The sequence below is a fragment of the Sciurus vulgaris genome, assembly GCF_902686455.1.
Source record: "Sciurus vulgaris genome assembly, chromosome: 5".
NCBI classification, from domain to species: domain Eukaryota; kingdom Metazoa; phylum Chordata; class Mammalia; order Rodentia; family Sciuridae; genus Sciurus; species Sciurus vulgaris.
This window is the reverse complement of record NC_136465.1, coordinates 173,339,230-173,411,055: the sequence shown is the minus strand read 5'-3', so window position 1 is coordinate 173,411,055 and position 71,826 is coordinate 173,339,230. Positions and strand designations below refer to the sequence as shown.

At 46.9% G+C, this 71,826-nt stretch overlaps 1 protein-coding gene across 1 annotated transcript; it reads right to left on the bottom strand.

Annotated features, from left to right (window-relative positions):
• Window positions 1–38,476: 38,476 nt before the first annotated feature.
• MCHR1 (melanin concentrating hormone receptor 1) lies at window positions 38,477–41,693 on the bottom strand. Its single transcript, XM_079139011.1, has 2 exons — window positions 41,323–41,693; window positions 38,477–40,083 (listed from the first exon to the last, which is right to left on the bottom strand). The coding sequence occupies exons 1-2, from the start codon at window positions 41,402–41,404 to the stop codon at window positions 39,104–39,106; spliced, it is 1,062 nt and encodes a 353-aa protein (XP_078995137.1). The 5' UTR covers window positions 41,405–41,693; the 3' UTR covers window positions 38,477–39,103.
• Window positions 41,694–71,826: the final 30,133 nt, after the last annotated feature.

Here is a 71,826-nt window from a genome sequence, read left to right as displayed (position 1 = left end):
AGCCTCAGATCTATCTCCAGTTCACTTAATTTTCCCCTCCAGAAATGTCTATCCCCTAACTTACATATACTTTATATATATATAGATATATATATATAATTTTTTTTTTTTTTTAAAGAGTTCTCCCGGTAATCCCAGCAGCTCAGGAGGCTGAGGCAGGAGGATTTTAATCCCAAGGCCAACTGTAGAAGCTTAGCAAGGCCCTGACTCAAAATAAAAAGTGAAAAGGGCGGGAGATGTAGCTCAGCAGTAAAACATCCAAGATGTGAATTCCAGTGCCACCAACCAAACAAACAAACAAAAAACCTGCATGCATTTGAAACTTTAAAAATACCTCTCTCAATAACTCATGGGTCAAAGAAGAAATCATAATGGATTTTAAATTACTTAGATTAGCGATAATGAACATACCTCATATCAAAACTTAAAGATGCCATAAAAAGCCATACTCGAAGGGAAATGTAGGCCCTTCAATGCTTTTAGGAGAGAAGAAAGACTGAAACACCCACCTAATTAACCAAGAAAGGGGCCACAGAGAGAATGAACCATGGGCCTCCACGGAGGCCAGGCCCTCCCTGGGAGGCCTCTGCGTGGCAGCGGCTGGCTGCTGCCCCAGGGCCGGGAGCTCCTTTGATGAGACCCTAGGCCAGGCTACACTGACTCCTCCAGACCCACTACTTCTTTCCGCCACGTGCCGACCACCAGGAGTCTCTTGCATGAATCCTTTTCACGGGAACCCTAGACGGCAAACCACACCCCCTCCTCATTCCCCTCTCTCCCTTTTCTCTCCCTCTCCTCCATCTTCCCTGAGGCCACCGCCCGCAGCCCTCTGGGAAGGTGCCTCTCATTCCTGCTAGGTCGAATGTGTGGGGTTTGCACACCTCCCCAGCACCGCCCACCACACTTTCGCACGGCCTCTGCCCGTCCCCCTCCATGCGACTCTGCCTGCCGGTCCTCTCCTCTCTCCTGCTTCAGACCTTATCGTTTTATCTTGCTTGTCATGCTTTCCATCACTGCAAGAGCCTCATCATGGCCTCTCTGCCTTCAGCTCTTTCCAGTGCCTCCTTTCTATTCTCTACCCAGCAGCCGTACCTTGAGTGACCTTTCTAGAAGTACAGGTCATGCGGTCTCCGTTTTGCTGTGATTTGCATTTCCTAGGCAGCCCCCTTTAACTGCCTGGACAGTTAGATGCTCTCTCCTTCTTGCCCCTCCAGCTCCCAGAGCAAGCCTTGGTCACACCTGTCACATCCCTGGCATTTCTATCCACCCTGAGGAGAGGGACTGTTACATGTCATCCATCATGGCGTCCAGGGTAGGAGGAAGGTGGAACCTCAGGCCTCACCTAGACCTACAGACCCTTCATTTGCATTTGATGATTCGTTGCACCTTAAAACCTGGGAGGCACCCATGACGGATAAGGAGCTTCAGCGAGGTGAAGGGGTAAGAGATTGCCAAATTCTTCTTGGTCTTTTCGTGGTCTGTGTTTTGGTGAGCTAGGGGTACAGGCGGGTGGCAGAGACAGCTTATTTTGATGACCTTCACTCATCCTGGAGTAAAAAAAAAAAAAATCAATGCAGTCTTTGAGACTCAGATCAGGAAGAGAACTGATTATTCTGGAAAGAGCTGACAATTTCAGGTTGATACTGTGCTGCTGTGAATAAGGCAGACAGATGCCAGAATATGTCAGCAAAAGGACCTGTCACAGCATCAATTAAGAGAAATGCGGAACACTCACTCCTTTGTTGGAGCCAGCATGGAGGGGGAGCTCAGCGCAGGAGAGTGAGAGGGAGGGAGACAGCTCTGTCCTGACAACAGGAAATTGCCCTGGGAAGATTGATTTGCACACAGTGCAAAGTCATTATGAGACCAGAGAGGACTGTGTGTCAGTCCTTTATGCATGTTCCACTCACTCAGTTGCCCCCCATGCCCCTGCCCATGTCCATTCAGCCCTCCTGTTGCCGGGAGAGAAGTCACACAGTTGCATTTAAATAATGGACCCTGAAGCCTAACTTTCTGAAAGGCTCTGGTAATCTTTTATTGATACAAAATAGCTCTCTAGGGGAGCAGAGAGCTCTCCCGAAGAGCAGACCATGCGGACACAACTTGGTACCCACTGGGGAGGACGGCAGCTGTGGTGATAGCCTTTGGAAACCCAGAATACTGCAGAGGGGAGCATCGTCCCCCAGCCAGGCATCGTGATGGAAACCTACGCACATGGCCCCATCTGTCCCTCTCTCTAGCCATATTGTCCCAGCATATTTATTCCTGCAGCAGAAGAAACTGAAGCATAGTCAGGTTACAGGACTTGGGGCATCCCATAGCTAGCAAGCGGCAGAGACAAGGTTATGTGTTGAACTCTGCTCCCCTAAAAAGATACACTGAGGTCATAACCCCCAGTCCCTTAGACTGTCACCTTATTTGCTGGGCACAGTACCGCACATCCATAATCCCAGCTACTTGGGAGGCTGGGGCAGGAGGATTGCAAGTTCAAGGCCAACCTGGGCAACTTAGAACTTGTCTCAAACTAACATGGACTAGGGATGTAGCTCGGTGGTAGAGCCCTTGCTTAGCATGAGGAGGCCCTGGGTTCAGTGTTCAGTCCCTGGCACTGCAAAAAAACGAAAACAAAAATCCCCAGAAAACTTATTTGGAAGTAAGGTTGTTGCTTGTGTAATTAGTTAAGACAAGGTCATTCTGGAAAAGGTTGGACCCTTAATCCAATATGACTGGCGTTCCTATAAAAAGAGAAGAGGTGCGCAGGAATAGACGGCCGTGTAGCAATGGAGGCAGACTGGAATGATGTGTCTACTGGCCAAAGAATACCAGGATGCTGGCTAAGAATCAGGGAAGGATGCCACCCTATGTCATTCACGGGGAGCGTGGCCCTGGAAGCACCTTGGTTTTGGACTTCCATCTTCCAGAATTATAAAGCGATAGACTCTTGCTCTAAGCCACACAGGTTGTGGTACTGTTATGACAACCCTGGAAAATGGATGCAGGTGGGAGTCAGGCTGTGGCCCACTGAGCCCCATAGGCGTTATTTTCTCATTGCCATCGCCCTGCAGACACGACCCAGACAGTCGTTTGTGCCACGTGGATGGATCACATCCCTCTGGTGCACATGGTGAGATGGTGGTCAGCAGCACGGCCGTCTCTCCTATGTGTCTCTTCTCATAGGATCATATTCTTATCAGATGCACATTATGATTTCTTAGGTCTGGGTGAGGCCTGAGATTCTACCTTCCTGAGATGGAACCCTCAGGCAGCGATTTATTGAGGGAAGACTCTCAGAAGAAACCTTCAAGGAGAATATGTGAGGGACAGATGGGTTTTAGGAGTCCAGGATTAGTCTGGCCCCATGGGGAGCTCTGGAGAAGAAGGTACCCCACAGAGGTGGTTGCCACCAAAAGACAAGGAACTGGGCTATTATCCTCCTTTATTAGCCCAGTAATTGACCTTGCAGGGAGGCTACAACCTCCCAGACCTCTCCTCAGCCATGAACAAGCCTTCAGAAGAAGGTACAGGTGTGAAGGGCACAGGTGTGAAGAGGGAACAGGTGTGACCTGCTCACAACCTGGGTGGAGGCAGCTGGCGGAGCAGGTCTAGCAGGCTCCCCGCAACATCTGCTCACTGTGGGAATGTTGAGGAAAAGGAATCCTGGCTCTATGCACTGACGACAATCATGCCACTTAGTCACTGAACAGAGGTCAGGCTTTTCCTTGTCCTAGTGACAGTAAGACAAGGGGAGGCAAGGCAGAAAGAAGGAAGTATCTAGATGGTCATCAGAGTCTCTTCTATACAACTCTGTTGGTCCATTTTCTGTTGCTATCACGAAACAGCTGAGACTGGGTATCTTATAAGGAAAAGAGGCTTATTTGGCTCACAGTTTTGGAGCCTGAAAGTCCAAGATTGCCCAGCCCCTGGCAAGGGACACATGGAAAATGGCATCACCATGATGGGAGGTATATAAAAGAGATCACATGATAAGACAGGAAGCCAGGGAGGGATTCAGGGACCAGGCTTGCTCTTTTACAACAGTCCACTCTTTCTGAAACTAAGCAGGATCCCCTGAGAACTGCCTTAATCCCTTCTGAGGGCAGCACCTAATCATCTCCCTCCAGGATTCACCTCTTAAAGTCTCCACCCCTTGACAACATCACCACACTTGGGACCAAATTTCCAACACCTGAAACTTTGGCGCAGGCACAAACCATACACAAGCCATCCCAGTGACACTAAGGATAAGGGTGTAGGGGGAAAGAATTCCTCATGGTGTTGTCATTGATTTCCAAGAACAATACATAGTCTTTTGTGTTGTTTTGGTTGTGTGTTTTTTTAATGCTGAGGTTTGAACCACGGAGCCACATTCCTGGTCCTTTTTAAATTTTACTCTAAGTTTTTTTTTTTTTTTTTTTTTTTTCTTTAGTTGTAGATGGACACAACACCTTTTTTTATTTATTTATCTTTCTGTGGTGCTGAGGATGGAACCCAGGCCCCCCACATGCTGGGCAGGTGCTCAGCCACTCAGTCACAATCCCAGCCCTCCTTTTTTATTTTTTATTTTATTTTGAGGCAGAGTCTCACCTCAAACTTGCAATCCTCCTGCCTCAGCCTCTCAATCTCTGGGATTTCAGGCATGTGCTACCACACCAACCTACAATACGTAGTCTTTGACTTCTTCCTCCTCCAAAACTCATTATTTAACTGGAAGTGTGGCTGACAAAATGTTTGTTTTTAAAAGTCTTGTTTCAATTAATGAGTGCAGGTTTTCATAATAAGCCTGAGAATCCAAGGGTATTGGAGGTACATTGTCAACTGTTAAATACCCGATGCCTCCTTATCCATCCTTAGGCCTCAAAAACCAAACCAAAGCGAGCAAAGTCATCAATGATAAAATCAGAGGCTGAAGCCCTTCCTTCACCAGCAGCCATCATGATGTGTGTGTTAATCAGCATCACGTTCTTGTAACAAATATCTGAGATGTTCAACTTATCAAGGGGAAAGGTTCATCATGGCTGAGAGTCTTGGAGGTTTCAGTCCTTGATCAGTTGGCCACATTGCTGTCAGGCCCATGGTAAGGCAGCACATCATAGCAGCAGCACTTGGCAGAGAAAAGACTTTCAGAAAAAGAGGAATGGGCTGGGGCCCCCTATCCTGTTCAAGGGCTTGCCCCAGTGACCTAACTTTCTCCCGCTAGGCCACACCCTCCGAAGTTCCTCAACCTTCCAAGAGCATTGTTCTGGAGAACAAGCCCTTAGCACATGGGCCGCAGGGGCTTTCCAGGGCCACGCCACGGTGATGGGAGTGCAGTGGAGGATGGCTCTGTCCATAGCGCAGGACATTCCCTTGGGGAAACTGGCTCTGGGGAGTGCAGAGTCAGGTGGGTCATTGTGAAGTCCCCTGTGGGCCTTCTTCAGGGCTGACCTGGGGTCCTTGTCTCCAATTGTTCATCAGAATTCACCCATTTTATCGGCTGCCTCCAGGATCTGGGGAGCTGGCCAGGTTCTGGGCTGTCTTGCTGGCTCTGTCCCTGGCCCCTCAGTGCCGCCAGCTCATGCAATCCCCAGGGGCTCCTTGCCTGCTGGGCCTGGCCCCCAACCCCAGTCCAGGCCTTTGCCTCCCACTCCCCAGCTCGGGTTGGCAGACAGCCTCTCCTGGCTGAGTCTCCTTCACGCTTTTGGGCCTCTGCAGCCCAGGTGCGAATGGAGTCTGATGCTATCCTCCCTGGGGAATTCCAGGTTTTACCTCCATCGGAGTATTACGCCAGAAAATGAAGCTGCCCGTGGAAATATTTTAGAATTCGGGCAGGGAGCAGCAGAAAAGGCAGGGGGAGGCCAGGAGCAGGCTTTCCTGGAGTCCCTGGAACCCAGGTCTGTGACTGACTCATTCACGGTAGTTATTAAGCCAGGGCAGTGGGAGGGGGTTCAAAGAGAGAATTGGCAAAACAGTGTTTATGCTTTAAACAGATACTCAGAGGCCCTCTGCTCTTGACCTGCACATCAGCCCAGGCCTGAATGAGCCCCCTTCCTGTGCAGTGTGGGGTGTGTGTGGCATGTGTTGAGAGGTGTGTTGTGCTGGATGGGGTGATGCTGTATGTGGAGGGGCGGCATGTGTCTGTGTGTGAGATACCTGTAGTGGGAGCGGATGTGTGCTAGGGGAGGGTGGTGTATGAGGCATGTGTCACGTGTGTCACGTGTGTGTAGGGTGTATGGTATATGTAGTAAGTAGCCTGTATGTGTGTTTGTTAGGTATGGGATGCAAGTGGCATGTGTTCATATGTGCTCGTATGTGTGTATGTGTGGAGCATTCCTTGGTTCTCTGGCTGGCGTAAGATATTCACCTTCTGCCTACACTCTGGGCGCTTAGCTCAGTTCCACCTCCTCCTATTCAATGTCTCAGCATGTGTTTATTGAATCTCTGCCCCAAAGCAAAGATGTCTTTAGGCAAAACTTTATTATTATTTTTTCTTTGATGGTTCCGGGGACCAGACCAGGGCCTCCAGCATGCTAGGCAAGCACTCAACCACTGAGCCACATCTCATCCCCAAAGATGGTTTATAGGAGTCATGCAGGGGAATCTGATGTCAGCATAGAATTTGAGGCACATCCCTCAGACCCCCAAAGCCTTGGTAGGGATGAAGGCCAGAGATAAATGAGGAATGTTTTGAAAAATTGTGTTAAAATACACATAACATAAAATTTGCCATTTCAACCATTTCATGCATAGCACTAAGGTACTCCACAGTGCTGAGCTACCATCCCAACTTCCCTCTCCTGAACTTTTTTCATCTTTCCAACTGAAGCTTCACCCCTAATCAATAATAACTTTCCATTGTCACCTACCCCCAGTAATTTCTGTCTCTGTAAATTTGACTGCTCTAAATGCCCTATAGAAGTGAATCATACAGAATTTGTTCTTTCATGACTGGCTTGTTTCACTTAGCATAATGTCCTCGAGGTTCAGCCATCTCTTCAAAAGATGAATAATATTCCATTGTATGTAAAACATTTTGTTGGTCAGCTTTCTATTTCTTTTTTTTTTTTTTTTTTTTTGGGTGCATATGAAATAATATCAGTGTCAACTTTGTTTTTTATTTATTTATTTATTTTTTATTGTAAACAAATGGGATACATGTTGTTTCTCTGTACATGGCGTAAAGGCATACCATTTGTGTAATCATAAATTTACATAGAGTAATGTTGTTTGATTCATTCTGTTATTTTTTCCCTTCCCCCCCCCCCCCCCCCCCCTCTTTACCCTCTATACAGTACTTCCTTCCTCCATACTTGCCCCCCTCCCTAACCCTAACTCTAACCCTAACACTAACCCTTCCCTCCCCCCCATTATGTGTCAGCTTTCTATTTCTATAACAAAATACCTGAGATAAATAACTTATGAAGAGTAAAGTTTTGCTTTGGTGCATGGTTTCAGAAATTCCAAACCATGATTGATTAGCCCCATTATTTGGGGCCTGTGTTGAGGCAGTACATTGTGGCAGGAGTCCGGGGCATATCAAAACCACTCATTTCAGGAGTGAGGAAGCAAAAGAGAGAGAGAGAGAGAAAAAAAAAAAAAAAAAAAAAAACAACCCAGAGTCCCCTTTGAGAGCATAAACCCAATGATCTAAGGGTCTCCTAAATGTTCCACAGCCTCCAAATAGCACCACCCCGGGGACCAAGACTTTAGCACATGGTCCTGTGAGAGACATTCAAGATCCCAACTAGAGCAGGCATTGTGTCTTCATATCCACAGCTGGACAGTCAGGTTGCACCCACCCTTAGACTATTGCAAATACTGCTACTGTGAACAGGAATGTGCAAATGTCTGTTCAAGTCCCTGCCTTCAGAAGAGGAATGGCTGGTAACTGTTCTAATTTTTGTCATGTTTCCCACAGTGGCTGTCAGTTCACATCCCTCCAGCGATGCACTAGATGTCCAGCTTCTCCACCGCCTCCCAGCCTCCCCACACTTGTTCTTTTCTTTTTATAATAGCAATTCTAGTGGGTGTGAAGTTGTATCCCCATTGTGGTTTTGATTTTTACTTTTATTGCAGTTTGTAGCCTGGCCCTCCTGCATGCTAAGCAAGAGCTCTGCTGCTAAGCTACCTCTCAATCCTATTTATTTTTTTATTGACATGGTCTCACTAAGTGCCCAGGCTGGCCTCCAACTTGTGATCCTCCTACCTCAGCCTCCTAGCAACTGGGATTACAGGTGTGTGCCACTGCACCTGGCTTATGACTTTGATTTGATTAGTGAAATCACTGTGAAACGTCTTTTTCATGGATTTGTTGGCCATTTTTACTCTTCTCTGGAGAAATGTCAGCCTAAGTCTTTTGCCCAATTTAAAACACTGGATTGTCGTTATTGAGTTTGAAGAGTTCTTTATATGGTCTGGCTATTACTCCCTTAGTGGATATATGATTTGCAGACATTTCTCCTATCCCATGGGTTGCCTTTTCATTCCATCAATATCATTCTCAATATCTAAGAAAGCATTAAGAAACCCAGCATCATGAAGCTTTTCCCTGTATCTGTTCTCAGAGTTTCATAGTTTTAGCTCTTGTCTATGGTCTTTGACTCATTTTAGTTAATTTTTCACATGGTGTGAGGTCAGGGTGCAACTTTATCCTTTTGCACGTGGATTTTCTGTTTTCCCAGCACCTTTTGTTGAAAAGGCTTCCCTTCCCTTCCCTGGAGAATCTTAGCTCCTTGTCAAAAGTGACCACATATGTAAGGGTTTATTTCTGGGTTTTCTATTCTACTCCACTGATCCATATATGTTGGTCTTTATACCAGTGACACACTGGTTAGATTATCATAGCTTTGTAGGGAGTTTTGGAATCACAAAGTGTGAGAACTCCAACTTTGTTCTTTTTTGATTTTCTTTTTCCAGCTATTCAGGGTCTTTTGAGATTCCATAGGAATTTTAGGATGTTTTTTTTTTTTTTCAATACCTACAAAAAAAAAAAAAATCACTGGGATTTTGATAGGAATTCCATTTGAATTTGTAGGTTGCTTTGGTAGTACTGACATCTATGTTAGTAAGCTTTAAATTATTGTGACAAAATATCTAAGAAAACCAATTTATAAGGAAGAAAGGTTTATTTTGGCTCATGGTTTCAGAGGTTTCGGTCCATAGTTCTTCGTCTCTATTGTTTCTGGGCCTTTGGTGAGGCTGCCGATTGTGGCAGGGAGCAGAAGAGCTGTTTACGTCATGGTGGCTGGGAGGCGAAGAGAGAGGAAGGGCCAGAGTGCCAATATTCCCTTCAAGAGAACTCTCAATGACCTAACTTCTTTCCACTAGACTCCATATTTTTTTTTTCATGTTCACAAATACTAACATGTTAGAGACATTATTCTGACTCCTGGTTTCCCCACTTTCTGATACATGTGGAAATGGTTTTCATACGAGTACTTAAATTGCTTCTCTTTCTTATTAATAGCTGTATAGTACTCCATTGTATGTTTGTGCCATATGTGGTTGATGGACCCATTTCTGGTATTAAAAACAGTATAGATGCTGGGTGAGGTGGCGCCTGCCTGTAATCCCAGTGGCTTGAGAGGCTGAGGCAGGAGGACTGTGAGTGCAAAGCAAGCCTCGACAAAGGAGAGGTACTAAGCAACTCAGTGAGACTCTGTCTCTAAATAAAATGCAAAGTAGGGCTGGGGATGTGGCTCAGTGATCAAGTGCCCTAAGTTCAATTCGCAGTAATGCCCCACCCCCCGCCCCCCCAAAAATAGATGAATGTTAGAATTGTTCTTGAAGGACATTTCAGTACAACAGCTCACATCCAGGTACCACATGAGAATTGGTTGTTACATGATATCCATTGTCCACTGCTGTCAGGGTCATCTTTGAGTGGACCCTGGAGGAGCTCCTTCCAAGTGTCACTACCAACTCCTGTGAAGCTCTGCAGTTCCTGTATTTCATTGTTCACTCTTTGCTTTGACCCCTAGGGTTCTCAGAGCCAAGGACACGAACACTGTTGGCAACTGTACCGCACGATTTATTGTATATTTATGAATGCTAATCTCATTCTTGGTTTCATTATTTTCCTTTTTTATTTTCTTTCCTCTTTCATTTCCAAAGCTATTTGTCTTATTGCTTGACATTGCATATGTTTTTGTAAGCCATCTCAGGTTTTGTGTAAGAGTGAGTATAAATAAACACACACACACACACACACACACACACGAATGTGTCCATCCGTGCATAAATGAATGTGAATTTGTATCGTGCATCCAGGGACGCTCTCAACCCCCTTCCCCCTCCCTTGAGCTTTTGCAGGACCCTTAGCGCCCCCTCCAGCCTGCCCCTGTGGCCGGCAGCCTCTCTTCTGGTCACTCTTGGAGATGTTCCAGTGCGACGTAATGCCAGAGCTCTCCTGGAAGCCCCAGACCAAGGCTGAGCAGAAAGACTGACCTGGACTCCCACACTGCGAAACCTTCGTCCAGAGCAGGAACGAAGGGCTGGGAAGGTGGAGGTGCCAGAGGGGTGCAGCGGGGCTGGCAGGGGCAGGAAAGGGAACCAACTCCTGGTGACTTCGCCTCTCAGGTCAGGGCCCAGCTCTGGTGTCCTGTTGCTGCAGCTGCCCTCACTCTGTCATTCAGCTGAGTGGCCTGTCACCTCATCCCACCCACCAGCATCCTTTTGCCTGGATGTGAGAAGCGACTTGCATTCAACCAGCAGGATTAAGTAAGAGGAGGAGGTGGCCCTGCCTCCTCTCACACAGCCCTGCCACCCCCAGAGGCTGCTGTGCAGAAGGCAGGAGGGGCGCTCTTGTTCTGATGTGGCCCCCTGCAATTCTTCTGCCTCAGAGAAGCTGGAAATGCTGCAGTCTAAGGGACCCAGCACACTTGAACCCCACCCAGCGTGGCCTCCAGCTCTGACTTTCTGTGGAAAGTCAGGTGGAGGGGTCCAGCTCTGGTTGCAATCCCTGGAGTGGCGGGGGCAGCGACTGAGGAGTGTCGTGGGAGAAGGGATTCAGGACCACCAGCATGCAGAAGCTGCTCTCCACAGGGCTTCTGCCTGACGGACGGCCATGGGAGAGGAAGGAACCTGGGTGCCAGTCCTTTCCCGGAGCTGTGAGACCTTTCCAGGCCTTGGTGTCTTAACCTGTAGGTGGGCATTTAAAGGGCCTCCCAGAATCCTCTGGGGGATTGAACATTAACAGCTGTGCGTCCATAGCTCTTACTATGCACCAGTCATTGCTCTCAATGCTTTGCATACAATAACTCGTTTACACCTCATGACAGCCTCAGGTATCATCCCCATTTCTCAGAGAAGGAGACTGAGTTCAGAGTGTAAGTAATTGCTCAAGTTCACAGTGGAGTAACAGCTGGGATTTGAATCTAAGTAGTCTGGTGGCAGAGTCTCTGCCCTGAAGCACTGACATGTCTGCGAAGAGCCTTCTGCAGTGCCCAGTGTCAGGAAGGCACGCCTTCAAAGGAGAATTGTGGTTGCAGGTGTCTGAACCACTGATTTTTACTGGACCTGGGCGGTGGGCTGTTCGAAGGCTGATTCTCTCCCCTGCTTCCCTCCCCTCCCCTCCTCCCCTCCCTTCCCCAGCCAGGGCCACTCCTGGTATGAACCTCCACCCATGCACTGAGCTCCCTGGGCTTGGGATACAATCGTCCCATTTACAGCCTCAACTCCTCTGACGAGGTGCCAGTGCTCTTCCTTCCCATATCCCAGCACTTAGCAGAGTTCTTGATATATAGTAGGCGTTTACTTAAAAATTGCTTCCTCTGGGCAGGTGTGGCTCAGTAGTAGAGCCTTTTCCTAGCATGTGCGAGGCCCTGGGTTCCATCCTCAGCCACAGCAAAACAAACAAACAAAAACAACCTCTTCAGCACCGGAGCCTTGAAAGTCTCCCTGCCTAGAAACAGTGAGACATCCCTGGGTGATCCTGTCTTCCTGCTGGTGACCGGGCCAGAGACACCCCTGCAGTTTTTCTGTTTTCCTGTCCTCAAGCAGCCTGCAGGGCTTTATCAGTTCATCTTTGAACCACGGTGCTAAGAACACATGAGAAAAAGGAGAGTTTCTTTAATAAACCATGTTGAGAAACTAGATATCACATGCAGAATAATACGAACTCTTACCTTACACCATAGACAAAATCACCTCAGAATAAAGATTTTAACATAAGACCCAAAACTGTAAAACTACCAGTAGGAAATATGGTGCCGTCTTTTTCTCTTTTGGTAGTAGGGATTGAACCCAGGCCCTCTCACATGACTAGCCCGGTCCCACCACAACTGAGCTACAACCCCAGTCCTCCTTCCTTTTATAAGATTTTGAGACAGGTTTCTCACTCACTAAGTTGCTTTAGAGTGTTGCTAAATTGCCCAGGCCAGCCTGAAACCTGCAATTCCCCGCCTCCACCTCCAGGTTACTGGGATATAGACATGTGCCACCTTGCCTGGCTGGTGAGAAATCTTCTTGCTCTGGGCAGTGATATTTTGGATGTGACCCCCAAAACACAAACAAAAATAGACAAATGTGATCGTATCAAACCAAAAAACCTCTGCACAGCAGAGGAAACCATCAAGAGAACAGAGGGACCGGACCATACATCTGATTAGTGCTTTTTTCTTCTTCTTCTTCTTCTTGTGATACTGGGGATGGGACTCAGTGGCTTGTGCAAGATAGGTAAGCACTCTACCACTGAGCTGTACCCACAGCCCTAATCCGTGGTTAATATGCTTAATATAGAGAGAACCCAATAGCAAGAAAACAAATAACCTACTTTAAAGATGGGCAAAGGACCTGAATAGACATTTCGAAAAAGAAGACATACCAATGGCTAATAGGTAGAAGAAAAAAATGGTCACTATTACTAACCCTCAGGGAAACACAAACCACAATGAGCTATTGTTATTTATACCTGTTAGAATGATTATCCTCAGAAAGTCAAAAGATAACAAGTGTTGGCAAACATGTGGAGAAAAGGGAATCTTGTACAGTGTTGGTGGGAATATAAATTGACACGGCTGTTGTGGAAAACAGAAAGGTGGCTCATAAAAATATTTAAAATAAAACTATCATGATTCAGCAGTTCCATGTCTGCGTAGGCACAGTGTCCAGAGGAAATGAAGCCAGTATCACAGAGATATCTGCACTCCCATGTTCTTGGCAGCAATATTCAAAATAGCTTCGACATGGAATCAAGCTAAGTGTTGGTGTATGAAAGGATGAAGAAAACGTAGCGAATATATATGTATGTGTGTATATCTGTGTCCAGTGGAATTTGATCACATCTTAAAAAAGAAGGAAATCCTGTCATTTGCAACAAAGTAGATAAACTTGGAGGACATACTGCTAAGTAAAATAAGCACAGAAGGAAAAACACCATATGATTTCACTTAAGTGTGGAATCGAACAAGGCCGACCTTGGACTAGAGATGCAGGTCAGCAGGAGAACATATGCCTCCTATGCATGAGGCTCCAGGCCCTATCCCAGCACTGTTGAAAAAAGGAAAAAAAAAAGTCAAAAATGTAAAAAGTGGCCAGGACCATGACAACAACAATAACAAATTAAAGTTGAGCTCATAGCAGCCAAGGTAGGGAGTAGAATGGCGGTCGCCAGGGGCTGGAAGCTGTTGGCCAAAGGGTCGAACACTTCAGTTACACAGGCTGAGTAAGTCCTGGCTTTCTAATAAACAGCAAGGTGGCTTAGGCCATTTTCTGTTGCTGGAAAAGAATACCCGAGATTGAGTAATTTATAAAAGAAAGTTTATTTAGCTCATAATTTACCTTTGGCTACCTTGGAACATGGCAGAAGGGCAAGCTGGTATGTAGAGAGAATCAAAGAGGAGGGGGAACTGGCTTTCAACAGCTCACTCCTGCCCCGACTAGTCCAGTTCCAGTAGACTATTCCTCTACTGCCGCAATGACTCTTAAAGGTCCTGCCACCTCTCAACCCAGTTACGTCGGGGACCACACCTCAAATGGGTTTTGGGGGCCACAAGCCACTTTTGAAGTATGAGCACATGGTGATTATAGTTAATGGCTGTGCATTGTAAACTTAAAATTTGTTAAGAATGTAGATTGTGTTTGTACCACACATAAAAAAATGATAGTAACTATGTGAGATGATGGATGTTAATTAGCTTGATTATGGTAAGCATTTCTAATGTATATGTATGTCAAAACATCATACTTTAGGTGTACTGTGAATATAAACAATTTTTATTTTTCCATTACATCTCAATAAAACGGGAATGATACCTTTGCAATTTTTTTTAAATACAAAAGAAAATCATGCTCTACCAAAAAAAAAAAAAAGGAATTTGATTTGAATTTGAAAATGAAACTTCTCCATGATTCTGCTGTGCCAAATGTGGCTCCTGGACCAGCAGGCTTGTTGTCACCTGGGAGCCTGGGAATGCCGACCCTTGGGCCCTCCGCAGGCCTACAGAATCAGTCTCTTTTCACTGAACAAGATCCCACTGGTGGGGGCAAGTTAAGTTTGGAAAGAGCTGGCCGTGAATCCATGAATACAATCCTCTTCCCCGACCCCAGCTAAGAGAACAAGTGTCACCTGTTTTTGTTTTGGTTTTTATTTTTTGTACCAGGGATTGAATCCAGGAGTAATTAAACCACTGGACCACATCCCCAGCAGCTGCAGCGCCCCCCACCTTTTTTTTAAAGACAGGATTTTGCTAAGTTGCTTAAGGCTCCACTAAGTTGCCAAGACTAGCCTTGAACTTGCAATCCTCCTGCCTCTGCCTCCTGAGCCTCTGGGATGACAGGCGTGGCCACTGCACAGGGCTTATCACCCGTTTTGTTGGAAGGCTTTTTAATTTTTTATTTTCTAATCCTGGGGACTGAACCCAGGGACTACATTCCCAGCCTCTTTTATTTTTTATTTTGAGGCAGGGTCTTACTAAGTTGCCCAGGCTGGCCTCCTGGGCCCAAGCCATCCTCCTGCCTCAGCTTCCTGAGTATTTGGGACTACAGGCTCCTGCCCCCCCGCCAGGCACCTATCTTAACCATTTCCACCTGTGGAGTTGGGAGGGTTGTGGTGGCATTGTTGCGCAGTCCACCTCCAGAACTTCTTCATTTTGCAAAGCTGTAACCTTAACACCCCCACACTGCTCCCCACACCCGTCACTGGCAATCACCACTCTTCTGTCTCCATGAGTTTGAACACCTTGCTTTTTTTAACTTAGCAGCACATCTTTCCATATGGGCATGTCGGATCTAGCTCATTATTCCTTCAGCTTGGAGTATTTCACAGTGACTAAAGCGGATACTTGGCCAGTCTCCTATCGGTGATGTGAAGGTTATTTCCAGCTTTTTTGCTATTTCCCCAGTTAAACCTCCAGAAGGTTGAGTTCAAAGGGTATGCATTTTTCCATTTTGCCAAATTGCTGCTCACACAAGTTATCTCAGTTTCCTCTCCCACCCACAGAGGATGAGAGGTCTCCCCCCGCCCCCCGGCTCAACACCCATCAGATTCTTTCCAATGAAAACCAACAAGTAAATATTGTACCATCCCAGTGACAAGTGGGACCCAGCTTGAAAGGAGGGGTCAGTGACTCCCTTTGGCGGTGATCTCCTGGGAAGAAGCCTGAGAGGCGAGCTGGTGGCAAGTTGAGGGAATCAAAGCCGCTGGTGTGTACACAGAGGAAGTCTAATTCAAAAGCCATAAAATGAGTGGACTTGGGAGGAAGCTCGTTGCCATGGCAACCTGATTTCCCTGCTGCCAAGAGCCGCTTTTCTTCTTTCTTCTGCACCTGGCAGGAGCTCCTTCCCCCCCACATTACTTGAGGAAGAAAAACAGAGTTTGGCATTCTTTTATCGAGGTCAGAGCACCGTCTCTGCCAGTGGCCAACTGTCATGGAGGGAGAGTGTGGTGGCTCGGATGCCTTCCTCTGTCACAGAGCTGGAAAGAGGCACCTGGGTGTCTGGGCTAAAATGCTGATGTCAAGGAGACCTTTTTGTTCCCTCCAAGAGAAAAGCTTTTCTGGGTTTTTCTTAAGAACACCAAAGGTCAAGGGCCCAGTGAGCTTTTGTGAGGCCTCTTAACCCAGTTTCCTTGTTCCAAGTCACTCTGCTCTGCTTCCTCCAGGGCAGTCAGCCTGGAAGTACTGATTAGAAGGAGGCAACAGATGGATGGGCCCAATTACATTCCAGTTTTTCACCTGTTTCCTGCCTCAGGCTCTGTGCTCAGCACACAGTTTACTCCCCCCTCATCTAATCCGAGTCATGCCTGGGTAAGGTGGCAATTGTTATCCCCAGTGGTCACCCTCAGAATAAAAACAGGCTCCATCTCCTCAAGCCTCAGTGACTTACCCAAGGTCTTAGTGCAGAAATACGAATCCAGGTCTGCCTAGATCTCAAGGTCATGCCTTTGTACACACACACACACACACACACACACACACACACACACACATATACACCCGCCCTAGGAAATAATTTGGGCAGGCAAGTCAGGCAGTGGGGAGATCATCCTTTTCTTGGACATGATGGCAGCCAATCATTAAGCCTCCTCTCTAAGTGACAAGTGTGTAGGACTTAGTGTCGTGAGCAGTAAGAAAGGTATCAAGTTTGGTTCCAACAAGTGGATTTTATTCATGCAATGCACACTCGACTTAACATTCCTAGTCACCAATACATTGAAGATTCACTCCCTTGTTCATCTAGAGTCCAGTCCCCATAGACTTACTCAATGCAACATCTCTTAGCCAAGAAGTCAGTCAGCAAGACCGAGGGGATTCTTCTCAGCCATAGCCTCTCTCAGCTCCTCAGATGCCTTTGGATGTCTTTGGGTGTCTGATAAGCTGGAGGCTGGGTGGCAGTCATTGCTGCAGGAGAGGTGGTTAGTCGTCTGGCCTCAGTGACATCGGTCGATCAGCAATCAGTGATGGAGTGGACAGCAGCTGGGGCAGTCAAGAGACAGAGCGACGTGGAGTCCTCTGGTCACAGTGCTGCTGACAATTTGCTCCAAAAGTCCAGGGGTTTAAGTAGTGATTTTCAGCCCAGTCATGCTACACTAGGAGCCTCCACTCAACTCATAGATAAAGGTTCATATCGGCATTGTTCAGGAGTGTCATCCTGCCACACAGCAAGTTTGTCACCAGGCGCCTTTATTCTAGTTTTACAAGTTCAGGCAAATACCAAATGCAGCTTCTTATTACTACATAACACACAACTATAGCAATTCCTAGTACTTCCTTGTCTCATTACATTGAGCCACATGCTTCACCTGGTCCTTTTAAGCAAAGCTCCCTTCCTCCTGGAAAATTCCACCTGCCTCCTTTAACCAGGCTGTGGACTGCAGCGGGACAACATGTGGGGGAGGCAATTAGATGCCGGTTCAGATCTAACAAACTGTGGGAACCTTCACCTCTGCTGAGCCCCAACCTCACAGCAGAAGTGTGGGAAACAGAGACTTCCAGGTTTTGTTTGGTTTTCAGAAATGATCTTAGGAAAAGGATCCCATGATATGACTTTTTTTTTTTTTGCAGTACTAGATATTGAGTCCAGGGGGCGCTCTACCAAGGAGCTTCACCCCCTGCACCGCTGCCCAAATCCCCTACACGCACTTTTTCAGACAGGGTCTCACTAAGTTGCCCAGACTGTGATCCTCAAACTTTCACTCCTTCTGCCTCAGCCTCCTGAGTCACGGAGGTTACGGACTTGCACTGCTGCACCCAACTTACATGATTTTTCAATTAAACTCAAATAGCCTGTTTCCACAGAGTGGCGTCCTTCCTCTTGTGGACCTCTCTAAGGTGGGCTCTTCTATGAGAGCGTCCTTTCCCTCGCCTCCCGAGTAGATGATTTATCTTTCATATGATTTGTCTGCATCCATCGCAGAGGCAACCTGGAGCCTTCCTGGGGAGAGTCTTGCCTCCTGACAGGTTCCTGGTGCCGCTGGAGTAGCCCTCTTCTGTGCGCCTGCCCCTCCATCCGGGTCCCAGGAACGTTGCTCTCTGCTTCCCAGGTGTGACAGCCCTGTCTGAGTGACTGAGGCACACATAACAAGAGCACGGATCAGTAAACACGGAAAGCGGCTCCATCTCCTCTCACTGACAGGCGCTGTGAGCCCAGCCCCTCCTTTCTGGGCAGAGTGGAGGGAAACGCTCATTTGCCAATGCTTGGTTCCACAGCACACTGCAATTCAAATCATCTCTCTTGGGTGAGGCTTTCTACATGGTAAGTGCTCAGGGTTGCTTTGTATTTGTTTTGAGATGGCTGTCTAGCAAGGTTGCCCAGACTAGCCTCCAATCCTGGACCCTTCTGCCTCATCCACCTGAGTAGCTGGGATTCCAGGTGTGCGCCTCCATGCCCAGCCCACCTGTGGGCCTTCTGGAGCATGCCTGACACGCACTGTTCACTGAGTTGTCTTGACTCAGTCCCGTCATGTCCCTGTGGACTCTGGTCTCTTTTTCCTGCCCTGAGACCCTGAGGCCCTCTAGGCCCCTTACCAGTGCAGGCTGATCTCTGGCCATTTCTGCAGCCCAGTGCTCTTCCTCTCCCCCTCTCCTTGCTGGATGCAACCCCTATCCCAACGGGGAGCTCCCACTAGGGCTCCAGGTAGGAAAGAGGGTCATGGACCCTGCATTTTTAGCTGTCCCCTCACCCCAGCTACTATGTTGCTCCCTCGACCCCTGGCTTCAGTCCAGAGGCGGTATTCAAGAAGGTGCTGGGACTTCCGGTGTGATACTCGGAGACTCAGTCTTCAGGCCTGGTTCTTGATACGTTAACACACGCTTACATTATGTAAAAGATCCTTTTCTGTCTAGGCAAAGACTGACTTCCAAACCTACCCCTTAGCTTGACAGGGAGGGATATTTTTGCAGGATGTTCACAGCTGAGCGCTGACTTCCTCCAGCTCTTCGCCTCCCTTCTCTGAGCGAACACACACCTCTGGCAGAAGAGGAGGGAAGTGACTGCAGGGGAGCAGGAACGGTGTGCAGCAGACGTGACCCAGCCCTGAGCCTCTGTGAATCTGTGAATTCTGTCCTCTCAACCCCATGGACATAGGAGCTCTTTCTTCATTGCAGTTTTTTCCCTAAAGCACTTTTTTCCCCGTGTTTTTTACGGGCGTGACCTTTTCACTGGTGCCTGGTACATCACGATGGGATTTGTTGTTACATATTCACACGTGCACAGTATAGCAACATAATTTGGCCAATATTACTTTCCAGCAGCTCCCTCCCTGCCTCTCACCCCCTGGTGTCTTCCCTCTACCCAGCTCCCTTTGATGTTCATGAGACCCCCCAACCCCCAGGCTTCTTTTCCTTTTTCTTCTCTAACTTCCACATGTGAGAGAAAACATCCAACCCTTGACCTTCTGAGTTTGGCTTATTTTGCTTAACATGATGGTCTCAAGTTCCATCTAATTTCCTGCAAATGACATAATTTCATTTTTATTTATGGCTGAATAAAACTATTGTGTATATACCACATTTTCTTTATCCATTTATCAGTTCATGGACACCTAGGCTGGTTCCATAATTTTGGCTATTGTGAATTGTGCTGCTATTAACAAGGTACGTATGTACCACTATAGTATTGATGACTTTAATTCTTCAGGATAAATACAAAGGAGTGGTTTATCTGGGTCATAGGGTGGTGCCATGCCTGTCTTTTGAGGAACCTCCAACCAATTTCCATAGTGGTTGTACTAATTCACAATTCCACCAACAATGAAAAAGTGGTCCTTTTTCTCCACATCCTCGCCAGCATTTATTATTATTTGTATTCTTGATGACTACCATTCTGATTGGTGTGAGATGAAATTTCAGTGTAGTTTTGATTTGCATTTTCCTAATTGTTAATGACATTGAACATTTTCTAAAGATTACTTTTTTTGAAGTTTTGGGGATCAAACCCAGAGCCTTAATCATGCATAACAAGTGCTCTACTATTGAGCTAGGCCCAGCCCCTGTTAAAAGACCTTTTCTTCCTTTTTTTTTTTTTTTTTTTTTGCAATTCTGTGCATCAAACCCAGGGCCTCACACGTGTTAGGCAAGTGCTCTACCACTGCCTTTTTTATATTTTTTACTTTAGGACAGGATTTTGCTAAGTTGCTCAGACTAGCCTTGAACTTGTGATCCTCCTGCCTCAACCTCCCCAGCCTCTGAGATTACAGGTACCCACCACCACACCAGGTTCTCCCTCTTCTTTAACAGAAGGACATTAGTCACAGGATTTAGGGTGAGAACTTTTTTTTTTTAATTTCTTTTTTATTTTATTGTAAACAAATGGGATACATATTGTTTCTCTGTTTGTACATGGCGTAAAGGCATACCATTTGTGTAATCATAAATTTACATAGACTAATGTTGTTTGATTCATTCTGTTATTTTTTCCCTTCCCCCCACCCCTCCCACCCCTCTTTTCCCTCTATACAGTCCCTCCTTCCTCCATACTTGCCCCCCTCCCTAACCCTAACTCTAACCCTGACACTAACCCTTCCCTCCCCCCATTATGTGTCATCATCCACTTATTAGCGATATCATTCGACCTTTGGCTTTTTGAGATTGGCTTATCTCACTTAGCATGATATTCTCCAATTTCATCTGAGAACTTTAACTCAGCTAGAGTGTCTGTCAAGATTTGATTTCCAAATGAGGTCATATTCACAGATGGGGTTAAGTCTTGGGCATATCTCTTTTGGGGGACACTCTCTGGAACTCCTTCTCTGTTCTCACCTTAGCCTTAGCCTTTCAGCAGCATTTGGTGCTCTTGATCACTTTCTCCTGGAAACCATCTTTTGTGTTGGCTTCCAGAGTGCAGGGTCGCCTGGCTGATCCTTCACAGGTTCCTCGCTGATTCCTCTTCTTCCACTCAGCCCTGAGGTGTTGAGATGTCTAAGATTTTGTCCTTAGCACTCTTTTTTTCTCAGTCTGCACACTTTCCCTCCAGAAACTGCATTCATTGTCTTCAGCCAAGACACAATGGGCTCATCCTGGATACAAGGCCATTTTATTGCAGATTTTAGGGGTAGAATGGCTTTTTACTTCTCCAACGGCAATAGAAAAGGGATATTATAGGATCAGAAAAGTGACCAAAGGAACATAAAATTTTTTTTAAATTTATTTTTATTTTTATTGTAAACAAATGGGATACATGTTGTTTCTGTTTGAACATGGAGTAACAGCATACCATTTGCATATTCATATATTTACATAGAGTAATGATGTTTGATTCATTCCGTTATTTTTTTTCCTTCCCCCCACCCCTCCCACCTCTCTTTTCCCTCTATACAGTCCCTCCTTCCTCCATTCTTGTCCCACTCCCACCCCCCATTAAGTGTCATCATCCGCTTATCAGTGAGAACATTCCTCTTTTGGATTTTTGAGATTGGCTTATCTCACTTAACATGATATTCTCCAATTTCATCCATTTGCCTGCAAATGCCATAATTTTATTATTCTTTATAGCTGAGTAATATTCCATTGTATATATATACCACAGTTTCTTTATCCTTTCATCAATTGAAGGGCATCTAGGTTGGTTCCACAGTCTAGCTATTGTGAATTGAGCAGCTATGAACATTGATGTGGCTGTATCTCTGTAGTATGCTGATTTTAAGTCCTTTGGGTATAGGCCAAGGAGTGGGATAGCTGGGTCAAATGGTGGGTCCATTCCAAGTTTTCTAAGGAATCTCCACACTGCTTTCCAGAGTGGCTGCACTAATTTGCAGTCCCACCAGCAATGTATGAGTGTACCTTTTTCCCCACATCCTCGCCAACACCTGTTGTTGCTTGAGGAACACAAAATTTTAAGAAGCTTTCTCTGGCCTTGATGTTTGGGTCGGACTAGATTGAAGAAGGAGAATAGAAATCTGGGGACCCTTCAGGAAGTTGCTGCAATGATCCAGGTATATAACGAAGCAGACTTAACTACTATGCTAATAGAAAGAGAAAGTGGGGAGAATGTTTTTGTGGGCCTCTATTGTGTACCACTTCTTATGCATTCCAATTCTCACAACAACTTGCAAAATATGTATTCTTATCTCCATTTTACAGATTAAAAAGCTCAGAGAAGTTAAGTGACTTATCCAAGCTCACACAGAAAGATAGTGGCCATCTTGGGGCATAAACCTAGGTGTCTCTGAATTCAGAAGTCACATGGAAAGAATGAATGTGGGAAGTAATTTAATAATAGGCTCCTGGGGTAGAGCTTCTAGAGCCTTTATAATTTTCTAAGTGACAAAAGCAAAAGGAGCATCTCTTGGTATAATATTTGGGTTTTGTTCTCAGTTCCTGAAATAGCTCAAAGGAATGAAGGTGAAAGAAGCATCTACCGCTTTCATAAAGAGCCCCTTTCAGTCACATCTGAGTTTATGTTAGTGAGGTGACTTTGAAAAGCCCCTAAGGATGCCAGGGGAACCAGCCCTGTGCTGGAACCCCCAGCCCTGCTTCTCCCCAAAGGGTCAGCTGATCACCAACCACCAAAGGTCAATCAGTCATGTCTGCATAGTGAATCCTCCATAAAAGCCCCAGAGAACTTCTGGGTTGATGAATAAGAACTCCCCCGGTTGCTGGGAGGTTGGCATTCTCCCAACTCCACGGGGACGGAAGCTCCTGTGTGCTTGGGGCCCTTCTGGGCCTCATTCACAAATCTCTTCACCTGACCACCCCCTTGTTTCCTTTAATATATCCTCTGTGTGCTGGGGGTTTAGGTCAGTGGTAGAGCAATTGCCTAGCATGTACCAGGCCTTGGATTTCATCCCCAGCACCATCAATCAATCAGTCAATCAATCAATAAAATAAAATATCTTTTACAAAAAAAATCAATACTTTCCTTGGGTCCCACAAGCCATTTTAGCAAATTTGTGAACATGAAGAGGGGGTCATGGAACTTGTGATTGGTAGCCAAGTTAAACAGAAGTTGAGAATAACCTGGTGATCCATCCCTTGTGTATCATCCTTAAACAAAAGGGGGGCATTAAAGGACCATGTCCCTGAGTTCCCCCCTTTCTGTTCCACAAAACTGAACCAAGTTAAAGAAACAATGGGAACAAGTCTGGACTGGAATGTCCAGATACAGATTATCTTGAGGGACACCGGCTTTCTCTTGTGCTGGTAATCAGGACAAATCAACGTTATCTGTAGAAAGTTGCTTTTTGAACATAGAAAAGCAACTCAGGATGCTGGTCATGCAAGCGAACTAAGCCAACCAGCAAGCTGACGCTGGTGACAGCCCGGCTTCTGCAGCCTCTTGGCGGGAACTGGCACAGAACTGAGGGCACTGCGGAAAGATACGTCACTCACCCAGTCAGACAAAGCACTTTGAGTGACAAGAGGCACGGCTTGGTGAAGCACAGTGAGGGACAGGCGTGCTATCTATGCCGCCCATTCCCCGGGACCTCCCCCGTAAGCACTTTTCAGTAAAACCCATGCCTCCCACTCCTCCTCCATGCATTTTTGTTGCTCTCTTGGTGACCTGTCCCACTGCCCTGGCACAATGGGCAGGTGTGGACCTGACGCCTTGCAATGACATCTGAAGTGGGAGTGGTCTTGTGAGAGTGAGTCCTTCACTTGTGGAGTCTGCATAGCTCCAGGCAGCTAGTATCAGGACCAGGTTAAATTGCAGGACACCCAGTGGCCGTGGAGAACTGGGCAGTCGGTGGGTGTGGGGAAACCCCCTCATATTTGGTGTCAGAAGGGGAGTGTTGGATAAGTATGTACAGAAAACAAAAAATTTTTTTTTCCTTTTTAGGGGTGAAGGAGCAGGGGACTGAACACGCTAAATAGAGGTGAGGAATCTTGGTGAGTGTGGGCACTCAGTGGTAGAAGGACATGAAGATGTGGTTTCCACCTTACCCAGTCCAGGATGGCAGGATGGCATAAGGACAGATGGAAATATCACTCAAGGTCAGAGAGGGAGAGAGGGATTTGAGGGAAAGCAGCAGGTCGGGGAGTGGCCAACTGAGTGGTCAAGCAGACGGAGACCCAGGCTGAACCGAGTGGTGACTGTGACTCGTGACTTTGAGGAGAACTTTACCTAAAAGGCCTCAGGCATTTAAAGTCCCCTTCCCCGGCCAGGCGCTGTGGCCCTGACCTGTAACCCCACCCACTCCAGAGGCTTAGGCAGGAGGATCTCAAGATCCAGCCCAGCCCAAGGGAGATCTTGTCTCAAAAAAGAAAATGAAAAGGTCTGGGGTCGCAGCTCAGTGGTGGAGTGCCCCTGGATTCAATCCCCAGTGTGGGAGAGGGGAGCTGCCTTTCCCCAATTCAGAAGAAATTCATAATTTTCTGATTTCTTGCTTTTTACTCCATTTCCTGAGGAAGGAAGGAGAGAACTCTCCGTGCCCTCTGGCAACGCTGGGGTTGGCAGTCGGCCTAGGCAGAAGCAGCAGGTGAGAAGCAGCCGGGCGAGGCAGCCCTTCACGGCTCCATAGTAGCAGGAAGGGAAAGCCGGCCCTGCTACGACGCCAGCCCACGTGGCGGTGCCAGGGGAAACTGACCCACCAGAGCTTTGTCGGGCGTTGGTGATGTTGCTGGCATTTGGCTTTTCAGTGCTTTTTCCCAAGGGAGATCCAGGAGAGACCAGGATGGAGATGCCCAACTTCTACGAACTGAACTCGCTTGCTTTTCCTCTTTGTTATGACCTGATGTGTCCCCAGGCTGCTGCTGCAACCATGTAATTGCAACCAGATTGCTTTCTTATTATACCTTGCAAAACAGACCCCGGGAGGACCTGAGAATGCAGAAAATATCAAGCTAAGACATCCCTGAGGTTCATCTACACCAGCATGTGTATCAGCATCCCCTTGAACTCCAGAGGGACAGTCACACTCCCTGCTAAGGTGCCCTCGCCCCCTGATCCTTTGGATCACCGTGGGTGACCTACTCTGGACAACCAGGTCTTCTCGGACCAGGCTATCCCTCCCTGGCAGCCCTTCTCTCTTGCCTCTCCTTTGCAGAATTCCCGTTGTAATTTTACATCTGTTTGTGGAGTCGCTGTGCCTGGCACTGAGCAGCGCTCCCTTGACGGTCCATCTCGTGGGTCTTCTGACTGCCACCAGACCTCCGGATTCCAGGCTGGGCAGCGCTCCAAGACCAGGGGTTCTGCCTCTGGCATCTGGGGAGAAGGTTGCAAACCCTCCAAACCTATTTACTATGTTTGATGTTCATATGCAAATGTACATCTGCGATGGGGCAGAGTCCAGAATTTTCATCGGATTCTCATGACAAAAAAAGATTCAAGTTATTTTCTTATACAAATCCTCACAGCAATTGACTGACTTCATCGCTAGCGCCTCCCTAGTCCTCCCTGCCTTCTCCTTTTCGGGTTCGGCTTTCCCCACACCCTGCTCCCTGAACTCCCATGTCTATTGACACCCCTCCTGATAGGATAGCTGGGATTCATCTGCCCATCATCCTTGACCCTACTTAGGTAATGTAAGTTCTCTTCTTTAAGGAACCACCCCCCTCCCCAGAAAGGTATGTAACTTACAAGGGACCAATCAGAGACTTTTTCAGGCTTTGACCCAGATCTGGGGGGGAAGGTGTCCTGTCAGAAGGCATCAAAGAACTGGCTAATTCCTGGAGCTGCTGCCTCTATGGACAGTGCAAGTTCACCTCCCTGCTGGTGGCCACCTTTGCAGCCACAAGGGAGAACATCCTCCATAGGCAGGAAGCCCACAGAGGAATGCTGGGCCCAGCGTGGGAGAGAGATGATGTGAGGAAGAGGATGGAGTTTGTCCTGAGGGCAGATCATGAACCCTTTGTCCAGTCATGGCTCCAAGCCATATCTAGTCCTGAACTTTTCCATTTACTAAGGCAATATATTCCCTTTCTTAGGTTACATCAGCTGGAGTTGGATTTCTGTCCAACAGTCAAATAAAGCTCTTACCAGCCATCCTAGCTCAGATTGCTATAATATATCCTGGGTAGCTTGAACCACAGACATTTAGGTCAAGGTCAAGTTTCAGCTGGAAGTTCAAGGTCAAGGTTCAGCAGATTCAGTTCCTGGTGAGGATTCTTCCTGGTTTGTAGATAGATTCCTCCTCCACATGCCCTCCTGGCCTCTGTTTGGTGTGTGTGTGTAGAAAGAGAGAGGATCATAGGACGCTAATGCACAAGGACCCAACCCTTGAGACCTCATCTCAACCTACTCACCTCCCAAATAATGTCATTTAGGGGGTTAGGGCTTCAGTATATGAATTTTGGGGAGACATCATCAGAAGCTTATTTTTAAATGAAATCATTGGTTTCCATACTGAAACAGTTCAAGAATAGTCCTAGCTTCAGGGAAATCTTGACCAAGCTCCAAACAATGGCACCTGAGTCTCGCCCTTTCTCCAGAAGTCACCCTAGCAGATCTGTTTGGCTCACAGTGATCACCCCTAGCTGCAGGGGAGGCTGGGGAAACTGCAACCAGGATGGTCCTGCTTGGCTAAGACTATCATGTCTCGTCCCCTGGGGTTTTTGTTAATGAGGGAGAAGAGGACATTCATGGTGGGTAGTTACCAAAAAAAAGTCAGTCATGGTTCCATAAATACACAGCAAGCTTTTTGGCTTCTATCCTTTGTTCAAGTTATTTCCACTCGCCTGAAAGTTGTTCTCTGTCTCTGCATGTCAAAGTCCTTTCTATCTTCAAAATCCTTTTCCGATGTCATGAATCCCCAAAGAGAATTGGCAGCATGTGTCCAGCCACTGTCCAGTTGTGCCTTGGATAAGTCACTTTACCTGTCTAGGATTTTGAGTTCCTCATCTACAAAATAGAAATAATATTAGAACCTATCTCATAGAGTTATTGCAAAGGGTAAATATGATAATTTTTGTGAAATATTTAGCCTCACACCTAATGCAAAGCCAGCACTTGATAATGGTTAGTCATTATCATTATTCCTGTTCTGTTGTCCCCATCTCCAACCTTACCCTCTCTGCCTTCTTTAGCTTTGCATACTCTGCCACTTTCTTTTTGACAAGAAGATATAATTCACATGCCATAAAAGTCACCCTTTTAAAGTGTACAATTCAGTGTTTTTTAGCCTATTTTCAAAATTGGCAACCATTACCACTATCAAATTCCAGAATATTTTATCACCCTGAAAAGAACTCCCGTACCTGTTATCAGACCCTCCCCTCAGTTCCTGGCAATCACTAATCTCCTGGCTGCTGCTATGGATTGCTTATTCTGGATACTTTATATAGACGAAATTGTACAATTTTTAGTCTTTTGTGACTGGTCTTCTTCATTTGGCAAAAAATTTTTTTTAAAAATTGGGGCAATACTAGATTGAATCCAGGGTTGCTCTACCTCTGAGCTGCATTCCCAGTCTTTTTAGTTTTTATTTAGAGACAGGACCTTGCTAAGTTGCTGAGGCTGGCCTTGAACTTGCGATCCTCCTGCCTCAGCCTCCTGAATTGCTGGCATTGTAGGTATGCACTGTAGAGTTTTGAAAGTTCATCCATGGGGTAGCATGTATCATTGTTTTTGTGGCTGAATGATGTTGCAGTTGTGGATTTACCACATTTTATATATCCACATATATATATATATATTTGGAAGAACTGCCACACTGTTTTCCACAGCAGCCGAGCCCTTTTACATTTCCACCAGCCACATCTGAGGGCTCCAGTTTCTCCACATCCCCAGTCGCTCTTGTTCTTCCTACTGTGCCCCTTTTATCCCAGTACTGCACATCACAGGTGTTCTGTGTGTTGAACTGAAGCTCTCTGGGGCTCTCACTTCCCCAAAGTGCTGAGGCTGGCATGAGAAAACATTAATTAATGCCCTTGGTGGCATTAATTGTGACTCCATGGATTCAGGCAAACAGCTGTTTTTGCCTTCACGCTGTGCTTATTATGTGTCCAGTCCAGTGCTGGGCCCTTATGTCTCCATGGAACCCAGTCGGCAGGGCACCCATCCCCCCTCCCGAGAGGAAAGAGGCTGTTCAAGGAGGGTACTATGATCTCGATGTGTCCCCCAAATTTCATGTGTTGGAATTTAATCCTCAAATTCATTTGTTGACGATAATTGGAGGTGGGGCCTTTGGAAGGTAATTAGTATGAGATAAGGCCATCAGGGTGAGGCCCCCATGATGGGTTGGTGGCTTAATGAGAGGAGAGAGACCCAAGTTGGTATGCTATGTGATGTCCGCTACCACATTATGATGCAGCGGAGCCCCCTGTCAGATGCCAGCACCGTGCTCCTAAACTTCCCAGCCTCCAGATCCATGAACCAAACAAACCTCTATTTTTTTATAAATATATTTTGTCTGTGGTACTTAGTTATAGCAACAGACCAGCACAGAGGATTTCCTGGAAGAGACATGCCTGACCTGTTTTAAAGATGAAGTATGAGTTACTCAGACAAAAAATGGGGGGGGGGGGGGGGGCAGGTAGTATTGGTATTCCCAGATAAGGGGAACAGTCCAGATAGTGCTGTGGAGGTGGTCAGGAGGGAATTCAGTGATGAGAGAAAAATAGAGCACATTGGTGTGAGATGTCCAGGTTCCATCCAAGAGAAGCAGAGCAGATGGGAGGTCTGCCGTGGCCTCCTCATGTGTAAAAGGGGTGGGGGGTTGATACTATCACTGAACTTGAGAAAAATGGTGGGGTTTAATGAGCCTGAACAAAATCCAGCATTTTGAACAGTCCCCAGCACATTCTCAATAAATGTTTGCTGTAACTGCTGCTGCCTTCCAAGAACTGGGTGAGACACCGCATGTCTTTTTCTGGAACTCAGAAGTGAATGGATGGAGGTGGAGGGTGGGGAGTGTCCATGGCAGAGAGGGAATCTTCCATTGTAGTCGAGAAGGTGCTGGGGCGAGGCAGTAAACAGTTCCCAGAAAAGAAAGATGACTTAGTACACAAAACAATACTACTTCTAGGGAAGGAGGGATCCAGTTCAATCGGCCATTGTGTGGGGAGTGCCTATTATGTTCCAGGCACCCTGCGAAGCTGCAGGAAATGAAGAAGTAGGTCTCCCTGAACACGGTGTACAGTGTAGTAAGGAGAGGCAGGCAATACTACGGGGCGTCAGAAAGCATCCAAATCACAGGACAGAGCAAGGTGAATCACCTGAGGGCCTAGAAAGCGCGTCCAGGTCCAGAAGGGAAGGGTGGGTAGGATTCAAGGAGCCAGGGTGTCAAATCAGGTGGAGGAAGTCCCAGGGCCTGGGAAGGGCTCTTTATTTATAATCAACCAGAGAAGGAAAAGATTCCAGAGCATCCCATAGAGATTAAAGGAGGACAGGAAAGGAAAATGTGATATGATGACCAGTGACAGTGGGCTGGGGCTGGGGCTCGTGGTACAGCATTGCCTCCCACGTGTGAGGCACTGGGTTTGATCCTCAGCACCACATGAAAATAAATGAATAAACAAAGATGTTGTGTCCATTTACAACTAAAAAAAATTTTTTTAAAAATGATCAGCAACACTTGTTAAGTGCTAGGCATAGGGTTAAGGGCTTTCCATGTTTAGCAGGGAGAAAATTCACCCTTTTTAAATCATGCTGCCAAAATAGTACTTACTGCTCCTAGGAAAGTATCCATGCTTCCAGGAGCCAGAGAAGGAACCAAGCAGTGACCGAGGCCGAGTTAAGCAGCAGGGAAGCAACTGGAGGAGCATTCGCTCCCCCTAAAAGGGACAGCTGCTCCCCAGCTCAGTGGACTATGGGCCCCATTCACCACATGATCTTAAAACCAAGGGACCCGTGCCTGGTGGACTTGACTTCTTGGCTGACCCTAGTGCCAGACTTTCTTGACTTGCTTTCTACCTCAAGATTCCTCTGCTGGCGCCTGGGATGTAGCTCGGGGGCAGAGGTCTTGCCTAGCAAATTTAATAGGCCCTGGATTTAATACCCAGCAATGAAAAAAAAAAGACTACTTGGCTAGCTGTTCTCCCTGTTTACCCTGCACTTGGTGGAATTTCCCCAGCAGGCCAGGCCCTTTTCTCATCTGCCTCTTATTCCACCTCTTCTGGGTCATCTCACCCATCCGAACGACAATGACTCCTGAGGTCGTATTTCCAACATGGCTCTTCTGAAATCTATGGGATCCTTGAGCACTTCACGCAGACACAGACCCAGAGGGAGCTTTTCATCCCTTCCTACGAATCTCCTCTCCCTTCAATTTCCCCCGTTTCGAAAAACAGTGTCTGTAAACCCCCATCACACAGGCCAGCAGCTCGTTCTCCTCCAGGCTCCTCCTCCAACTCATTCCAGGGCCCTCAAAGCCCTATGTGAACTGAGCCCAGGGATATGAAATAAAATTTCTGTAAGGCACAGAAGAATGACTTAAATAAATGAAGCTGGCTGAGTCAAGGGCGATAGGGAGGAGTGGAGACTGTCATATTGGGGAGTACATGCCTGTGCTTGGGCTGGTCTCCTAGATCCAGCCCCTTGTTGTCACGTGGGAAGGCAGGTCCTGATAGCCACATCTTCTGGTATTTCAAGAGAAGCTTGAAATTCAGATTTTAAAGCAAATCTATGTTTTTAACACTGGCAACTGATTCAGAAACTTTTCTATACTATGCAAAATAAAAACAACACACCGATGGGTGAGACGCAGTCCTCAGAAGATAAATGTCAGTCTCTGCTGGAAGAATTGTGGACAAAACTTCAGTTAGAAAAAATTACTAGTGCTCTTGTTTGACAAGCATTTGGCAGGATTTTTTTGGTGGAGAAGGGTAAAGTTCCTCTTCTGCCTGTGTCCCCCGTGAGCAGGAATGTGACATAGAGGAACACATTGCTCTGCGTAATAGAGCACAAAGGTACAAGTTTTTCCCTTATACGTCAAATTTCAGAATTTCTCCAGTGGCCCGAAAAGAGGAGGTTTGGAGGCCCTGATTCCAGGAGGAAAGAGGAAGTTAGAGAAAGACTCTCATCCAGTGTGCCTGGCTCAGACTCAGGGCAGCTGGCCATGCCTGGGAGGACAGAGCAGGAAGGGCGTCCCTGTGACTTGTCTTGACAGATGGACTGCAGGACACAACGCCTGCCAGCCAGTTCCAGTTCTTTCCAATTTGGTCTCTCCCCACCTCCCTGCCTCTGCTTTGACAATCCCTCAGCCCCACCCTCTGGTTCCAGCTAGTGCTGGCTGCCTGGGGTGAAGCCACCTGCAGAGAGCTGCAGCCACTTGGAGAGGCAGTGACCAGCTGGGCAGAGATGACCTGAGCCAGGGTAGGCAGGGACACAGGGGCTCTGCCCACAGCCACCTGCAGAGATCATTGAGAAGGCGCTGGTCTGCCTGCAGCCCCACAAAATGGAGACCTGAGTTGGTTTTGTCAACCTAAGTAACGATCAGATTCTCCAAAGAGGAAGCTTATTTGGGAAAGCAGGGCATTGTAACAGGAGTATGGCCACAGGCGTTAACTGTGAGCATATCCGAGGAGGTCGAGGCAAGGGGAGACTTTTAAAAGGCAAAGAGGAGGATAATTATTTGAAACAATAATTCTTGCTCACAAGGATTAATAATACCTGTTAATTTTTTATTGATTGCTCTATTTAATATGAATTAATATATTGCAAAACAGTAACCCTTAGGATTGATTAACAAATTTATATATTAAGGGTGATTACCAGCGTGAACAGTTTGTACAGTTTGAACAGTTACTGGACAGAGGTCCTCACAGAAACTTTCTATGTGCTAGGTTGTGGTTCTGAGAGTTTTGTGATCTGGCAATGGTTTATGAGAACCCTTCCTTCATAACCTCTTGGCCTTATTTATCTATTTATTTTTGTCAGGGTTGACACAAGTGGCCCCATTTTGATTCCAACAACTTTCACAGTTCATATGACTATTGCAAGTTAAGGTGATCCTAGGAAGAACTCAGATCACCCTTTCAACATATCATCTCATTTAATTGTCCCTAAAACCCTATAATGTAGGTGTTAATATCCCCAATGTTACAGGTGGGGAAACAGGTTCAAGAGGTCACTTGCAAGGTGTTATGGTTTGGATATGAGCGGTCCCCCACAATCTCCTGTGCAGGAAGGTTTGGAGGTGAAATGACTGACTCTTGAGAGGTGTAACCTAATCAGCCTGCATGCAGTTTGCATGGCCTGACTGGGAGGTAACCATAGGCAGGTGGGGGTGGGGGTGTGGCCAGAGGAGGTGAGTCACTGGGAGCATGCCCTGGAAGGGTGCATCTGCCCTGCAGCCCCTTTCCCTTCCTCTCTCTCTCTCTCTCTCTCTCTCTCTCTCTCTCTCTCTTTGCTTTCTGGCCACCACAAATGGAGCACGCCCTTCCATCATGATGTTCTGCCCCTCACCTTGGGACCAAGACAATGGAGGAGGCCCACCATGAATTAAATCTCCAAAACTGTGGGCTCAAAATAACCTTTTCCTCCTCTCTATTGTTCTTGTCAGGTATTTTGGTCACAGTGACAAAAAGAAGACTAACACACAAAGTCACGGGACTAGTAAGCGCTCCACGTCTAGGAGTTCCCCTGCACTGTCTTTCATGGAGAGAAGCCGCACTATTTCTGAAGAGAGAGGGCAGGTGCAAAGAGAAGTCCTGAGAGATGGATGCATGGTTTGTTTCGGCTCATTTGTGGGTCAGTGGTGGTCCTTATCCAGTGTCTTCTGGGAACTCCCTTTCCCCTGGGTGGAACTGAAGGACCACTGCTGTGCCCTCCAATCCCAAGATTCTGTGGTTGTTACGGATGATGCATTTATTAATAGACGTCCCTAGAAGTCATTTATTAAAAGACGTCCCTTGAGTTTTTTGCTGGAGGGGCCCCTAGAGGGAGGCTGAGAAACCAGGAGTGGATAAGACATGGTCCTTGCCAGGGTGGCAGGCACTTGGAGGAGGCAGAGGACTGAGGGTGGCTGGCAGTGTGACAAATGAGGGAACGGAGGCTCATGAAGCTCTGAGAACCTGGAAAAGCCATGACTAGATTAGTCTTCTCCATACGAGACCCAGGTCCTCCCAGACTCTCAAGAAAGCATCTGGTGTGCCCCAGAGGATGCACTTGCTCCCCAAATCTGCTGTAACAAAGTACCACAAACTGGTGGCTTAAAACAACAGATGCTTGTGGTCTTCCAGTCCTGGAGGCAGAAGTTGGAGATCAAGGTGTCCCTCTGGAGGTGCTGGGGAAGGATGTGCTCCTCCTCTGTGCCCTAGCTTCTGGTGGCCTCAGGTGTCAGGCTTGTAGGTGGTGTCCCCCCAGGCTTCAGGTGCTCCCTGCGTCTTCACATCAGCCTCCCTCTGTGTGTGCCTGGAGTTGTCTCCAAATTCCCCCGTTATGCAATACAGCACCGGTCATATTGAATTAGGGTCTCACTCTCTGAACTTGGTTAAAACTACCAAAAACCTGATTCCAAACAAAGTCACATTCTGAAGTACTGGGGTTTGACCTTAATGTATCTTCTTTTGGAGAGCATAACTGAACCCATGACAGTGGGCAAGTGAGAATTCCACTCAGGACACTAGTGCTTCTTCAGACAGGAATAAAAGCTGGCAGTGTACAGTCCAGGGTGAGACCAGTGAGGAGAAGAGACTTGGGGAGGGTGGGGGAGGCCAAGCCCAGGATGTGCTCTGAGGGGAGGTGAGTCAGCACTGAGCTTTGGAATAAAGCACACTTGGGTCTGAATCTTGGCACTGCTGCTGACTCTGGGACCTTGGGAAAATCAGAGGACCTCTAAGTCACAGTCTGTAAAATGGGCATAAAGACCTGTCTACCACCAAATGTTATTGGGAATATTAAACAAATTACTAAATAAATACAGCATCAGCATAGTGCTTGGCACAAGGTGACCTAAAAAAGAAGAGAAAAAAAAAAAAAAAGAGGACTGGGAATAAAGCTCAATGGAAGAGTATGTGCTGAGCTTATGCAAGCCCCTGGGTTTGATTATGGGCACAGAAAAAATAAAAAGAAAGAAGCAAGATAGAAATCACTCTGTTTTTCCTTAATAAAAGGTGCTGCCCCTCTGCACAATCTGCAAACTCCACCATCCGTGTTCCTCCACTAGGAGACATATTTGCAGGCAATTAAGTAAGTGGCTTATCCATCCCTCTCCAGCCAACTGGAAAGTTCTTCCTTGGCAGACTCCAAGAGTTAGACCTGAGTGTGGGGCACTCTGGGGAGGCTGCCTGCCACTATGTAGTGACCTTGTTTTTTCTGACTTCCTCAATCTAGTTACTGGGTCAGTTGGATTAAAAAATGATCACAGGCTTGAGAGGTGGAAGAGCTTTGGGGGAACATGTGGTTCTCCATCCGAATGCTCGAGTGTTTTAAAAAAGGGCAAGTACTTCCTTGAACTGCAAGAGAGAAAAAGCCTAGTTTTTAGCTTATTAAAAAAATTTTTTTTAGTAATATGGCATGAAGAGACAATTATTAATTCGAGTTGTGTAAAATATCCTTGCTAACAAGAACAAAAGAATGACCCACTTAAAAATGGGCAAAGACCTTGAATATACATTCTCCAAAGAACCATAGCAAATGAATAACAAACACATGAAAAGATGCTCAATATCACTGATCATTAGGAAATGCAAATCAAAACTTGATGAGACCACTTCACACCCATTAGAATAGCTTCTAAGGGGCTGGGGATATAGCTCAGTTGGTAGAGTGCTTGCCTTGCAAACACAAGGCCTTGGGTTCAACCCCCAGTACCAAAAAAAAAAAAAAAAAAAAAAATCACAAAAATAGAATAGCTTTTATTTAAAAAGAAGAAAGGAAAGAAAAGGGAAGTATCTGTTGGCGGTGAGAAGAAATTGGAAGCCTTGAACACGGCTGGTGAGAATGTAAACCGAGGCAGCTGCAGTGGGAAAGTCTGGCAGTTCCTCAAAATGTTGAACAGAGTTACCATGTGATCCCGAAATTCCACTGCTGGGTGTACACCCGAAGGGACTGAAAGAAGAGATTCAAACGATTCTTTACGCATCCAAGTGCCGAGCAGCATCATTCACAACAGCCAAAAATGGACGACCCAAGTGTCCATGGATAGTGGTAGATGACGCAAATTGGTGCATACCTACCATAGACTATTATTTAGCCTTAAAAAAAGAATGACATTTCATCACGTACAACAAGAGAGATGAACTTTGAGGACTTTATGCTAACTGAACTAAGCCAGTTCCGAAAGGACAAATGTGGTTTGATTCCACTTATGTAAAGTTCTTAGAGTGGTCAAAACCTCAGAGACAGAGAGTAGAAGGGTGGTTGCAGGGGGTTGGCTGGAGGGGGATGGGGAGTTGGTGTTTTATTGGAGTCTGGGTTTGGGAAGATGAAAGATCTAGAGATGGATGGAGGGGATGGTTGCACTTGATGCCACCGGACACTTGGAGATGGTTAAAATGTCAAATTTTATGTTATACACATTTTACCACACACACACAAATCAAAAATGCCCAAAACAAACAAGCGAGCAGTCAGAGCTGGTCACTTCACGTGGAACTCTTCCCATTGAAGGGCCACCTGCAGAAGGGCTCCCGCACGTCACTCGCACCTTTGGGCTGCCCAGCCTGGGAGGTCCTAACTTCGGCAGTGGAAGCCCTCCACCACGGATCTTAGGAACCTCATCCTCACATTCCTCAGGAGGAAATATTTGTAAGGGATCAGTGTATGAAGCACTCACTGGATTTGGGGAGATGATTTGATGGGGCCAACGGAGGAGACTATTTGATAGGGAATGGTGTTTCAGTCAGTTTTTGCATTGCTGTGACCAGTGTTCCTGAGAGGAAAAACAGAGGAGGAAAAGTTGATTAGGTTTCATGGTTTCAGAAGTTCAGTCCATGGTTGGCCTACTCCATAGTTCTGGGCCCAACATGAGGCCCGAACAACATGGTAGATGGGTGTGGCAGAGGAAAGCAGCTCAGGACACAGCAAGTAGAGAGAGAGCTCTGCTCACTAACAACAAAACATAAACTCCAAAGGCACATTCCCCAGTGACCTACCTCCTCCAGCCACTCCCTACCTGCCTGCACTTACCACCCAGTTCATCGCTATCAGTGGATTAATCTTCCAATAGGATACACCTCCCATAATCCAATCATTCCACCTCTGAACATTCTCGCATTGTCTCACACATGAGCTTTTGGGGGACACCTCACATCCAAACCATAACAAATGGGAAGCAAAAAAGGGGTGAAGATCAATTGCATGGCCTTCAGCCCCTTCTTGGACTCTACATCTCTCAGCGGCCCACACGGTTCTGGCTAGCAACCTGCCCGGGTTAGATGAGAAGGAAAGAAAAGTTTCACTCACTCCTCAGACTTTGCCCTCGAAGTTCTCCACTGTTATTAACAATGTCAGGCAGCTGGTTCCACCATTGGCCTGAGGTGGCAAAGGAGAAATGAGAAACAGGTAGAGAGGAGACTTACAGGAAGGACAAGGAAACAAGATTTTAATTCAGAGGTTCCCAAATTCTAGGAAAACCTGTAAATCTACCTGTGTCCTCTTAACTAAGCCCACCCTTGCAATTAACATATTAAGCAAAGAGATATGATATCTTGAGGAATCCATAATTAATGAGACTTTCTAGAGCTTTTTGGTTTGTTTTTTTTTTTTTTTTTTTTTGTACTGGGGATTGAACCCAGGGTGATTGACCACTGAACTACATCCCTAGACCTTTTTTTTGTTTTTTTTGTTTTTTTTTTCCCTGAGACAGGGTCTTGCTAAGTTGCTTAGGGCCTTGTTAAATTGCTGAGACCGGTCTCAAACTTGTGATCTTTGTGCCTCAGCCTCAGGAGTCGCTGGGATTATGGCCCTGCACCACCACACCTGGCTCTTTCCGGTGCTATTGGATAAGGAAGACCATGTCAGTCTGAGAATGGTGAGAGTGATCAAACTGCCAGAAACCATCTTGAGATCAACAGACTGATTTCATTCTTACATTCCTTTCCATACCCACCCTCACCAAGTTTCCTTTAAAAGAAGAGCCAGGAACCACAAATCACATCTCTCACTCTCAAGATGACCCACATTCTCTTTGAATGTGTATTTCTTGCCTGGTCCTGAAAGGAGTCTCTCTGTGAGATCGATTGATCTCCCTTGGATTCTTTTCTGACGCTACACCAAGCACCCCCACTGGCCCTGCATGCAGCTTTCCCTTCTCTCAGGGAATCCCTCAGACCCTTCTTCAGAGAACTTCTTCCATTACAAATCCACCTGAACTCTGCAGGTGCTTATCCTCATCCTGTGACATCTCAACAGTGTTCAGGTTCCTGCTGGATCAGCTGGGGAGAGAGGTGTTGGTGACATTTCCCCCACCCCTGTTATAGTACCCCACCTCTTTCAGCCTCCCTGAAATCCTTCTCTCCTACACCCCATTTCCCTTTACTGCTCTGTGACTCCCCTGATCCTCTGCCCTCTCTTCTGTTGACGCTACCACCTGCTCACTTTCCTGGCTCAACTCCCTGGGCTTCTATTTCAGCTTGAGAGCCAGAGAACAGGATGCTCCCTTCCCCAGGAGAGACTGTGGTCCTCCACCTACTCAGTCACCTGTGTCTCACCTATTTCCTCTTCCAGATTTCTTGGTGTAGGAGGACCTCCTTTACCAAACTCGTGGCTGGGTCTTCTTGGATTTGTTCCAGGACTCCCTTAAGATCTAAAATGTGCATCTTAAAATGGACTTTGAGTGTCCCTGTGGCAGCTACAGACCCTACTGCTAACAAAGAAGGGGAACTAACAGGGGTCCAGGAACTACTACTACTAATGACCATGACAAAAATAGTTGACTCAGGGAAGCCGCTCAGTTTTCCAAACAAGATATTGCTGAGATTCAGCCGTGAACAACAACCAGCAAGAATAGGAACCCGCTGTGCTCACACGCCTGCTTTAAGGATGCTTCTGGACAATTTGCTCCCACTATCTCATTAACGTCTATCCGCTGAGCGGCTGCTGAGGGCTCTGGCTCGGCCCCCTCTCAGTGAATGAGCTGAGAAGCAGCAGGCGGGGCTGCCTCCCAGTGGCCTGCAGTAGCCTGCTCCAGGTGCCACCCAGATCTCAGCTGCAGCAAGCAGAGCTGGCTCAGGCTGCCCCAATAGCAAGCCCTGGCCAGTGATTCAGCAGGGGCGGTTGGGGTGGGACTTAGGGCCTGAGGGGCCAGCCTTGGTGACAACGGAGTTCAAGCCAGGAAGCTGAGTCCCCAGAAACAGCTCAGCAGCAGAACTGCATTCTAATGACTTCACAGTAATTCCTTCAATGTCACCAAATCCTCCTGTGTGTTTAGAAAGAGACCCTGAACCAAAGTCTAAGTGCCACAGACAAATGACCCCTTTCCCTGGTTTGCTACTCCCACCCACCCCAAACCCAAGCAATGACACAGAAGCACCCAGAGCCACGTGGGTGGAGGTTTCCTTTATTCATTTTGATTTTGGAGAGGAAGGGCTATAGCAACAAGGTGATGCCCACACCTTAGGCACCGGAATGACCCCTCTGCACATGCAGAACACATGGACACTCACTCCAGGGAGCCACTGAGGAGCGGATACGTGCCACAAAGAGAAAGTCCCCACAGCCACCAAAGCCCCCCCTTCCCCCATTTCTGTTGGTTTCAAGACCTCCACCCCCACCCACCCCAGCTCACCCTCGTAATTTACACCAATCAGATCTTTCAGCAAAATGGGCTTTAATTCCTGTGGGGTTCCAAGCTCCGCCTCCAACACAAGCATGCATCCCCTAGAGATAAAGGGAGACCGACACAGGATGCTGGAGAGGAGACAGCATCCTTCACTTTCTGTCAGCCACCAGCTTGGGAGAAAGGATGCCTTCTCTGATACCAAGGAGAGATGGGAAAGAGCTTTGGGCTGTGCCATCTTTCCTCTTCCCAAGGGCCCTGGGCTAGGTGGCCCAGTCGCCCAACCGCTGGCCCAGTCTGATTTTAAACAAGCTCAGCTAGGAGCCTTCCACCTCTTCCCTTGGGAAAAAGACATTTGGGAGCTAACAGATGTAGGGCTCAACGGAACATTCGAACCAACATTTTCTTATTCAGCTTCTGTTCCACCCAAAGGCCTCATCCTGCTCCCCCTAGGGCCTTTCTGAGGTCAGAAGTCCCCCAAGTTGGCTCCACTCCTCCCCAGCAATTGGTGGGTTCCATGAACTATATTTAGCTGCAGCAACCTCTCACCCAGCCTCCTGCCTTCCCCCAGGGTGGCCTTGGGTTTTTCTCTACATCTCCCCATGGCTTGCTGTGGTGACCTGACTTGGAGGTGTCCAGGTGGCAGGAGAAGTGTCAGGTGCCTTTGCTTTCTGTCCTCTCCTCGTCAGCTGTCTGAGCGTTGCTGACGGTGCGAAGCTGCGCCTGGGCAGCCGGCTTCACGGAGAGGACCAGGCGCTTGCGGAATGTCTCACAGAGCACGATGTACACAAAGGGGTTGAGGCAGCTGTTGGCGTAGCCCAAGCTGATGGCCGCATTGTACAGGTAGACAAAAGTGAGCGTTGGGCGGCTGATGGACAACTGGGTCAGCTGCAGCACGTAGTAGGGCGCCCAGCACACAAAGAAAACCAGGCAGATGGCGATGGCCGTGCGGGTCACCCTCTTTGTCCGCAGCCGGATACTGCGTTGCGAGGCAGGGGCCACCGAGGAAGTCATGCGCTGCAGGATCCTCACGTACGCAGCGGTGATAACCACAAAGGGCAGGGCGAAGGCCAAGAAAAACTGGTAGAGGGTGAACCAGTAGAGGTCAGTGTCTGGGTTGGGCAGGCGGATGCCGCATCCCACAGCTCCCCCGGGGAAGGGGATGAGCCTGGCATACAGCCACACGGGGGTGATGCTGATGAAGGAGAGGGCCCACAGGAGGCAGATCACCAGGGTAGCCACTGAGGGCTTCCGGAACTTGGTGGAAGAGATGGGGTGGACTGTGGCCAGGTAGCGGTCAATAGCCATGGCAGTCAGGATGTAGGTGCTAGTGAACTGACTGTTGGCGTCCATGGCTGTGATCAGGGTGCACATGGTCTCCCCAAAGTGCCAGACGCCATTGCCCATGAGCTGGTGGATCATGAAGGGCATGCCCAGGAGAAAGAGAAGATCCACCACAGAGAGGTTGATGATGAAGATGTCGGGGACGTTGCTGCACCAGTGCAGCTTGGACTTCTTCACCACTGCGAAGATGACTGTGGAGTTCCCCACGATGCCCAGGAGGCAGATGGTGCCGAACACCGAAGGCATAATGATGTTGATGTAGGAGACACTCCCCACACGAGGAGGCGACACTGGGGACAGAGGAGCACGCGTTCCATGTGACATGGCCTCTGCTCCTGCTGCACCCCCAGTGGACTCTGGCTTCCCTTCCTCCCTCTCCACTGTCTCAGCTTGGGGCCCACCTTCACCTGGAACTCTCTCCCACCAAGCTCCCTCTCCACATGGTTGCTAATCCTGTCCCCTTGCTCTCCTCCACTGTTCCCTGTGAATCTTACCAGAATCTTCTGAGCCCCTTGTGAGTTGAAAGACTCGATCCTTTGCCTTCTGCATCTGCTCTGAAGGCACAGAGTCAAGACCCACAACTGTCTGATGAAAATTAGTCTGTGGGTCCCTAGGCTTCAACAGAAAACATTGTCAAAAAAAAAAAAAAAAATCAATCCTGAGTGTGTGTGTGTTTGTGTGTGTGTGTGTGTGTGTGAGTGTGTGCATGTGTTCTTTGTCAATCTGCGACCCCGTCATTTCATTTGAGAGATCCCTGGCTGGGGTCCGGGCACTGATTCCTTGGCATGTCTGTGGAAGACTACCTCATGGAGCCTTTTGCTCACTGAGCCCTGGTCAGGTTTGCAACCCTCAGGGCTCCAAGGGCCTATCAGGAATTTCCTTGGCCAGTACCCACCCCGCCTTAGCTTCCTCAGTCAGGCAGAGACTGTTGCAACCCGGCAGCCTGAAAATGTTCTCCATTCAAACCATTCCTCTTTTCCTTCTTTCCCTTCTCCTTCAAAGCTAGACTCCCAGGGCACTGCAGCTTTGGAAATGTCAGGAAGCTTAATTCACCAGAAAAGTTAATCCCCTCATGCTCTGGGAAGTCTTCCGCTTCCCGCAGCCTCTGCCAGGGGGCATCTCAGCCCCCATTACCCCAGTGCGAGTAAGAGCCCAGGATGAGGCAAATGATCGAGCCTCCTGCTGTCTCCCACACTACCTTCTCCTGCTTGCTTTTCCAGCCCAGAATTTTTCTGCAAAGCTTATGTGGAACTCATCAGCAAGCCTTCCCACCCCACCCCACCCCCGCCTCCCTCACGCTGGCCACCATCCCTTGCCACTTTTGAATGCGCTGCTGCCCTCTTCTCTGCTCCTGCCCCTTCTGCCCTGCCCACCTCTGTCCCCTCCTCTCCTCCTCCAGGCAAAGCCAACTGCAGAGCTCGTCTCCAAGAACTAATAAAGTTTCCCAAGCAGTTTGGCTCAGGGGTGAAACCTTCCCCTTTCCCACCCCCAGCCCAGCAGAGGAAGAACTCCCCTCCAACTCCACTCACCGGCAGAGGTGAGGTTGTCCGGGCCATCAGAAGTGTTGCTGGCATTGGGGCCAGTGGGCAGCAACAAGGCATGCAGGTCCATTCAGCTGGTGCAGGTCGCCAGCTCCCTTGAGTTGAGATCCTGCCCACCCACGCAGGCTGCGGCAACGTCCAGCGCCTGCCACCACCTCGTCCCAGAGCAGAGCCCTGAGCCCCGCAGTCCGGAAGGGGGTCTTCCTCCGCAGCCTGGCAGCCTCTGCTGCCTCCAAGCCCAACCGCTCTCCCCACTCCCTCCTTCCCGGCTCCCACTGACATCACCTAGACACATTAACATTCGGAGGCAGATGCACATTAACCTCTTCAGTCCCGGCTGCGGCTCCGCTTCTGACTGCCTGCAGAGCCAAGGGACTGGGCTCAAGCGGCCCCCTCAGGGAGGGGACTTCCTTCTGGCTGGCTCTTGGGGCAGTCTCCTGTGCACACGAAGGCTGCTGCTGTTTGCCTTACGTGTGGATCAAGGACTCCTCAAAGACAAGATGGTAAAAGCAAATGGGCTGCCTCCTGTGGGAGGCGAGGATAAGCCTGGCAACCCCTGACCCCAGATATGGGACGTTGGGCCACATGCCAGGGGCCAGGGGCAGACTATTCACAGAGCTTGGGAGTCAAAGGCATGTTTGTCCTCATACACACTGGAGGTCATCAGCCTTCGCTCTTCCCTGAGCTCGGTGGATTCCAAACATCTCACTTGCCACATCCTTCAGAAGTTGGGGAGCCATGGCTGCTAAGCTCTTACCTGGGACTCAGAGGTGATTCAGATCACTCCATGCCGTCAAGGGCCAGGGCCTCTGGAACCAAAGAGACAAATTCCCATCTGTGCAGGATCAGCTGGGACTGAGTTTATACGTTTTATTTTTCTAAATGCTCTGAGGTCTTTTGAGGTTTTACCTGGGACTCCCTGAGACAAATATCAGAGCAATAAAAGCACAGACCCCCAGAGAGACTATCAGTGAGGGACAGACTCAGAGGGGGTGGGCACCAGTGAATTCCCTGCAGAGTTTGTCCTGCTGCATGCTTCAAGGGTGCTCCTTCAAGATCTGCTGCCACTTCACAACCAGACTCAGGGGCTGAGTCCTTAGTTACCACAATTGCTTGGTAACCCTCGTTGGTGGGCTCAGAGGCACCAAAAAGCATCCATGAGTTCCAGATATATTTTTCCTTGCCCCTGATTGTGTGGTAGCACACCTAGTTCTTCATGCTAAGCAAAGTCAATCATCTCTCCCAGTACCTTCCTCCATTCTTAGCCTTCTGATCTACCAACATGAGAAGCCTAAATAAAATCCAATGATAGTTTAGTTTCAGGTTCAGTGGAACCCTTAGTGTGTCTCTACTGAGCAGCCCTTCTCCCCTGTTGCTCCCTGGTCCAAGTATCCCTTACGTTTTTAGTGAAGGGGGTGCCCTCTGGGCTTCCTAGTAGAACTCGGTCAGCTGGTGGGCTCTGTGGTCTCATGGAATAAATCCCATTCTAGCATTCCCACTTCCCTAATCTTCTGAACTCTTTCTCAAAACTTTGCCAAGTAGCCAGGCATAAAGTGCACACCTATAATTTCAGTTACTTGAGGCAGGAGGATCACAAGTTCAAGGCCAGCCTGGATGAATTAGCAAAACCCCGTTTCAAAATAAAATTTTGAAAAGGTTGAGGATGTAACTCAGTGGTAGAGTACCCCAGGGTTCAATCCTCAATACTAAATAAAAGAAAAAGAAAGAAAGGTAGAGAGTTTTGATTTGGAATGATAGAAAATTCTAGAAATGGACAGTGGCAATGGTTGCACAACAGATAAACAAAAATGTTGAAGAGCCAGGATTGGTAGTATCAAGCATAACCCAGGGACTCAGGAGACTGAGCTGGAGGATTGAAAGTTTGAGACCAGCCTGGACAACTTAGCAATACTTGGTCTCAAAATAAAACTAAAGGGGCTCAGGGCATAGCTCTGCGGTAGAGAGCTTGCCTAGTATGTATAAAGCCCCAGATTCCATTCACCATAGAAATCAAACAAAACAACCCCCCCCAAAAAAAAGAACAGATTAAAATGGACAATTTGATGTCCATTTTACCACAATATAAAAAATCTAAAAACCATGATAAATCTTATATATATTTTACCATTCAAATAACACCCAAAACTCTGCCAAGGCAGTCCCAGCACCCCCATCTTATTACTGCAGGCCATTCCACAGAGCATTTCACAGAGCATGTTAGGACTGGCTCTAGGTATCCTTCCAGAATACTACAGCCATGCTCCAGGAGAGTGCATCCCTGTTGATTTGCACCATAGTATAGCACCCCACACACACCGATTCCCTTTATGTCTTCCTGTCCATATTAGCTGGGTCCTGGGGAGTGACATTTTCTCCAAAAGCCGGGACTGCCTTTTTCTTTCAGACTCTACTGAGATCTGACTTCAGTCACTGGGCCTAAAGCGATGCAAGGACATGGGGGTCATATCTGAAGAAGACAGATATCCTCTTGCCAGGGTTAAATCCTACCCTAATTCCTGCATTGCTCTTCTACTCAAGAGCAGGCTGGCAAGGGCTGCTTCTTCTGGCTTGGCATATTCAGGGGGTTCATGGGATTTGGGAGTTGATGCTCTCAAGTTCACCCAGATGTCCCCTCCTAGACCTCAGGGTTCCACTCCTTTTCCATAAGGGCCTTGACATTAGCATTAGAGATGTTAGGGCTGCACTCATTCCATCCTTCTAGGCAACTCTGCTACCCTTACAATTAGATTTTGGGTCTTATTTTCGGTACAGTCTGCCCTATCACTGTAGATGAGGGTCTCTTTAATATATGCTTTGGAAGTCTTCTGCTTTTATCAGTTTTATCCAATTGCTAGTTATCTAACTCTGACATTTCTTCCAGGCTTTCAAAGCGTTTAATGCAAGTCAGCCAACTCAATTTACCACGACTCCCACAAGGTTTTGCTCTGTTTTGTTCCCATACTGGGGATTGAACCCAGGGGTGCTCTACCACTGAGCTACATCCCTAGTCCTGTTTTTATTTTTAGATGGGTGCATTAGTCAGCTTTTCGTCACTGTGATTAAAATACCTGACAAGAACAACTTAGAGGAGGAAGGATTTATTTTGGTTCACAGTTTCAGAAAATTCAGTCCATGGTCAGCCAGCTCCATTGCTGTGGGTCTGAGATGAGACAGCATATCATGGTGGAGTGGTATGGCAGAGGAAAGCTGCCCAGCTGGGAGGCAGAGAGAGAGGAAGGGGCTGGGGTGAAGAGAAACTCTTCAGGGGCATACCCCCAGGGACCTACTTCCACCAACTAAGTCGTACCTCCCAGTAGTTCATCAAGCTATCAACCCATCTGATATTCAGCTATTAATCCATCCATCTGACAGGTTAACTCACTGATGAGGTCAGATCCCTCACGATCCAGTCATTGCCTAAAAGCCCCACCTCTGAACCGTGGTGCACTGGGGACTTTCAACACATGAGTTTTGGGGGACAGTGCAGATCCAAGCCGTAACACAGCATCTCACTAAGTTGCTTAGTCTGACCTTGAACTTGCCATCCTCTTGCTTCAGCCTCCCCTACAGGCAGGTGCCACTGCGGCTGCCACCATTCAAGCTACACACCGTTCCAGTCCAGAGGTGCTGCATTCCTGGATGCTTTCTTTTCTACCCACATCTCTTCTTAATCAGCTGCAAGGGAGACTGTCATTGTGATGCTATTTGCATGCCAGGCCGGCACCCTATTTACCACGAGCAATGGGGTCCTTGTTGACTTTTGATTGGTAATGGTACTTTCTAGAATCTCATTCTGGGGGTCTGCTTTTTACCGTGACTCTTGGTACCAATGTTCTTAGCTTGATTTTCTCTATACACAGAGCCTGAGAAAGGGAATGAGTCAGAGAAGAAGGAGAGCAAGAATATGGGTTCAGGGGCTGGGGAGATAGCTCAGTCAGTAGAGTGCTTGCCTTGTAAGCACAGGCCCTGGGTTCGATCCCCAGCACCGAGAGAGAAAAAAAAAAAAAAAAGAATATGGGTTCATTATTCATTACCAATTTGTCCAGGCCTTTCTGAAGAGTGTGTTTTTTTGTTTTGTTTTGTTTTTTTGGTTCCTGGGGATTGAGCCCAGGGGCACTTTACTACTAAACCACATCCTCAGCCCCCTCTTTTATTTCTCTGAGACAAGGTCTCACTGAGTTGCTTAGGGCCTTGCTAATTAGCTCATCCTAGCCTCAAACTTGCAATCCTCTGGCCTCAGCCTCCCCAGTCACTGGGATTACAGGCATGCACCACCACATCCAGCCATTCCTGAAGAATTCAAGGATGTCTCTCAGAATTATCTACCTCAAGGATAGAAGGTTGGGGTTTTATCCACTGATTCCTGTCCCTCTTGGTTACAGCTCCTCCCTCTGGGACATTAAGCCTGCTCTTCTGGGCTGTGCTTGTGCTGGAGCCAAGAGGACTCCCAGAGCATCAGAGAAGGGCAGAGAGAAATCAGACACAAGGTGCACACTCGAGGCAAATGCTATTGGCACCAGATTGTCACAATTGTCCATGGCAGTGGGAGCTGGAGTCAGAGTGACAAAGGAATTGTGATGTGGATTCCAGAAGCATCTGGCACGGAAGGTAAGTGTAATGATCCTGACAGAATATGACTGGGAAATGAGGGAGGGGGAGCTGGGGAGAAATGATGGGTTTTAACACCTTGTGTAGAGCCCAGAGAATGGGGTGGAAAATGTGAGAGAAGCAGAGGCATCAGAGACGAGTCCCAGGTTTCCGGCCTAAGTAACTGGAAGAATGAAATTGCCACTGACTTAAATAAGGAAGTCTGTGGGACTCGGGGCGGTGGGGGGAATGCTAAGAGTTCCTCCTGGTTCATGTTCCTTTTGAGATCCCTATTAGCACTGGAGTAGACGTGGTGGTGGGAGATGTGTGTAAGAGTCAGAAGGTCAAGGGAGAGATCATGCTGGGAGATACAAACTGGAACTGATGGGACTGGATGGGTTCCCCTAGGGAGTGAGTGTGAAGAGGATCGAGCTCCAGGTAGCCCAGTTTACAGGCTGGGAAAATGAGCTTCATTTCCACTGTTTTCTCCTTTCTACACCTGGTAGCTTTCTCATTTCCACCCAGTCAGCTACCAAATCATTTTTGGGCATTTGCTATGTACCAGGTCCTGTGTTGGGGACACAGTGAAAGAAAATCAAGGAGCTTTCATTAAAATGTGGAGGGACAGAGATGCTACAAGCTAGCTAATAAGTAAATGAGCAGTCCTGTTCAGAGTTCAAATCCAGGCGGTCTACATAACTTAATCACAGGGGATTTACAAAGTGCTTGTGAAACCATGACTCTAGAATTGGGGTGCCCCTACCGTCACTTATACTAGCAAAATGGCCGAGCGTGGCTGGATGAATTTAAACCAGGACCGTGCAGCGAGAGAGGATGGGAAGGCTGAGTTTTCACTTTGGGGCCTTTCTAGGAGGGGCTTACAAAGGGGTGAGCACTGAACAAGTCAACCCACGATGCCTGTCACACAGGCTAATTACTGTGTTACCCAGGAGATGAGTGGGTGATGGAGTCCTCAGAAAGGAGAGTTAAGGATGTCCTCTTTGCAGAGGCGTTCAGGCAGCATCCTCGCTATCCATTCCATTGCAAATTAATCAACAGTGATCTCGTTCCCTTTGCCAGTGACTCTTGCAGGAATGTGCACATCTATGGGACACCTGTGTGTGCTCCTCAGGTCCTCTCAGCCTCTCCTAGCCCATGCTCCAGCCGTTGCTGAAGTGATGGACTCGAAGACTGTCCAACCAAGTATGGCTGTAGGTGCCGGCACAGGTACCACCCTGTGGTGCTGCAGCTCAGACCTCCCTAGAATGAGTTAATGCTCCTTAGGGTGAAACTTTGACCAATGGGGACTAAAAGTCAGAGAGAGATGCTTCCCCTCCACCCACCAGGACATATGGTCATGAGACACATTTCATATGGTTTCTCAGCATTCCCATAGGACAGACAACAGGTCACTTGTTAATGGTGCCAACTGGAAATCCTTCTATGCTGCTCCCTCTGCCTTGCTCGGTCTTCTCTCTCAGTCCTGATTCCTAGGATCACACTTCCTTGGTCTCCACTCTATTTCCTGGGAACCTGAGGCTAAGATAGCATGTAACCCATTCCTACCAATGGCAGTAAGGGAGGATGGTAGGGTGGGAGGCATTTAGCAAAGATCTTCTTGTCTTTACAAAGAAGACTCAGGAAGAAACCGTCTCCTTCGCCACCTCTGAACTTTGTTGGGCCTGGATGTGATTCCTGGCACTTGTTGCAAGTGAAACGATTTGCATTGATCGGCTCAATCAGTCCAGGAGGAAAGAAGGCAGCCTAAATGTCAAAGCAGAAGAGAGTTTAATAAAAGGCCTGTTTACCTAGTTTGGGCACAGCTGAGGGGGACGCCGCCACAGTGCCTGGGGCCGCCATGGCAGGACGCCATTCCTGCCCCTAGGTCTAAGGGAAGGGGGGCAATTAGCAGGACCCAGAGAGAGGAGCTGGCGGTGAAAAGCAAGGAGCCAACTAGCAGCAACTGGCAGGGAGGAGACCAGAGGAATGAACGAGCTGGCCTCAGCTCCTCTTGCCCTCTAATCTCTGCCTGTTGATGTCGCCCTTAAGGGTCAGCCTCCTGGGGCCCAGAGCAGGGTGGAAGAGAGGGAAGAAATTGAAGGAGCAAATGGAAAATTAACCCCTCGACACAGGAGGGGGCACCCAAGCTGACATCCTTTGGTTATTAATCCTTGAACAACTAGGACTTCCGTGGTCCTCATGTGACAGTTGAAGAAGTGGATTGCCACAGAGTGGGTTTTTCAGAAGCAGGGGCTGGGATGGAAAGGGGAGTGCAACGTGTCTATAGTGGGGTGACCCCCAGGAAATGAGGAAGGGAAGCACATGGGGAAGGGCCTTTGATAGTGATGCAGGCCTGGCAAGAACCCTGTTGGCATTGCAGGAAGCTCCAGAGCAAAGCAGTTCAAGGTTAGGAGGAAATGTCTGGGCCCTGGATCTCAGCCCTACACCAAAGATTGCTGGGAATGACCCCAAGGTGAGCCTGATTCCCACTCAAAAGCTGAGTCAAGGTTCCTTAATACATGGAAAACAGAATTACCATATGATTCAGGGATCCCACTTCTGGGTATCTATCCAAAGGAAATGACACCCATCTCTCCCAGAGTTGTCTGCTCCCCTGTGTTTACTGCAGCACTGGCCACAGTAGGCAAGGTATAGAGTTCACCTAAGTGTCCATCAAGAGATGAGTGGGTGGACATACAATGGAATACTATTAAGCCCTAAAAACAAGGGAAATTCTGTCACTTGCATCAACATGGATGAACCTAGAAGGCATTCTACTAAGTGAAATAAACCAGGCACAGGAAAGCAATATTCCATGTTCTCACTTTTATGTGAAATCTAAACGGACCAAGTTATAGAAACAGACAATGGAATGGTAGTTACCAAAAGTTGGGAGTACCAAGAGAATATGATGTTTCAGTTAGGCAGATGTCTTTGAGGTGAGGGATGTGCTAATTAGCTTGATTCAATCATGTCACATCTTATACATATACAAAAGTGTTACTTCAGGAAAGTTTGGTGGCACACACCTGTAATCACAGCAACTCAGGAGGCTGAGGCAGGAGGATCACAAGTTCAAAGCCAACCTCAACAACTTAACAAGACCCTGTCTCAGTAAAATAAAAAGGGCTGGTCATGTGGCTCAGTGGTAAAGCACCCAATCCCCAATGAAGAAAAAAAAAAAAAAAAAATCAAGCCTATTTACAGCAATAAACCCTACCCAGGGCACCCCAAGAGTTGAGTGTGTTACAGTGTTAAGGTCCACCTGTCTGCACTTTCGAGGACCTGACCATTGTCTGAATGTTTCCAAGGCCCACTCAGGTCAGTGGACCAAAAACCACCTGTTCCTTCCTTGCTTCTGCCTGGCCTTTTCCAATACATTCCCCACCAAATAGAAGGAATAGCCTTCCCTTCTACTGTTAAAATCATGTTAGTAGCTCCCAATTGCTTCCAAAAAACAAGACTAGGTAGTGGACATGGAAATAATGGGGTTTCCCAAGTCCATTCCCCCACAAACCAAGACCTTGAGATGTTCCTTGGGAAGATAAGTACCAGCACCTCTGAACAGCCCTTGGTGGGAGCCACTGGTGGGAACAGCAGCAGTTGAAGAGGCCGTCTTCATTTCAATGGGAGTGTAGAGTCAGATGGTACAAGTGCTGAACCAAGTATAACAATTTTTGGAGGAAAGTGAGTGTGGTTATTATAACAGGCAGGGCCAGTTCAGCTACCAGGATGGTCTAACCTGCAGAGATTGATGTGGCTAGATGATCATGCAGACTCCCTAGGACCAAAATACATGAGCAACCCACCCACCCACTAAATTTCTACTTGATTTTTTTTACATGAAAAATGTTCACCTTTGGCAAACAGAGGTCTGACCTTAACCAGCATGATTACAAGCAGTCTCTCCTCCAGTTCCTAAGCCTGAGTCAATCACCATTCCAGAGACCCTGGAAGAAGTGGGACTAGATACCTCCAAGAAAGAAAGGTGCAATGATGTGACCAGTATGTGCTCTGAATCTGCTTCCAGCCTCCCCCCAGAGACCAAAGGCCCTCTGTTTGGGTTACTGTACACAACAAAGATTAATGCAGACCTTGGGGTGATAAATGGGCAATGGCTCTTGGCTAATATTAATTCCTGGTAATCAAGAGCTCCACTGGAATCTACTGGTCAGAGTAGGGGTTAAGATGAATTAAGAAATAAGTGGAGTTTGGGGCTGGGGCTGTGGCTCAGTGGTAGAGCACATGCCTGGCATGTGTGAGGACCTGGGTTCCATCCTCAGTACTGCCTATAAGTAAATTAAATAAAGGTCCATTGACAACTAAAAATATTTTTTAAAAAAGAAAGAAGTGGAATTTGGAATGACTTTATAATAGGACCTATGGATCTTCAAATGTGTTTTAATTTTTTTTTTTTTTTTTCACAATGTTAGGGATAGAACCCGGAACCTTGCACATGCGAGGTAAGTGTTCTACCACTGGGCTACACCCCCAGTCCCCAAAACTTTTTTCTGAAGTACTGCAGTTGAGCTCAGGGGTGCTCTACCACTGAGTTATATCCCCAGTCCTTTTCATTTTTTACCTTGAGACAGGAACTTGCTAAATTGCTGAGGCTGACCTTGAACATGCAGTCCTTCTGCCTCGGTCTCCCAAGTCACTAGGATTACAGGCACGCACCACTGTGCCCGTCAAAGCTACTTTTTTCTATGTCCCTAATTGTACCTGAAAGAGATATCCCCAACCACCGGCAGAATGACTCTATTGACTCTCACGTAGGCAAAGGAAGAGATTCGATGATGGGAAAGACAAGTGGAAATCCCTGCTTACGAAACTGATAAACCAAAGGAAATACTGCATTCCCTGGGGAATCTAAGAGATTAATAACACCACCACAGCCTTGAAAGATTCCGGCGTGGTGCTTTTATCACATTGCCACTTTACTCTTCAGTTTGTCTAGTGAAGAAGGCAGATGGGCCTTGGAGAATGATGGTGGATTTCCATAAATTTGATTATGCAGTGACTCCAATTGCAGCTGCTATTTCAGATGTGGTCTCATTGCTGGAGAAAATGAATTCAGTCCCTGACATCTGATATGCAGTGATTGAGCTGGCGAGCCCTTTTTCTGTATTCCAAGAAGCAGAAAAGATCAGAAATTCTGCTTTCATTAATCAGGGCCACCGGTACACTTTCGCCATCTTGCCACAGGACTCTGTTAGCCCTCTGACAGCTCTCCAGTTCTCAGATTTGGACAACTCCATCATTGCACAAGACATAGTGCTATTCTGCTCTATTGTAGATGACATCATGCTACTAGGGCCCAGAGAGCAGCAAGAAGCAAATATCCTAGATGTGACAGAAATGCCACAAAAATACCAAGGTCTGATATCTCAATAATGGTTTGCAGTCCAGTGTTCTGAACATGCTTTGATTTTTCTCTCCAAAGTAAAGTATACCTCACACCCCACCAGCACCACCACCAAGGCAGCATGAGGCCTTGGGGTTTCTATGGACTTTGGAGTTATCATACATTCTTTTCAGATATACTGTTCCAAGTCATTTACTAGACAACCTTAAAGCTACCCCCGTGAATGGAGCCCCGAGAAGAGAAGGCTCTGCAGACTGGCCCATGCTGCAGGATGATTTCTGCCTTTTGACCCTAAGGACCTTGCAGATCCCCACGAGAGGCTGAGGTAGGAGGATCGGTCAAACTTGGGCAACTTAGTGAGACCCTGACTCAAAATAAGAAATTAAGAGGACTGGGGAGGGCTGGGGTTGAGGCTCAGTGGCAGGGCGCTTGCCTAGCATGTGTGAGGCTCTGGGTTCAGTTCTCAGCATGACATATAAATATATAAAAAATAAAGGTCCACTGACAACTAAAAAATATATATTAAAAAAAAAAAAAAAAAAAAAGAACTGGGGATGTAGCTTAGTGGTAGAGCACTTGCCTAGTATGTGCAAGGCCTTGGGGTCAATCCCCAGCACCTCCCCGCCACAAAATCTCTGCAGATTCAACGAAGGGCTGAATTTCTATAGCAGATGTGGAGGCCAAATGAAGCTGTGATAAACCTCACGGTAGAGGCCACGGTGTTGGCTGCGGTGACTGGTCCTGACTCTCAGAGGAGAGTCAGTCGCTCCTTCCCACGGGCAGAGTGGGGAGGAGTGCAGATGGGTCCCAGGCAGTCTCTTGGGATCGTTTCTTACAGCCACATCTAGCGGCAGAAAAAAATAACAGAACATGATCACAACTCTTTTTTTTGCTGTGCTGGGGATTGAACCCAGGGCCTTGTGCTTGCAAGGAAAGCACTCTACCAACTGAGCTATTTCCCCAGCCCAATCACAACTTTTTATAGTGGGTACCATCAGGATCTTAACCTCAGGTACAGAACCCTGCTAAGGTGCTCCTGTGGGAACATGGACAGGGAAAGGAGGAAGGAAAACAAGAAATATACACTGTGGTCTCTTGACGATGACAGAAACGTGGTGTTTCACATGTCCCTCAGTGTCGTCGGGGAATTAGCTTCAGTGCCCTGATGATACCAAAACCCACGGATGCTCAAATACTTATAGAAAATGGCATAGTGTTTGCATAGACACTGGGAACATCTTCCTTCCCATATACTTTTTACATGGTACTAAGGATTGATCCCAGGACCTTGCTCATGTTCTTACACTTTAACTCATCTCTAGATTACTTACGACACTTAATACAATGTAAACAGTTGTCATACTGTCTTGTTCATGCAATGACGACAAGGCAGGAAAATCTGTACATGTTCAGGACAGACACAACTTTTTAAAAATATTTTTGATTCGTGTTGGTTGAATCCTTGAATGAAGAAGCTGACCATATATATACCCAAGAGGAATAAAAATCTGTGTCCGCACAAAACCTTGTACGCAAATATTCATAGCAGCCAGAAGGTGGAAACAACCAAATGTTCATCTACTGAACAGATTTAAAAAATTAGTGCATTCATATAATACAATATTATCCATCCATAAAAAAGAATGAATATGGATACATGTTACAACATGGATGAATCTTGAAATCATTATGTTATAAAGAAAGCCAGTCACAGAGGTCACAAATTATACAATTCTATCTAATTAAATGTCTGCAATAGGCAAATCTATAGAGACAGAAAGTAAACCAGGCAGGATGGCACATGCCTGTAATCCCAGTGACTCAGAAAGCTGAGGCAGGAGGATCACAAGTTCCAAGCCAGCCTCAGCAACTTAGTGAGGCCCTAGGAAACTTAGTAAGGTCCTATCTCAAAATAAAAAGCGCTGGGGATGTGGCTTAGTGGCAGAGTATCCCCAGGTTAAATCCCCAGTAAGAAGGAAAGGGAGGGAGGAAGGAAGGAAGGAAGAGAGGAAGGGAGGGAGGGAGGAGAAAATTAGTGTGTGCCCACGTCTGTGGGAAAGGAGGAGGGGGCAAGATAGGCTCTTTTATGGGGTGATGAAAATGTTCTGAAGTTGATTGTGGTGATAGTTGTGTCACTGTGAATATACCAAAACCATATTTCAAAAGGAAGCATTTCATGGTTTGTGAATTACAGCTCAATAAATGTGATTTTTTTAAAGGTTAGGGGACAGGGACAGTGGACAGAAGAAGCACTTAGAAATGCAGTCTTCTCTCCAGTCCTCAGAACAACCTGGACACTTTTCTACTACTCCTGGTCTCCCTTTCACCCTGCCTCCTGGGAAACTCATCCAGCAACATCTTGTGAACCATTTGGAGGCTCTTGGGGCTGCCCAGGGGGCAATAACCTTTGCTAAAAGGAACTTCCTGGGAACACCTTTAACCTCTGAGTTGCAGCACAAACGGGTTTGGGCTGGTTCTGTTGATGACACAGGCATCAGTAACTTGGATAACCTGAGGCTTTGGCTTTACTGTGGACTTGCTGTGCCATCCAGCAGGTCCCCAACCTGCTTAGTGCCAAAAGGCAGCTGGAGTAAAATAAGCCCGAGCTGGGATTCTCCCTGCTGTGGATTTGATTTCTTGTGGCAAGGTTATAGCAATTGATACTTGTTCAGCCTTTTTACAGACGTGTCATCTCAGCTGACACCCTAGGGCAGAAATGATTGCTAGTGACAGATGTGGGACTTGCCCAGGGCATCCAGCTGGCATGGTGGAACAGGCCTGCTTTTCCGACTCCAAATTCTGTGCTTATCCCTCTCCTGAGGCTCCCTGTAATGAGGCTTTCTTCTCCTTCCCAAATGCAGACGTCGAGGAAAAGGACATAACTTTTAGGCCGTCACGGTCCCTCTGTGGGCAGAACTTGGAGACAGTCCCTCTCTGTCCCTCTTCTGCTGTTTGCTTGCTGGGGGCTCCTTCCCCTTTTCACATCCGCAACATCTGAATCCTGATTTCACCCAGGCTGAGCAGGGCTGGGCTGGCTTGCAGCGTGACATTGGATAAACGACTGTGGAAAAGACAGTGAGGAGGAGGAATAAGAATCCAGTTCCTTTTAGACAAACTTTAATCCCAAATTGTCCAGGTTCATCATGATCTGACCCCTGGCCGTTCGTCGGGCCTCTCCTCCTCCCCCATTCCCTTCCTACAACCCGGAGTCATATTAAACATCTCAGTGTTTCCAGGAGGGCTTTGTGCTCCTGCAGCTTTGCACAGGTCCACCCCTCCGGCTGTTCTTCAGGACGTCAGAACGACCTTTTCCCAGTGAAGCTCCGGGACCAGTCCCCTGCTCCCCCTCCTGGTCCTCCACTGAACAGCTGGCCTGGTATATACCCAGTGGATACCCGCCACGCCTCCCTGGTCACTTGTCAGGCTGGTTACCCATCCTCCAGCTGCTGTGGTTGGCTCAAGGTCTCACAGCTGCCCCCTGGCTGTCCCCAATGTACAACCGGTCCTTGGCTGACAGAAGCCTCCTTGCCAGCGAGGCTACCGCCCCTCAACAGCCCTTATCCAAAACCTGGAAGGAAGTGGACAAAGCCAGTCCCTCTGCCTTCAGGGGCCACTCTGCAGTGCAGCTTTGATCCAGAGCCATCCACCCACTCCTCTGGACCAGGTCAGGGTGAGACCTCCTGGCCCAGCAATTTCTCCTGCTTCACTTCCTTCTGGAAATTTTCCTCCCACAAACCTCAGCACCCAGACGGTGTCCTGGGGCTAAGGCACTAGCACATTCCATTAAAATGAACCATTTTTCTTAATGCCAGACTAGTCTCTAAGCTCCTTGAGAGCAGGGACCGTCCTGTTCTAGTTGGGGGCCAGCAAGGAGCACGCTCTCTGCATGGAGATCACTGAGCTTCAGGATGATAGTACAAGTTCCACGTCTTCCTCTCTATCTCCTCCATTTCCTCCCCTCTCCCAGGGTTCCCCTCCTAACCACACCTCCCTCCTCTGTGTTTCTCCTACCCCACAAGCAGCAAAGATATCAGTTTGTCACGACAAAGTTTGGGGTGGGGTGGAAGGGCAGAAGCTACACCCCCATTCCAGTTCTCCTGCTTCTAGAAATTTAGGCTGAGAAGGGGCAGATTGGCAGAGCTGAGGAGGGCTGGAAGACAGGGCTGGGCAGACAGCACTGGCAGAGGGGTCGGGGGTTTGGTGGGGGTGCCGGTAGGAGGGAAGGGAACACAGTGCACTCTGGGCTGCAGGAGACCATTTACAAAAAGGCCCACGGTGGCCTTTTCCAGTCGCTGCCCTTGACTTTTTCCTCCCTCTCTCTGCACATCTGAGCTTCATAAGCGCTCTAAGAACGTGCCCACTCCGTTTCATTCATTGCCACCCCCTCACGGCACCAACCCACGTCACAGGAGGGATGTCTTTGCCTCAGAAGCTTATTAACTTTCCAGGCGGCCTCCAGCTCACGCAAGCGCTGAGTCAGTGTCGGCTCAGCTGCCCGGAGGGAGGGAGGCTGGCGGGCTGACTCAGACTCACTGGGTCTTAGCCGGGGACCTCTCCAGCAGCAGGACTAGATTCCCAGCAGCAGGGGCAGGCCTGGAGTTAAAGATCTTGGGACTAATCCTGCCCAGCTGCACATGGCCTACCTATCAGGCACATCTGCTGCTTCTGTTACTCTGCATCCTTCCTCCGGTCTCCTTCTAGGAGACCCACTATGAGCTCCAGCAAGACTTCTGGGGGGAGAGGGAGGAGGGGAAGGGATGTAGTAACCACCTTGACTGAGAACTTAGTCCATTTTCTCCTGCTATATCAAAATACTCGAAACTGGGTAATTTATAAAGAATGGGGTTGTTTTGGCTCACAGTTTTGGAGGCTGGGAAGTCCAAGAGCAAGGTGCTGGCTTCTGGTGAGGGCCCGTGTGTTACATCACAACATGGCAGAGCACATCACCTGGCAGGGTAGAGCAAACTGCTAGCTCAGGGTTCTCTTCCTCTTCTTGTGGCCACTAATTCCATCATGGGGCTCCACCCTCATAACCTCCTCCAATCCAAAATTTCCACACCAAAGGCTCCCCCGCTCCAAACACCACTAACATATGAATTTGGTGATTAGGCTTTTATCACATGAGCTTTGCAGGGAACACTTTCAAACCATAGCAATTGGTCCAGGGCTGGGCATGTGACCTGTCAGAGTCAATGAGAGGCACTGATATTCAGACTAAAAATTCTAGAACAAAAACACTTGTTCCTTTTTGCTAGACTTGAAACAGCAAAATAGGAATGGGCTGGAGCTGCCATGTATTGTTTGCCATGTGACTGTAGCCAACCCTGTGAAAGAGAAAAATGGAGGGGAAATGAGTCCTGACTAAATCCTGGAGTCCTGAATCAGACATGCTGAAGCTGGAATAATTCAGGGACTTTGGGGCTTTCCTGCCTCCATGCATTTCTTTTGCTTAAGTAAATTTTCTGTCACTTGCAGTTGAAAAAAATCTAAGTATTTACCACCACATTTAACCAATCTCAGCATACATTTTTTTTTTTTTTTTTTCCATTTCCCAAGGCTAGGAGTGTAACTTCCAATCAGTGGCATCATCCCCAGGGATCAACCACTGTTCTTTGTTTATTCGAGAAATTGAGCAGAACTGTTCCTATTGTCTTCACTTCAATTTAGGCCTGCTGTTGGTACTGCACGTACTGAATTTAGTGCTATTTAAAATGTCTTTGAAAGATTATACTATGATTCAGCATTTGGATCAAAAGTGGTTATGTAGGAAGAAAGGCAGGGATACCAGAGAGTTAGGCTGAGATTAGTAGAAGCAGCTTTTGTCTTTGGAGGAATGGTTGCTCTTCCTTCACAAACTTTTAGGCAAGTGCTTTGTAAAACCCGAGCTGGGGAGACTGGGGCTGAGGCTCAGTGGTAGAGCGCTTGCCTTGCATGTGTGAGGCCCTGGGTTTGAGACTCAGTGCTGCATATAAATAAATAAAATAAAGGCCCATCAACAGCTAAAAAAATCTTTAAAAAATAACTTAAGGGGCTGGGGAGATAGCTCAGTCGGTAGAGTGCTTGCCTTGCAAGCACAAGGCCCTGGGTTCGATCCCCAGCACCCAAAAAAGTAAAAATAAAAAAATAAAAAATAACTTAAAAAATGAATGCTGTGTTCCTTTGGAGCTGGGTTTGTGGCTCCATGGTAGAGTGTTTGTCTAGCATGTGTGAGGCACTGGGTTTGATCCTCGGCACCACATATACATAAATAAAAAATAAAGGAATTGTGTCCACATCTACAGCTAAAATATATATATATATATATTAAAAAATTAAAAAATTAATTAAACTTAAAAAAAAAAAAAAAACCCAGGGCTGGGGTTGTGGCTCAGTGGTAGAGCGCTTGCCTAACATTTGTGAGGCACTGGGTTTGTTCCTCAGTGCCAATATAAATAAATGAATAAAATAAAGGTCTATCAACATCTAAAATATACTTTAAAAAAATATGTAAACAACCTAAGATGGAAAGAGTCCGTTGGGGAGAAGTTGCACTACATTTTGTTCCTGAAATGCAGGTAAAAAAGATGGATTATCATAGACCAAGTAATGTAATGGAAGACAGGAGAAACTGCGGACTCTCACAGGAGAGTGACAGAAATTTTAAAGCAAACTGTGTTGCTGTGAGTTGTTGATAAGACACTGTGATAGTGTAATTGTTGTTTTCTTTCTCAATGCTGCATCTTATAACCACTGGGATACGCTACCACTTCCATTTTGCTACCAAAGTGACTGGTTCAAGCTGGGTGTGGTGGCACACGCCTGTAATCCCAGTGCTTGGGAGGCTGAGGCAGAAGGATCACAAGTTCAAAGTCAGCCTCAGCAACTTAGTGAGACCCTGTCTCTAAATAATATATAAAAAGGATGGGACTGTGACTCAGTGGTTAGCACCCCTGAATTCAACTCCTGGTATGAAAAAAAATGACTGGCACAAGGTCACAGAATGAACCTGAACACCATGGACCTGACCATTACTTCCCATCCACATCCGTCCCTGGTCAAGGAGTAGAGCACTGGGGACATTTGTCCATCCCTGTCCTGCCGTCCAAGCACTCTGGCCTCGCCTGGCTCAGCAGAGTAGTTATGATGGCCTGGCCTGATATTTGCTCTTAGATTGTCTGGGTTCTGTGCTGACGATATAGACCATCCTGTAGGGATTGTCTGGGTTCGCTAGCTTGGGCTACCCCCAATCTTCATACTACAGTTCGAGCAGCACCTGGAGGTGGTGCTTTGGGTTGCAGTGTTTTCATCCTCTAAGTATTTTTAAATATCTTTGCATGAAACAAGATTTCAATAGAGATCATATAGTAATTTCTCTGTGCACAAAACAATAACATTCCTGCCAGAGCCGTCTTTCTGTAAGAGCTGATAGAAACATAGTAGACGCTATTTCCAAGGAAGCAGAAGAATGGTGACTGAGCACACAGACTCTGGACTCAGAATGCTTCGATTCAAAGCCTGGATCTACCACTTACTAGCTGTGTGACCATGAGCAAGTCACCTAAACTCTCTTCCTTTGTATAACAGTAATTAACAGGACCTACTTCGTAGAGATGCTGTGAGGCTTACGTGAGACAATATATACAGAGCACACTAGTTTAACAAACTATACACACCACTGGCCGTGTACCAGGCAGCGATGTTTTCATAGAACAATTCAGACGATGACTATGAGGATTATTGAGTCAGTATTTGTGAAATTAGGAACCACCTCTTCTGGACCTAGGTATGGCCCAGTAATCTCTCCCTTTCTCCCTCACTTATTTTTTGCATTTAAACAAATTCTTTGTATATTTTGCTCAGTTTTTAAAAGCAGTCTTCAGAGAGCATGCTGGTATGATTTTCCTAGTCCACCATGACCACAAGTATTATATGAATTATTTGTTATCCATCCCCAATCTTCACTTTGCCCAAAGTCAAATGTAAGCCCTTCGGGATTTTTGTGTTTGTTCATTGATGAAGCCCGAGTACCTAGACCAGTGTTTGGCATATAACAGGTGTTCAATCAAAACTTGTTGAGACCTCTTGTGGTTCATAAGTATGATGATTGAGATTCTGTGTCATTGTGTGAGATTGCGCCTCCTTCAAACCGTGCTGTGACATCAGCCCATTACCTGATCTACGTGAGAAGGGAAAAAAGCTTGTTAAATGAACAAAGACAGAAAGAAAATAAAACCGATGGGCCCACAGCCCATGGCTGGCAGAGGCTAGCCCTTAAGCCACAGAGCACTAACCAGTCACAGCTAGCGAGCTCTGTAGCGGGGATGCTGGACGGGGTTGCAGAAGGTCTGGGCTCCGAATATGGCTCTGCTGCTTAACCACTTATGGACCTCAGCTCAATGAACTCTCCTGTGCCTCTGTGCCCACAGCTTGAGTGAGCACTAATGAGTTGACATGCCAACGGTGCAGAGGAGTCACAGCAGTGGCTGGAGCGAAGCCATCATTTGCCATCATGAGGATGATGAATAGCATGTAGCACGGCAGCTTGGCCCCTGCATGTTCTTATCTCCCGTTCTTGTGTCTTTGTTCCAGGGAGGTGTGAGTGGGAGACTCCATTCACGCATCTATTCAGTGTGGACCAGGGCTGGGGTGCAGCTCAGTGGTAGAGTGCCTGCCTAGCACATGAGGGCCTGGGTTCCATCCCCAGCACCGAAAAAAACACATAGGTAGATAAAAAAGAAAGGCGTTGACTCTGTGCTAGACACTGTGTTAGGACCTGGGAAGATCCACGCAAAGGACTCAATAATACCTGGGCTCTTGCCACGGGCTGCGGAGTCTGCCCATGCTTTATCTTAGCCCGTTAATCCCTGTAAAACAGTCTGCTAGAATGTTCTAGAAGCACTCTCACAGCAACTAATCTCAAAAACATTATGGGTATGTGGCCTAGCTAATGTAAGAGGCTCTATTTTGGGTGAAGAGAAGTGGAACAAGGAACATGTGCTAAGTCTTTGGGAGAGAGAGGCACTTGGCGAATGTTGAGGGTTATAAGAGAATATTTTCTTTGTCTATATGGGTTGGATGGGTTTAGAAAAAACTGTCTTAAAGAATTAAGGTTTGGGGATGGGGAGATAGCTCATTTGGTAAAGTGCTTGCCTTGCAAGCACAGGGCCCTGGGTTTGATCTCCAGCACTAAAAAAAAAAAAAAAAAAAAAAAAAAAGAATTAAGGTTTGATCTTGGGAGGAGAGCGAGAGAGCGACACTATTTGCCTTTCCTGAGGTTTTTTCTTTTTTGGTGGGGCACGGGGGCAAGCAAATGCAAGACTCCATTCACTCATCCATTTGTCCCTGAAGTTTCCTAGACAAAGTGTATCACACGGGTGGGCTGGAAGCTAAGGGGAGACCTGACTTGAGGGCCTCTGCCTGCTCTGAACAATACTTAGATCCTGCAAGCCTCTTTTTCTCTCCGGACTATTCTGCAAGTGCCAACTATACCCGCTTGTTATTATCCATGCAGACAGTCACCTGCAGGAGCTGGTCCTGAAGGAGGAGCTGGAAGCTGACCAACTCCACGTTGTCCCTCCTTGACTCCATATGCCTCTTCAACCTTATTTTGTTTTCCTTCTGCAGTGACCTTGGATCCCAGGAACCACATGACCGATTGATAAGCATCTTTATGACAAAGGACCAAAACCACCCCCAAGCAGGACAGATCATCCCCACCCCAAGCAGGAGCGCCTGCCCCATGTGGAACCGTTCCCCACCCAGAACTGCTTCCCACCCTGCCAAGCGGGAGTAACCATCTCACCCTGGGAACACAACCACCCCCTCAAGTGGCGATGACCTTTCAGAGTTTCACTGACCAGTCCTGAGAATGATCAAGCAGACGGTGGCCTGACGGAGATAACCTTCTCTGCCAGCTGTGCAGCCCCCCTCCCCACCGCCCAAGCCTTTGTTCCCCTTTTCTACAAAACCGAGTTTTTCAGACCCTGGAAGACAGATCTGTGATCACCACTCTCCTGTATCTGTTCTTCCCAGCATGGCCACGCTGATTGAAGCTCCTTCTGGATCCTTCCCTTTGATTACTGGGCCAGGGGGTGGAGTCTGGTCCAGTGGGACCCCCTGGAGCGAAGGCCTTGGACAGGACTCTGGTTACTGAGGGCACTATAATCATTTAGCTCCACTCCAGTCAAGCTTTTTGTTACTGCTGATTTATTCTGCACTCTGGTTCTCTGAGACTCGGGTGCCACCGGCTCTTGAGTGTCCTGTCCATTCAGGCGAACAAAAATGAGAAAGCAGGAAGGCGGCGCAAAGGGGCACGTAAGAGACGACCTCAGAACTGTTCCAGTCAGGCAGAGGACTTACAGGGGAAGAGAAACCAGCATAACCTGTCCACCCACCCGGAACACAAATGGAGCCCCACCTCGTGCCTGGAGTCCTTCTCTCCCCGGGCTTTGTGACCTCTCCCGCAAACTGCAGGCAGGTGGCATCCTGAGAGAGACCCTGCCCCCCTCCACCTTTATGTTATTGCTTATCATTATTAGGCCTTATTCGCAAATGTTCTCATGTCACCTGGAAAGGCCAAGCAAGGTGGACCTGGCGGCTCTGACGCCAGCTCATGAAGTTGGAGGAGAGAAGAAAACATCTTTTTTGAGCAACTCTTGCGAAAGTCCCAGGGTGCACTCTGATTGTCCTGCATCTCTTCCCCAGGCGGTGAGAATTTGATTGTATAGCCTCCTTGAGGGGTGTAAGCTCGGGGGCAAGGCTATTGGCCAAATAAAATCGGACACAAAGCGGCGGAGGCAAGCTTTATTGGAATTTGGCTCCCGGGTGAAATCTACCCCCCCCCGCCCCCCGCCCCCCCCCCCCCCCCCCCCCAGGGTACAGGTCAGGGTAGGGAGCCAGAGAAAATCGCAAATGGCTCTGGCTGCCCAGGGTCTTTATAGGCCGGAATGGGCGGGGTCCTGCTGAGTGATAGGTGAACGTAAGGGTCAGCGGAGTTTTCCTGCCCCTTTGATTGGTCCCGGTGTGGCACACTGCCCTTTGCCTCAGTTGCTCCGCTCTCCCTCCTATAGTCGCCCAAATTCCGACCTAACAAGGGGGAGGCTTAAACCCACTCAAATGACATGAACCAAGACACTTCTGAGAAACAGGGGGAGGGTTAGTCCCTCAGTTTACTGGGCTGACAAAGTGCCTTACCTTACATGTGCTGCCTGCTAGCAACTGGACACTTTTGACCCATCGGTTCCAGTTAGATTGCTTCTGGCAGCAAGTAAGAGCAAACTGGGCAGAAAGGAAATGTGTTTCACCAGACAACGGGACGCTCAGCAGCGGAGCAGCCTCCAGGCGTGGTTCAACCAGCTGTTCCGTGTGCTGTGAAGGTACCCGGTGTTTTCGTCCCTCTCCTCTGCCTTTCTCACAGTGAGCTGTATTGTAAGCCTGTTTCCCCCCTTGTAGTCATCAGATGGCTGCAGCAGATCCAGATATCGCATCCAAATTACATCTTCTGTCTCTTTCTTAGGAGCAAGAAAACCTTTCCCCAAAACCCTGCAATGGAGATCTGTTGTGTTTCATTGAACGGGCTTGGGTAACTTCCTCATTTCTAAGCAGGTAATTGGCAGCGCACCAGGGACATTACTAAGATGGTTAGGACAACATTTCAGGGGAAAGATGGAAGATTGGGAGTCACCCATAAAGCCCGCCTCCCCTCCCCCAAGGGGGAAAGCCTGTGGATGCAGAGACTTATTTATTTTATGTATCCATTTTTATGTGGTGCTGAGGATGGAACCCAGTGCCTCACATGTGCTAGGCTAGTGCTCTACCACTGAGCCACACCCCCAGCCCCAATGTAGAAATTTAAGAGACACATTTTAGGGGATATGGACAAAGCTTAATGGTAGAGCATGTGCTCAGCATGTAAAAGCCCTGGGTGCCATCCCCAGTACCCCTCCCCTCAAAAAAAAAAAAAAAAAAAAAGAGAAAAGAAACATTTTAAAAAATAGATGAGGGTTGGGGTGGTGGTTCAGTGGTGGAGCACTTACTTGCCTAGCACATGTGAGGCACTGGGTTCGATTCTCAGCACCACATAAAAATAAATAAATAAAATAAAGATGTTGTGTCCACCTACAACTAAAAAAAAAAAAAAAACTTAAAAAAATAGATGAAACTAGGGCTGGGTTGTGGCTCAGTGGTTCAGTGGCAGAGCACTTGCCTAGCACATGTGAGGCACAGGGTTCGATTCTCAGCACCACATATACATAAATAAAATAAAGGTATATTGCCAACTAAAGAAATATTTTTTTTAAATAGATGAAAATAGCCAGGCACGGTGGCACACACCTGTAATTCCAGCAGCTCCAGAGGCTGAGACAAGAGGATCTCGAGTTCAAAGCCAGCCACAGCAAATGCGAGGCACTGAGTAACTCAGTGAGACCCTGTCTCTAAACAAAATACAAAATGGGGCTGGGGACATGGCTCAGTGGTTGAGTGCTCCCCACCCCCGCCAAAAATAGATGAAACTCTAGTGAGATGTTTGGGCAATAAAACTATACAAACTGTCTCCAGAATCGGGGTCCTGGGGGCTGTGGGAGGCTGGCAAGGTACCATTTCCTGCCTCTGCAGCCCTGAAGGAGATTCCACAGGTACTTGCTCTATAATAATTCGTCATGCTTGACATTTGTCTGCTGTGGTTTTTCTCTGTGCTTTATTTTATAATAAAAAAGGGCTTAAAGAAAGGGAAAAACTGCACATCTGCTGAAGTTAACCACTGGAAGCCCTTCCATGTCCCCCAGTTACCTAGAGATGGAGTCCTCCCTTCACCAAGGCTCTGGAGGCATGGCCTGAGCCAGTCTGCCATCCCTCTGGGTCCTTGTAAGAAGAAGGAAGGGAACACAAGGGCAGGGCCCAGGAAGAGGGGTGGGCCTCAGGGAACCATAGGAGAAAGTCAACCCCAGGAAGCGGGTGCAAACCAGGGGCCTGCGGGCCAGAGACAGGAAGGTTTCTACCTGCTCCCTGGAGTTGCAGACCAGGAGGAGGAGCGGCCCAGCCTGTGGGGCACCACCGCCACCACCCTGGGTTCCAGTTCTCCTGTATTTTGCAAGCTGCCGGGCTTGATCTTCTACGTTATCTGTATTTTCTCTGATCTTTATCTTTTATAATCTGATTGCCATCTTCCATTTCATTATACAGAGCATTAATAAGACCCTCATAAAATTTATGTGTGTAAAAAAGCACCCATAAATTGCCTAATTTTAAATAATGCCTTTATTTTTTTCTCATTTAAAGTAATTCTCGTATATTGATACTTTGAGTATATTTATAATCTTTATGTAATACATAAATGTATATTTATAATCTCAGTATATTATGCTTCAGTGAAGATTTTTAAATAAAGTCTTACCTTTTATCATAGTAACTTCAGGAAACATAGAACTTAAATATAGGTTGTTGGGCTGGGAAGATAGCTCAGTTGGTAAAGTGCTTTGCCTTACAAGCACAGGACCCTGGGTTTGATCCTCAGCACCGCAAAAACAAAAAAACAAAAAAACAAAAAAAAAAGGTTGTAATTTATTATTTTTCCAGTGGAATGAAGCTAGAGGATTTTCATGACCTGATTTCAAAACTTGCTATAGCCGAATAGAGGGGGGCATGCCCATAAACCCAGCAACTGGGGAGGCCGAGGCAGAAGGATTGGAAGTTCAAGGCCAGTCTTAGCAATTTAGTGAGGCCCTAAGCAACTTAGTGAGACACCGTCTCAAAATAAAATAAAAAGGACTGGAAATATAGCTCAGAGGTATTGAGCCCTGGGTTCATTCCTCAAAACAACAACAATAACAACAAAGTTAAAACTAAAAAAGAAACAACATGAAAAACAAACAAGCAAACAAACAAACAAAACCTAGAACCATAAAACTTCTAAGAGAAAATGTAGGAGAAAACATTTGTGACCACAGTGAGGCAAAGATTACTTAGAGATCACCTCAGAAGCATGAATATAGGGTTTGGATGAGGTAGACAGTTTGCACAGCATCCGTAAGGCCCTGGGTTCCAGCCCCTGAAGGAAGAGAGGAAGAAGACCAGCCACAGACTGGGAGAGAGAATGTTTGCAAGTCAAATATCCAGTAGAAAAGGACTTGTGTCTACAATATATAAAGCACTCTTTTAATGTAATAAGAAGACATTCCAATTTTTTAAAAAATGGGCAGAAGATTTGAAAAGACATCACCACCACCAGCAACAATAACAAAATAAATGAATGAGGCAGATGTGGTGGTGCATACCTGAAATCCCAGTGACTCGGGAGGCTGAGGTAGGAGGATTGCAAGTTCAAAGCCAGCCTCAACAACTTAGCAAGGCCCAAAGCAACTCAGTGAGAACCTGTCTCAAAATAAAATATAAAAAGGACTGGGGATGTGGCTCAGATGGCAAATCAGCATGCAAAAAGGTCACAACATCACTCATCAGGGAAATGCAAGTTCAAATCACAATGGGATCTTACTACATAGTCACTAGAGTGACAATGACAAAAATGACAAGGGACTGAGGGTCGGGCTCAGCCAAAGAACACGTGCTTAGCCTGCACCAGGACCCGGCACAAAACATAAAAACACCAAGTGAACGTATGAAAAGGTTCTCAACATCATCACTCACCAGGGACATGCGAATTAAATTACAATATAATACCTCTCCGCGACCGATTGACTGAATAAAATAAAAAGGGTCAAAAACTTTAGAGCGCTGTTTGGAAGAATACTAAAGCTGAAAATATGCTTCCCCTGTGACCAGCAATTCCACTCCTAAAGAAAATGCCCACATAAATGTGACCCAAGGGGCATGCTTAACAGTGTCACACCAGCACTATTTGCACTAGCCCCACCCTGAAGATAGCTCAAACACACTTCCGTAGGAAGGATACCTTTACAGTAATATATTCACACTTGCACAGGAGAACTAACAAATGACAATCACATGCAAAGATACTGCTAGCTGGCTGGGGAGGCGCACACCTGTAATCCCAGGCCCAGGAAGCTGAGCCAGGAGGACTGTTTGCACCCAGGGGTTCAAGTCTGCCTGGGCAACACAATGAAGCTCCCATAAGGAAAAAAAAAAAAAAAAAAAAGTTGTGGGTGGGGACTGAATCTCACAAATAGCTTGGAGTAAAATAGTTGAGCAGACTCAAACTACTTTATGGTTTTATAGATCATTCCACTTAAAGAACAAAGCTAGGCTGGGTGTGGTGGCACATACATGTTATCCCAGCAACTCTGGAGGCTGAGGCAGGAGTTTTGCAAGTTTGAGGCCAGCCTCAGCAACTAATTAATGGACACCCTATTTCAAAATTAGACATTATGTGTCTACTTCTTCCCACTCTTCCCTATGACAGAACCACAGTTGGGAAGTGTCCGCTCACCCCATGCCCTGGTACTAGGATTTGAACCCCCAGGGATGCTCTACCACTGAGCTACACCCCCAGCCCTTTTTATTTTTATTTTTGAGGTGGGATCTCACTACTTACCATCCTCCTGACTCAGTCTCTCCAGTCGCTTGAGATTACAGGCTTGCGCCACTTCCCAACTTAATATTTATTTTAAAAACACAGTATTTATGCTCCACAGCAGTTAAGAATTTTTCTGGGTCACATCTGACTGTTCAATATAGAGTTGCCGCCCTGCTTTTCTAGAAGTAAAGAAGGGATAACAGATCTCAACCACGAGGGGGCACCAAAGGACAGTTTATGAAGCCCACCCTTTTGGTAAGGTTCTGTCTTCCAGCAAAGTTTTCCCAACCCTGGGCCTTTTCTCTTCAATGAAAACTCATCCATTTGGTGATCCACTGCCTCTGTAGATATCCAGTCTTAAATAATCACCAGATACATAAATCAAATTCAATATAATAGTATATTTAGGGGCTGGGGATGTTGTTCAGTGGTAGAGTACTCGTGCTTAGCAAACATGAGATCATGAGTTCAATCCCCAGTACTAGTTTAGAGGTCATAGGCTTTTTTATTTTTATTTATTTTTTTCAGGTACTGGGAATTAAACCCAGGGCCTCCTACATGCTAGACAAGCACTGTAGAGCTGAGCTATATCCGCAGCCCTTTTTTACTTTATTTATTTATGTATGGGGGTAGTGAGGGGTTGGGATTGGACCCTGGGCCTCCTGTGTGATAGACAAGTGCTCTACCTACCACTGAGCTGCCTCTGCCACAGAACTTGTTTTTTTTCATTTTGCTCTTTTGTACCAAGGATTGGATGTAACAGGGCTGAACCACTGAGCTGCATCCCCAGCCTTTTTTTTTTTTTTTTTTTTTCATTTTGAGACAGGGTTTTGTTAAGTTGCTTAGGGCCTAGTTAAATTGCCCAGATGGCTTTGAACTTGTGATCTTCCTGCCTCAGACTCTGGTGTAGCTGGTATTATAGGCCATTGCTCTGGGCTAAATTTTTTTTTTTTTTTTAATTAACACATAGTAATTGTACATATTAATAGGATACGGTATAACACATCACCACAAGAGTACAACATATAATGCTTAGATCAGGCTAATTGATATGTCCATCACCTCAGACATTTATTGTTTCTTTATGTTAAGAACATTCAAAATCCTCTGTATGAGGATAGAAAGTGTTTATAGAATATAGGGGGAAAAAAGTGCTGATAGGTCCTTATTTACTCCTGGCTAGTAAGAGTAGCAGTCTCCTAATTTACCTCCCCAGTCCATTTTCTCTTTCTTTTTTCCAGTGCTGGGGAGTGAACCCCTGGCGTGGAGCATGCTAAACACCAGCTCTGCCACTGAACTACATCCCAGTCCCATATCCATGCCAGATTCATTCCAACCCAATCAATAAACTACCAGGGAAATCTTTTTTTCTTTTTAAAATGTTGATAGGCTTTTATTTTATTCATTTATTTATATGAGGAGCTGAGGGTCCAACCTAGTGCCTCACATATGCCAGGCAAGTGCTCTACCACTGAACCACAGCCCCAGCTCCAAGGGAAATCTTAACACATATTCAGAACAGGCTTTCAAAAGCACACTGCTGTGGGGGTGCAGTGGCCCACACCTGTAATCCCAACCACTTCAGAGGCTGAGACAGGGGGATCACAAGATTGAGGCCAGCCTCAGCATTTTAGCAAGACCCTATCTAAAAGTCAAAAATAAAATTGGCTGGGGATTTGGCTCAGTGATAAAGTACCCATGAGTTTAGTCCCTAGATCCAGACCAAAAAGAAAAAAAGGAAAAAAAAAAAGCACACTGCCTCCCTCGCCTTGGCGTTCTTCACTTCTACAGCAGGCGTCAACCAAACATTCAAATCTACCTCTCAAGCACATCAGATACCAAATGACTCCCTTGCTCAAACACGTCCATGTTTTTCTTTCTTCACACTGTTACACACAGTGCACCCTGAGTTGGAATGCCCCAACTCACATCTGTCTGTCAAACAACTGTGGCCTGACTGGGTTCCACACCAGGCATGAATTTGCCCTTCTCTAATTCATTTCTATTGTCCTTATAGCATTGTTCATATTAGCATCATTTGTTTATGAACCTTGTTCTTTATTATGGATAAGGGTTTGACATTTCACTTTTATTCTATCTTTGTTTTTGTTTTTGTCTTTGTTTTGTTTTTTTGAATGCAGGGGTGCTTTACCACTAAGCTACTTCTCCAACCCTTTCATATTTTTATTTTGAGACGGGGTCTCCCTAAGTTGCTGAGACTGGCCTTGAACTTGCAATCCTCCTGCCTCAGCCTCTTGAGTCATTGGGATTATAGGCGTGAGCCATCATGGTCAGCTTATTTCAATTTTTTATTTCCTCTGGTTCCTTGTATGTCACCAACAAATGTTTATTGAATTGTGTCCAGAATTCTAATTTTAGTATCTATGCCCTGGCTTTACTGGTGTTTAGCTGTGTGATACAGGGCAAGTGACTTAATTAACCTCTCTAGGCCCCAGTTTCCTCATCTGGAGAATGGGGATCTTAATAGCAAGCATTTTGAGTTACCAGAAGGATGAAGTGGTTAACACTAAGAGTGCTTAGTTAGCATTGTGCTAGATGCAGTAGGAGCTCCAAACTGCCAAAGAAAGAAAAGACACTTATGGGCCAGAGGAATGGTGGAGATCTTTTGGAGGAAGTGGGTTGATGTGAATAGATAAAGAGTAGACAATCAAGACAACAGGAGCAGCCTGAATGAAGAGTTCAGAAGAAACAGAAAGGAGTAGGGTGTGCTTCAAACAGGCCAGTCAAGTCCTGGAAGTTACTTTGGAGAGACTCCCTAGAAAGAGAGACAGAGAGGAAAAGGACAGGGGGTACATTGTCCAGGAGTGTAGATTTCAGGTTGCAAGGGAGAGAAACCAGTTTCTTGTGGTCTGCTGAAGGTTTCTGATTGGGTTTGTTGCTTCCAGAAACAGCAATACAATGGGAAATGGTAACCAAGTGGACAGATGACAGAATGGAATCAGCATGTGCTTTTGGCCAGTTGCAACTGTAGATAGAAATGGACAAAATGATGCCTGCCTGCTAATTATTAGCAAGGTTAGTAGATAGTAAAGTCATCTGTGTCAAAGAATTGATTATAGGGGCTGGGGACTTAGCTCAGTGGTAAAACACTTGCTTAGCATGCACAAGGCCCCGAGTTCAATCCCAGCGACACACACACACACACACACACACACACACACACACACACACACACACACTCTTAATTATGAAAGTAAAAGAAAGTGTAAATTTACTTTAGAATCAGTTTGTGGGGAAAAGCTGTAAAGGGAAGAAGGTGAGAAGGATTGGTTACACAGTTTGAGCCAAAGGGTCAGTGAAGCCACTAAATTTGCTAATGCAAATATAAAATGTATGTAGCATGGGGAGTCGCATCAAGGAAGGCCATGGCCATGCTCTGGGTGGTCAGTTCACGCTGAGTATTTTGTGGGTCACATTTGGTTTGCATGCAACAGAAACCCAACTCTGGCAGGCAATGTAGATTCTGGGGTGTCCTCCCGGATCTCCTAAGGCAGCGCACCCATCCCCCCCTGCTGTGCAAGTGTTGGCTTACTAAGGGTTTCCAGCTGCCTGAAATTCCAAAGAGTTGCCCTCAGTTGAAGGGAGCTGCCTTGGGGCTGCTACTCCCTCAGGGCTCACAGCCAGAGTCTGACAAAAAACTTCTTATGCCTCAAACTGCCCCAGCCAAGACAAGATCAAACTAACCCTTTTTCCTGTGTTGCTCAACTTCCTCCTTCAATAAATTCTTTTCTTTGGATCTCTCTTACAGGCTCTGTTTCCAAGGACCCTGATCCAAGACACCTAGGAAACCAATATCCAGAAATAGATTCAGGCTCTCAAACAGAATTCTGTCACCTGTTGTAGCTTCTGTACCTGGTTTTTTTTTTTTTTTTTTTTTTTTTCCTTTTTGGTGGTACTAGGGATTGAACCCAAGGCTTCATCCATGCTAGACAGTGCTCTGCCACTGAGTATATTCCCAGTTCTCTGCTTTTGTATTGCTTGCTTCTCCCTGTGGTCTTCTCTGTTCAATCCAGATGGAAGCCGAACAGGTCAGCGGTCCCATGCTAAGAGAACTTCTCATCCCACTGTTCTAATAAAGGTCTCACAACTCATTTTGATCGGAACATCTTGTGTCGCATGACTTTCCTAAATCAACCATTACAAATAGTGGTGGGGTGGTGGTGGTGGTAGGCAATGTTTTAATTTATCAGGAATGGGTCATAGATTCACCCCTGGAACGTGAGTACTGAAATCATTTTCAAGACAGTCATATGGAGGGTGAGGAAGAGGAAATTACGGTTCCCTTATCAGAAGAAAAAGAATGTTTGTTGAAAGGACAAAAATAACACTTGTCCCCAATTGATCCTGACAAAATGAAGAATGTCCACATGAAGTCATTAGGCATATGACTAATGAGGCGTAAGGAAACCATCATAAGAGGAATGGTGGCAAAAGAAGAGATTTTATTTCCATTGTTTTGGGGGAAAGTGTGGGAAAAGGGATGACATGGAATTAGGTATGTTCTGTGAAGTTTTAAAGAATAACACTAGTGTTATGGTTTGGATGTGAGGTGTCTCCCTAAAGTTCATTATTAGATTATGAGATCTGTAACCTAATCAAATTAATAATTTGAAGAGACTTCTGTACTGGGGGATAACTCCATAGGCTGGTAGGTGTGGCTGGAGAAAGTAGTTCACCTGGGACGTGCCTTTGGGGCTTATATTCTGTCCCTGGTGCCTGAGTTGAGCAGCTTTCCTCCACCATATCCTTCCTGCATGATGTTCTGCCTCACCTTGGGCTCAGAGATATGGAGTTGGTTGACCATGGACTGAACCTCTGAAACCATAAGCCCAAAATAAACTTTTCACCCTCTAAGTTGTTCTGGTCAGGTGTTTTGGTCATAGTGATGAATGGTGACTAACAAACTTAAGAATCTAGGATCAGAGATTAGAGGGAGGGAGGAAGGATATCCATAAGAAATAAATACTTCATATACATATATATAACTTTACACACATATAACATACAATTTAAGTGGTCAAAAAAAAAAAGGCCTGTTTTGAAGGTGGTG

Coding starts and splice junctions, on each gene's coding strand:
- MCHR1 (XM_079139011.1), bottom strand. CDS start 41,404: ATGGACCTGCATGCCTTGTTGCTGCCCACTGGCCCCAATGCCAGCAAC. Junction 40,084..41,322: donor GGACAACCTCACCTCTGCCG/GTGAGTGGAGTT, acceptor CTCTGTCCCCAG/TGTCGCCTCCTCGTGTGGGG.